The 70,457-nt window shown below is 35.6% G+C and overlaps 4 protein-coding genes across 7 annotated transcripts; 3 read left to right on the forward strand and 1 right to left on the reverse strand.

The window, feature by feature from the left end:
- Positions 1 to 4,045: 4,045 nt before the first annotated feature.
- Positions 4,046 to 12,842, forward strand: LOC120347756 (solute carrier organic anion transporter family member 4A1-like). The gene is made up of 14 exons (XM_039417837.2): positions 4,046 to 4,062; positions 5,748 to 5,898; positions 6,263 to 6,394; positions 7,864 to 8,127; positions 8,446 to 8,561; positions 8,937 to 9,027; positions 9,381 to 9,593; positions 9,670 to 9,842; positions 10,267 to 10,428; positions 10,673 to 10,833; positions 11,022 to 11,195; positions 11,438 to 11,491; positions 11,653 to 11,823; positions 11,923 to 12,842. Exons 2-14 carry the CDS (start codon positions 5,762 to 5,764, stop codon positions 12,136 to 12,138), a joined length of 2,064 nt encoding a protein of 687 aa, XP_039273771.2. The 5' UTR covers positions 4,046 to 4,062; positions 5,748 to 5,761; the 3' UTR covers positions 12,139 to 12,842.
- Positions 12,843 to 14,980: 2,138 nt separating this feature from the next.
- On the forward strand, positions 14,981 to 19,489 carry LOC120347768 (regulation of nuclear pre-mRNA domain-containing protein 1B-like). 3 transcript variants are annotated; one of them, XM_078117970.1, is made up of 8 exons: positions 14,981 to 15,122; positions 15,630 to 15,859; positions 16,096 to 16,225; positions 16,471 to 16,583; positions 16,768 to 16,955; positions 17,399 to 17,525; positions 17,880 to 18,055; positions 18,545 to 19,489. In XM_078117970.1, exons 2-8 carry the CDS (start codon positions 15,709 to 15,711, stop codon positions 18,686 to 18,688), a joined length of 1,029 nt encoding a protein of 342 aa, XP_077974096.1. In that variant the 5' UTR covers positions 14,981 to 15,122; positions 15,630 to 15,708; the 3' UTR covers positions 18,689 to 19,489. The 3 variants fall into 3 exon arrangements, with proteins under 3 accessions (XP_077974096.1, XP_077974097.1, XP_039273789.1); XM_078117971.1 differs by having other exon boundaries at positions 15,010 to 15,118; XM_039417855.2 differs by lacking the exon at positions 14,981 to 15,122 and having other exon boundaries at positions 15,582 to 15,859.
- A 643-nt stretch (positions 19,490 to 20,132) lies between these two features.
- Positions 20,133 to 31,184, reverse strand: LOC120347754 (uncharacterized). 2 transcript variants are annotated; one of them, XM_039417833.2, is made up of 16 exons: positions 30,611 to 31,184; positions 30,073 to 30,192; positions 29,453 to 29,521; positions 29,055 to 29,138; positions 28,333 to 28,428; positions 27,049 to 27,144; positions 26,390 to 26,485; positions 25,282 to 26,109; positions 25,059 to 25,123; positions 23,952 to 24,092; positions 23,260 to 23,364; positions 22,985 to 23,054; positions 21,739 to 21,843; positions 21,342 to 21,508; positions 21,028 to 21,091; positions 20,133 to 20,668 (listed from the first exon to the last, which is right to left on the reverse strand). In XM_039417833.2, the coding sequence occupies exons 1-16, from the start codon at positions 30,777 to 30,779 to the stop codon at positions 20,619 to 20,621; spliced, it is 2,325 nt and encodes a 774-aa protein (XP_039273767.2). In that variant the 5' UTR covers positions 30,780 to 31,184; the 3' UTR covers positions 20,133 to 20,618. The 2 variants fall into 2 exon arrangements, with proteins under 2 accessions (XP_039273767.2, XP_039273764.2); XM_039417830.2 differs by having other exon boundaries at positions 27,049 to 27,153; positions 30,611 to 31,181.
- Positions 31,185 to 51,645: 20,461 nt separating this feature from the next.
- On the forward strand, positions 51,646 to 55,321 carry LOC120347772 (acidic phospholipase A2 HTe-like). The gene is made up of 7 exons (XM_039417859.2): positions 51,646 to 52,144; positions 52,475 to 52,634; positions 53,148 to 53,278; positions 53,526 to 53,651; positions 53,910 to 53,957; positions 54,036 to 54,138; positions 54,408 to 55,321. Exons 1-7 carry the CDS (start codon positions 52,045 to 52,047, stop codon positions 54,451 to 54,453), a joined length of 714 nt encoding a protein of 237 aa, XP_039273793.2. The 5' UTR covers positions 51,646 to 52,044; the 3' UTR covers positions 54,454 to 55,321.
- The last annotated feature ends 15,136 nt before the right edge of the window (positions 55,322 to 70,457 follow it).

Below are 70,457 nucleotides of genomic sequence, written 5' to 3' on the forward strand. Positions count from 1 at the left end.
ATAACGTGAGATAATTGTATGTTACTCACATTCGTTACTTTAGTTCTGTTATATTAACATGCAACATGATTTCATTTGTATTGGTCAACACAACTGACTATATTCCCGAATGAGAGTTATGTAATATTGATCACACGTAAGCTAACGGTAGTTTCCTCATTCAAATTTGAAAATTTAAATGTTTAATTATGAAATATGAAATAGAAGTTCATACTTTCAGAAAATCGATTTTCGCATCAAGTCTTCTTACAAGATGGCCAGATACGAATAAATGGGTGAAACCGCGGGCTGCTCTTTCAATTAATAAAGAAAATGTCACTGAAGAAAAACGGGAATCAGAAAGAAAGCCTAATATCAGAATGATACAAAAATGGCTACGAAATATTTGTGAATGTTCTGACCATAAGTCACGCCTAGGAAAACGTGATAGATTGAGTGTTTAACTTTCATGAAACGAAGTTAAACGCAGAATTATAAGTAATACATACAAGTGTTATCAAGATAATGTATAGAGGCGTGAAACCGAATAAAAATTTGAGAATATAGCATATTAAAACTAGTCTACTTACACACCGCGTTATGTGGCGAGTCATCGCTTGGGTGACGTAATACAAGTTTCCGCTAAAATTAAAATCATATGAATTTACTTTATGTTTGTGGCTTGATCACAGATAGAGATAGTCGCGATAATCGATTGTAGGCAAACGATTAATGAAAGTAAGAGGCAAATAAGTGAGGAGTTTGATACGTATGCATAAGCGTGATCTGTCGACTGCAGGGCACTTCATAACATAGAATGCCACTGGCTTGGTGCACGTGGACATGCCTGTATTGCGGGAAGTCATCACTTATGGAAATGAAAGGTCGCAAAACATCATAGAATATGCATTTCTGAAAACCGAACGTAAAAATTCGATCGTATGTATTATGTTTTAAGTCAGTGGAAACATTCTATCAGACGCAAAATTTGTTGTTCAAGTTCTGATTTCAAGAAATTGCTGGGAAATAGGCGTTTCAGTACGGTATTCGAATATGGATATTTGGAAAACATTCCAAGAAGTTATCATATAATAACGTAATAAATGAAATTCTGATTGATATTTGAGTTTTAATTGACGAAGATGTGACTCGTATAATCGTGATATACTTTAATACCGTGCATTTTGTCTTCGTTGAAATCGAATGATTGAACCAACTATCTGATAGATAAACTGATTTGACAGTGCTGCTAATTGATTGGGAAATTTCATAACGCATCATTTTTAATTCTTTTTGGAATGAATGAATATATTAGTGGCCTATAAAAGTGGATGTAAGAATATACTATGTTGCCTCCAATGGAATACTTCATCACTAGTCTATATACGACAAAACAAATGAATTTTCCAAGAGTTATGGAAGTTTTACGGTAGAGTAACTCCGGTGAATAATTGAAATTCATTGATGCGTAGATTTTGTTTGCTCACGGATAGTGAAATATGGACAATGAGTAATATGTTTTTTTTATGTGGATAGATATCATATTGTTACATGTACCAATGTGACGAAACAATTTCAACAAATTCACATTGTATGAGCCAGAGACAAGATCTTGTTGAGGTACTAAGTGTAAAAGTATTGGTTAGTTTTATGCAAACACAGTTTCAGATAGCTAGACGAATAGCCTTCAGTTCATGATGTTCATAACTGTATACCTCAAACGATTTCACATTTTGTAAGGCTGTTTTTGTTGGACTATTCACCTTGAGTGACAAATCATTGGATATTTTTCGAATTCAATAGATGTCATTCATAGTAGACAATATGTTTGTTAGTCGATAGACACAGAAGGGACCTCCTGAAGTATGCCCACCAAGATGGCGCACAACCTGAACTCAGGTTGTGTACCAGGTTAGGGGTCAGGTTCTGCGACATCTCGGTGCGCATACTTCAGGAGTACCCTCGTTAAATATATTCCGTTAATCATCATATTGTTACCTTCGACCTACCGCACTTCTGTAAATTTTTAATTGATTGTATTTCAAAATTGTTTTTAATTTGTTATAGGCCCCTATGAAATATATATCTGTAAAATTGATGTAACATTGTTTTGAATTTTTAACAGTGATAGCGAACACGTTTTTGTATCAAATAGGTCTTCACCGTATGTAGCTACAATAATCAGAAATAACTACTGTTCGAGCTTGAGACAAGCACAAACTGTGATTTATCAAAAGTCCAAGCTTGAAATTAATTGTATGAGCTGTGTTTTTTAATGGTTGAATTTATGATCAAACGTTGTTTTCAAATTGTAATTGCATGATTCAGCCTGTTCTTCATACACGAATTCGTGAACGGTGGCTACGCAAACACATAATTTTGTTTATCGAGAGCCTAAAAATATCCTCTAAAAATGTTTTTTAAATTTTTAGTTTGAAGATTAATAATTTATGCCTGGCCGTTTAACGGAGAGTTACTGTCGTACAATTTTGAATAGTGATTTTATGACAAGTTACAATCAGTTTACAGCAAATATAGTTCAAGAAGTCCGAATTTGTCAGCATTTCATGACGTTTATAGTTATATACTCTCCCACTTATATCAATATGGAAATCGAGATACTATTGTCAGACTTGAAAAAATTTAGGAAGTGTACATCAGTCGCTCCGAATAAGGCTCTAAATCACTTTGATGTCGATATAAAAGCGTGTAACTTTACTCCTTAAAATTGTGTGAATACAACAGTTTCAAATATAGGTTGAGTAATAAGAAATTTCAATTTCTACATGATTGTTAAATTCTATTTGCATATATGATAAAAAAAATTCAGTAAAAATGAGCGTTCTTGTATACTTTCGAGTATAGACCATAAATACATTTTGCTTTTTTGTATTCGGTAATCAATCAGTCCATGCAAACGCGTGGAGGAAGTTAGGAATTAGTAAGTTGAGTAGGTTTGAATAGCCAGTATGTAGTATGGCATAATATCAGACATAAATATTCGCTTGATGTGACTCAAAAGTTTCATTAACATTTATATAGAATAAGAATATATTTAGGAATCAACAAATTGGTTACATAATGCGATATACTTAAGATTTTTGCAAGATTTGTAAATATGCAGTAACTAAAATATTAATGTTTTAATATTGTAATTGTGGATAATATTGTCTAATATTTTAAAGTAGGCGTATTCACGAATGTGGATATTTTGCCGAAAAGGAAATTTGATATTTATAAGACTATGAAAGAAAAATATTGCGTGGCGAGGTACATCATAAAGTTGCCGAATGTGGGAGGTCTATGCTCACTTTGAACCATTTTTTGCCACATCATTTCTAATATTATATGAGTTGTATAATGCAGTCAAAGTATGATTCAAAGTGCAATTTTGAGCTGTACAGCAGAAAACTATCGATGACCTTCGCAGTTGAAATGTCTCCGAGAATTAGCTATGCATATGTAATAGACATTTATATAATATGGACAAAGTTCAGTTTAATATGTTGCTATTAGAGGTAACGCCTCATCTGCCACTTCACATTTTAATTACCACGTGTTATATACATGACTGGAAAAGTAATGTAAATTATATGAATGAGGATTAAAAATCTATTAGTGCGTTTTTGTCCATTCTCCAAACTTTTAGAGGAAATTTCAATATAAATGCAGCACATTTTCACTTAAAAATAAGTTCTGTAAACATCTAAGAAACCATTGCATGATCAATAGAAAACAATCAATCAAATTGTTCAGATTAGAATTTTCTAATTAGTGCAAGCGTAAACGTGACACCGGTACTTCTAGCGCAGGGAATTTTCTCATTACAATAATCATGGACCAAACGAGGCCAAAATATTTCATTTAGAAATTTGCGATGCACATGAAGCTCACGTGATTCATAATCAATTTCTTTAGATGTAAGATTGATATGGGCAAATGTTACCGAATAATTGATCTCATAACGCTTTGAAATTTGTATCACTTCCAGAAATGAGGATTAACTGGACGATGATAAACTGCCGCCTTCGGGTATAAACATTTTTCAGGATTTAATAGTCAGAAAACGTCTAATTACGTCAGGTAACAGCCTGAAGGGCTAAATCATTTTATTTCATAAATTATGAAACTAAGCAATAGACTCATTCTTCGACCCGAAGTGTAGGTAGCGAAGTTATCATATGTGTTCCAGTAATATATATACAGTCGAAGTAAACAATTGAAATTCAGTGAACAGGCCTTAGAACGTCCACTAAAATTATTGCACTGGGTTGGGTAACATCATAAGAATCAGGAGCTTAGTTGGAATGAGTGAATGAATTGAGTGTTATATAGGCGTTATGGTGTTGTTTATTAATTTATTTCCAGTGGATAAGATGTTGTTTTAATTTTCAAATTATCATAATGTGCGGCAATGTCGCGTGAGTTGCCACAACATTTGAGTAGAGGGTTTTATAAAATTCGAAACATCAATACAAGTACCTAATAAAGTAACATTTCTAAGATTTCCAAAGGTATATATAAATTTGTACATGTAGAAATGTCATTAATTGAGTTAATTTTATCAAAATTTTCAACGGATACGCAGTGACGACATTTCAGAAGTTTTATTTAACGTAAAATAACATAGACACGGTAGAAAAATATAGATAGAAAAGAGACAACGAGTACCGGAGTCAGTAGTAAATATATTGTTAACTGTTCATTTTACGGTGTCAATGAGGACGATCAAAGCCGACTCGAAAGATTAACATCAGAATGAAATTAATGAAAATTTGGAAATGCATTCCCATGCATGCATAACAGCTTTTGAGTTTATCGAACAGAGAGCGCAGTTTTTAGTAAAATAAATAAATAAAAAAACCTGAACATCCATGTCCATCCATCCATGTAGAAGACCGGAACATTAACACCAAAATCGTTAGACCGTTCTCCGCTAACCTCGAGTTTTTCCTGCCGTTTAGTGGATGTTTTTGTTAACGTTTTGGTAACTTGTTTTTAATGTTAGCGTTTGGCGCATAATGCAGCATAATATGGTTTACCATTTACAGGCGAGTAGCACATTAACTTCTAAGAGATTCGTAGTGGTAGGCTGTTTTTATTCTCTGGATATTACAACCCAAACGATACGCATTTTAAGTAAAGTATAAGAGAAATAATTTCCAAGTCTATTTGTGATTCTAAATCACTTATTATGGTGATAGATTTATCGCGAATAGCCTAAGCATTTACATCTTTCTGTCAGATACATATCGTATAATTGCTAAATGATATTATTCGTGCATACAAAAACAGAGTCTCTTAGTTCTGTATTTTAGGTAAGTTCTGTACTTACTGTAAAGCATCCAGAGAAACAGTGCCGTAGGGCGTAGGCGATGCGACAATCGTCAACTGCATAAGTGGCTATCCAAAGCGACTATCTTTGCCAAATGCACAATATTACATGTAGTTAGTGTTTCTATAGGTAGTCGTCTCTTCAATTAAATTCTGGGAATTTCTAGTGTAAGAGCAACTTCATATGTATTGTTTTGGGAGATCTTTGTAGAGCTCCTATTGAAATTTGTGGTATATTTTTGATTTTGTGAAGAAACCTGGCTTCATACCTCATCATGAAATTAAGTTTGTAACAATGGCCAATGATCGTGATGCCGAGGTAAAACGACAGGGAAAGAGAGTAGACCCCAGTTCAAATTAAAATATTTTCCAATATGATTTTTATTTGTACAACTTAATAGTAAACGGATGATTTTTATTAATTTTCTGGTTAGAATATGATAGTATAATGTCTGAAGAAAATGAACATCCTACATCGAATAGTGACGTTGCAACAGCAGGACAAGTAGTGGAAGACGTCGCTGAAATTCGAGATTATGAACAATGTGGATGTCAGATTGAATGTGGCAACAACAAGAGTAGAAGGTAATTTATGATCCACTGCTTAGTATAGGTATAATACCACATAGTGCGGCGTAATTGTTCACACGATGTGGCGCTGGAACATTCCAAATGATTATATTCAGCAATTACAATTAAACAAAAAAATTATATCGTCTCACTTTCACGTACCAAAATTTCATAAAAAAATATTTTTTAAGTATATATGGCCTAATGCTGTAATGGTAAGCAGAGTGTGAATTTGACCAAATGATAAAAGAGAACACGACGGAACAGAGAATTTTCAGAAGTACTGACCTAAAATGTCAAGTTTGAGGCAAACTAAATCAATCAATTTAGCTGAATCGGTAGGCTATTTATTAACATCTTTACTGATTTGTTTGTGCAGGATACCATGTCCTATGTTCAATTACTGCAACAATTCAAAGGGAGTCTTGGTATTTCTTAGCGTTGTTGCCCTGTTTCAAGGTTTTGTGATGAATGGGCTTATTAATGGAGTAATCACGACTTTAGAGCGAAGGTATGTAATGTTACACAAGACCTTTTCATAGCACAATCGGGTATGACAACATTACTGTTTGATATCACTCTTCTCGCGACTCGTTGTTAGATTAAAGCATTGTGGGCACGATTACCGTGATCGACGAAGCATTCGATTTCACGACAAAGAGATGCTGTCCTGGCGTATGGATATTTCACAGCTCAACGGGCTTGGGCGTGATTGAAACGTTCCTAAACCCCATAATTCCTACATTTTTGTCCTCGTGACCTAAATTTACATTTCTCGACCGATTTCTGGTACCTGACAAGATTGAACATGTAATGAAAACCCATGCTTGACATCACAAATATGAATTATTACATTTCCTGTCTTCGGCATCGTCAGCAGCGCAGCCAAATGAACTAAATACTAAATATGAAAAAGAAATGCATCATATATATATGCGATCTTAGCGAATTCGGGCAATGGTAACATAAGTTTATATGAAAGAGTTCGTGGATATGGAAGTAGACAATAGACAATAGACAATAAGTTTATTTCGTCGTGCAAGAAATCACAATACAAATTCAGTATTACAGTACATTTCAAATACAGTAACGGATTTCATCGCAATTGACAGGAAGTCGCGAAGGACTAGGAATGGTCATCACAAGTCTGCGACACCAAGATTAAAAACGAGTCAATAATAAAAAATTGAAATAAGTGAAAGCAATATGCACAAAGAAAAGCTTATCCATTCATAAATTAACCAACAAGGTTGATATGAATCATTATATATGATTTGGGAGAGAAAGTAATAATAAAAGTCGGGGAAATTCAATTGATATACAGTAATTATAAAAATAAATCACCATATCATTCAGCTGTGCTTTTGTACAATTGCAGCGATTAAATTTTTATATATTGTCATATGCAACATTAAATTGAGCGATCATTTTATTTGATGAGAAAAATTAAATTAAGCAACCTCTATGTACGAATTATAAGGCACAATTCATACTCAATGTACAACCATCCACATACAACTTTTAGGGTAGAAAATAAAATTTGGCACCAGGCCGATGTTAGGCGCATATATCCAGATCGGAGGCGACTCCAGCCACATCTTAGTTACAGTTGGTTAGCTACGGAGGGCAATCATTTGTCAACGAACTGGAAAATTGTTCAGGTTGCTGTATTAAAATGAAATATGAATGTAGACCACTCAGGCTTCTTAATATAAATTGTAATTAGTCCGATGTATATGTATTTTTGGAAAGTTTCAATCGGATGTTCCCGACTGAAATCTATTCATTCGTTAATTTCATTCAAATCAGAAACCATAAGATCAGACTTGTTCGCTTATTATGGCAAAAAAAAATATCTGGCATTCAATTTGATAAAATCGTTTTCAAATTATGACACGTTCTTTCGCGGACTGGATTACCGGAATAATCGGTTATGAAATTCGACGTTGATATATTTTGATATAATATATCTTATTTTAGGTTCAGTCTGCAGAGTAGCGAAACAGGCCTCATTGCAAGCTCATATGACATCGGCACCTGTTTCAGTCTGCTTTTTGTTACCTACGTTGGTGGAAGAGGACACAAACCCTTATGGCTTGGATGGGGTACCATGTTAATGGGTGTCGGTTCTATTATATTCGCATTACCCCATTTCATTGCCCCGTCTTATATTATACCAGACAGTGTGAATTGCGTCAATATTTCTTCTGCATCCTGCGGCGAAGCCAGTATCCGAGTTTATAGGTATGTATGTATTTATGTTAATAAGATATCCGCACTGTTTGGTTTGTATTTTTTTGGTAAAACTGTTTTGGCACCAATTGAATTTTTTTCACCTTTTCTATGATATTTATGCAACGCGGCTGAAAATTATGTTTTCCCTCTTAAAATTGACAAACCACTCTTTTAAAATCATAAACCAGTCATGGTTATGCCAATTCAAAAGCAGTGCAAAATAAAACCACATCACTATTCCATCAATGCGAATTACACATACACTGAGTTACATGAGTTGCTGCAAAACTGTTATCTTAGTAATATATATAAATTCTCGTTTTTCAGAGGTTTTTTCATTACAAGTCAATTGTTACACGGTATTGGAACAACGCCGCTGTATACACTTGCACTTACTTATCTTGATGAAAACGTTAAACAAGTTTATTCTTCAGTATACCATGGTATGTATTACAAAATTATGGGAACATTTTGCTTTTATATCAGCCCATATAGCAATTATGATTTTATCTTGTATGTTAAATTAATAAATATATATCTTCGCTCTTTTGCCCGTGGCGGTAAATTCAAATTTGTATGTCATGTAACATGAGCCTTTAATTCATTGTAATAAATATTGTCTGCAATATCACTCAAAAATTTTGTTGTGTCTAAAAGTAGTTGTATGTAATCTATCGATTAAAAGACTTTCAATGAGTTTTCATATATTATGAATCTGAGTGGTGATTTCGTTGCGTTAACTTACATTGGGCGTAGAGTTTCGAATGCATTACCAACCTTTGATTAATACATGATAATAGACTAATATCATTTCATAGGTGTATTTTATGCTGTTTCTTTAATCGGGCCAGGACTTGGCTACCTACTTGGTGGGCAGCTTCTTAATATTTACACAAATCCAGGAGAAACGTGAGTAGTATCATCAATACATTGTAGATAGTTCCTAAATACTTCAATAAATAGAATATCACAAATGTTTGGTCGTATAAATTATTTTCTAACAATTTTCCTAAAATCTTGCATATATTCAAACATCTTCCAATCCAACAAGAAAATATTTAAAATAGTTAGACGTAAATTTCTTCCAAATACGGATATACCGTATTTATATACAAATGTTGCTGTTTCATGAATTACTGTGTGGGTATTATCATCACACACCTCAGATAAAAAAAAATATCTTACTGAATTGCTTAAATCTATGTAATTTGTTATCGAATCGCCAACTTCATTTCTGTCATACGCCTACGTTATATTTACAGAGTCGATATCACACCCGACAGTGTATTATGGGTTGGAAATTGGTGGGTTGGATTTCTGATCGGAGGATTTTGTTTCTTTCTCCTTTCTATTCCTATTCTAATGTTTCCAAAACAACTCCCCGACACAGATAAACATAGAAAGAGTAGAGCGAATGAAATGCATCAAAATTCTGACGCTCTCAGAGTATGCGATGATGAAGAATTTGGAAAAAGGTATGGAAATTTAAAAGAGTAACGCACTTCTGACGTGTTTTTGTGATTGACACATATATATATCTTTTTCTTTCAGTGTTCGAGATGCCCCTCGTTGTCTTTGGATTTTATTAAAAAATCCGACCATTGTTCTAATATCACTCGCTGGCGCGATGGACAACGGAATTATTGCGGGAGTGGCAACGTTCGGACCAAAATATTTCGAATCAATGTTTTCGTTGACAGCGGCGTATGCAGCGTTTCTTATTGGTAAATCCTTTTAACAACTTAAAATGGTATTTACGCTAATTTGTATTTTTCTATTGTCTCCTAACTCATAATCTATATACCTTATATAATATATGATATACCGATATATATATATATATATATATATAATTTCAAAATATTTAAGTCTATAATTGACTTCTTGCACGCCAGCATCAACTTCTCGATTTAGATTTTTGACTTATTATAATAATAATTTATAATTGCAATTTGAAATGTGAAAGTCACGAAGTGTGGGTGTTAAAACAAACAAACTATCAATAGAAAAAGATAATTTGCGACACCATATGTATATATATTACAGTGAACTTATACCGGTGTGCGCAATACCGAGAGCATTTATTCGATACGAAAACCTTATTATGTTTTATAATGATAAGGTCATTATCAACGATTTATTTTTCAGGTCTTATTGCAATTGTGTCATCAGCATTGGGTCAAATTATCGGTGGAGTTGTTGTTTCAAAGCTGAATTTCACTGTTAGAAAAATGTTGGGGATGTGTACAATTTGTTCAGTTCTTGGACTCGCATGTCTTTTTATTTTCATCATGAATTGTGAAAATACAAGTAAGTATTTTTTACCCATTTTTGTCGTTGCCTTTTTCTTAATGACCGCACAGTTGTCCATTAAAACTGGGGAAATTGTACGGCAGCAAATTCGTAGTCGCTTTGAAAAATGTATAAATGTATCTCGTATATCGTTTAAAAAGGTTTGGCCAGCATAAATATATTTTGTTTAATCGATGAATGAATAAATGGACGCGTTTCTAATAATATTTCAGGCTTGTTCATTTCAACCGTTTTTTTTTAGAAATTGCCGGAGTAACCATACCGTACAATGGCCAAAGTAACATCATTTGTAACACAACTGCGTGTGGATGCAGCACGGAATTTTACGATCCGGTATGTGGCGCGGACAATATGACATATTTATCTTACTGCGACGCGGGATGTGACCAAGTCAGTGCGATGGTATGTATTAGTTTTTTGTTTATTTTTCATAAAATGCGTGATAGTTTAGCAGAGTTGTTTCATGTTGCTCTTTTAACGACATTGTCACAAGGGATCGAAATTTTCTTCGGAAATGGCTCGTAACCCCTGGATACGTATCACGGAACAGTAGGGAGCAATATGATCCAACCAATTCATCCTTTTTACAGAATTTTGACAACTGCTCAGGAGTATTGGATTCATCCTCAATCAGCGAAGTTTCAATGGCGTCAGCAATTAAGGGAAAATGCGTACAAGATACATGTCAAAACATGGGACTATTTGCAGTCATCATTGCACTAGCAGTGTTTTTCATATTTTTAAGTGCGCAACCTGCATTACAGGTAAGAAGACTTTTCCAACAAATACGAAACTGTTATATTTTATGCAATAACACCCATCTATAAATGTTTTTTAACCAATAAATTGACATTGACTGTCATTCCACCGCCAAATTTGCAACCTTTATTTCCTACCTATATTTGAAATGTTACGGAATCTATATACCAGGAAGTTATTTTTGAACAAAACATATTATATGTTTTTTGAATTTTCTATTATAAATAATTCAACTTATCATTTACAGGCTTCTCTTCGGGCTGTCCCTTATTTCCAGCGTTCATTTGCAATTGGAATACAGGTACTTAATTAAACTTCTTTTCTGGTATTTGCCACATATTTTGATTAGGTGTTTCAAAAAGTTTTCACATTTATTGCTGATTTTTTTATATGTTCGCGAAAGCAAATGTTCGCAAATTTGAACCACCGTTCGTTTTAACACCTACAACAAATTTTTTTCAGTGGCTGATCCTACGACTGCTCGGAAGTGTCCCCATGCCTAATATACTCGGAGCAGTTTTAGATCTGTCCTGTACGGTATGGGGAATGCAATGCGGAGTCTGTGGATCTTGCAAAATATATAACAACCAAGATATGTCAAAGTATATGACGATTGTACTAACAGTGGTGAAGGTACGTTCATATATGTTGCAATACCATACGTTAATTGCATTGAAGGATAAAAATACTCGTTAAAAATACTCAAACATTATTATATGTCTTGTTCCACAGGCGTTTTCGGTGTTTTTTTTCGCGTTGGCGTGGAAGACCTACAAATCACCGCCACCGAAAGCCGACGAATCCGAGAGTACCGCTGTTAAAACGACGTGTTCGCCTACAAAATCAGCTGACGCAATTCAAGGAATCGCCATGACTGAAGTTGATCACAAGAAAACTTTACCGGAGGATCGAAGCCATGATAATCCGAACTTTGTGCCCGATTCGTAATTTAACGTGGTGCCGGTTAACTAAAATTAAGTGCTAACGAGAATAGACTGAAAAGATATTCAGCCATAGTGTACCTCATAATATATTCCGGCAAGAACACTGCAAACGAGAAACGACGAAAATGTCTGCCGAAACAATATTTCCAGGGCATCGTTAGTGCAGCAATTCGAAAAAATGCCTTTCTTGGGATGACGATAATTACGTGACAAATTGAAAAAATGATTTCATTGACAACGAATATCAATCTTCGTCTTTGCATAAATGAAAAGATTCCTTCTCATTTAATAAAAACTATAATCTTGATTTAGTTAATCTGAAAGCATTCCAAAAATCGACATTCAAACTATTTTTCGAAAATAGTATGTATACTGCCGAAATGACGTTACTAACCCTACGTATATAGGCTAAGTAATTTGCTAGGATGATAAATTAATTTGAGCTAGATGTGAATCAGTGCAATTTCGTAACCAATTCCATCAACTGAATTTATCTTCAATCTACTTTTATTAAACTATAGTATTTATTTATTCTAGCATTTAATATTTAATTTCATATTAATGTGATAATGTTTATGGCAATAGACAATCCAATTGTAAATAAGTTTTATTACAGCAATGTCGTCATGCACTATTTTTTAAATTTTTTGAATGATTATTTAAGAGACATAAAAATAAAAGTCGGTACAGGTTTCCGCAAATTGAAAATTTTCATTAGTATTCAAGTGGGAGACTTTAATAGAATATGAGATATGGCAATATATAGCCAGTGACAATACAGAGCACCTCCGGTGCGAGTGGACAACAAACATTTCTTGGTCAGTAGACTTTTATTGCAACGTTAAGGAATCCATTGAAGCAGTGTTAGAGTCCCTGAAAAGAAATGACTTGACTTTATAGTTTTATTCCAATATATATGTGCGCAAAGTCTTGAATCTAGCTCTATCACACCAACCTAACTATTCAGAATTTTTTCTTAATATTTAATATAGAAATAGAATATATTCAAAGAGGAAACAATTTATTTGAAAAATTACGATATTATTCTATATATCTTAGCTTTAATCACATTTGAAATAGCGCAGATATTAGGATAATTGATGAACCCATGCTTTTTACTGCTTGGTTGATGATATAGAGAAGTGCTTCTATTATAGAAGTAGTATGCCCATGGGGGGACTTCATTTTGGGGGGGGGGGTGGTAAATAAATAATACACACAAATTAAAAATGGAGAATCCCGGGAAGCGAGCAAAATCTTTAATGCAGTTTTAAATATGAGAAAAATCATGTGCCCGCTCACCAGCACACTTTCGTAAAAAAGTTACAAAAAACACAAACTTTATTGAAAAAAATTGACGAATGTTTGGAACTTTCGGGATGTTGTACTTTTAAAATACTTCAGCTAATAATGATCCATTCAATCTGATACAAAGATAACGTGTGGTAAGTGGTGGTGAAAGGATAGTGTTTCTTAGAGATGGTTGCTTGGAAGAAGCATGTTTAAATATTCATTGTAAAATATTATCTAATAATATAAAAACCTTTAATTATAAACTAATGTTTCAGTTAAAGTTAAACCAAGGATTAAACATATTTCTGGAAATGATTTATGTGTATTTTGTTCTCAAGCACCGGAATTTATATCTCATTTATTTTGGAAATGTGCTGAACGCAAAAGGACTGACGTAATCTGCAAGAACCTATGAATAATTGTATTAATTTTTATTTTTCTGCCAACGATAATTAAAAAACATGTGAAATAATGTCTATTTACTGTTAAACATGGTGAACTTTATCTGGAATCAACAATGGAACAATTTAAATTACTTGATAATACTGGATTATGTTTATGAATATATTTATTTATTATACGTGACTATGTTCTATGTTTATTAATTTTTCACCATTTATTTATTTTTACAAAACTGTTTCGAATCCACAATGAGAAACCTTATAAAACAAGAGAGCTATGCTCAAATATATGGACACGTAGAGTCACATAATTTTGATGACGTCATAGCGAAAAAAAAAATATAGCCTTCTGGAGAAAATTTTATTCTTCAACCACTGAAAATTTCAAAGCAATTGGTCCAGTATTCGAAGAGAAAAGCGACTTTTTAAGAACGTGTCAAAGAACAAGAACAACAACAACAACATAATATTGAAACGATCGTTATGTCCACTACGTGTCCAAAAAGACAACGTGTGGGATGCAATGTGATGAAGTGGCCTGGATAGTCAAAAGTCATGAAGAACTACACTAATTCGGCATTGGTGAATGATGATAAAGTGGTTTAAGATACATACAAACTTGAATCAACTATGCCAATACATTCTATGCTCGGAAACTCCTAAGTGCAATTTCAAGTATTTTGTGGCGTCTAGAGCTACATTAAAACCATGGCGGGATTTCCAAACCATTGCGCTATGACCAAACCAACGACTGGACCAAACCCATTGCGACTGACTTTTTAACAGCAAATCGAATACCATCAATTTTGCTGCCGTAACCATGGCATGTCGGCTGTAATAGTAGGGCTGCCACTGATGGTGATAAATATTAGGGTATCTCCTGAAGTATGCGCTCCAAGATGGCGCACAACCTGAACTCAGGTCGTGTATCAGCTTAGGGTTCCGGTTGTGAGGCATCTTGCTGCTCATACTTCAGGAGTACCATATCGGGTAAGTTGGAACGCTTTTTTTATAAGTACAGTTTTGATGTATTTGGGGTTGGGTTTAAGTCGATATATTTCCGCATGATAAACTACAATATTGTACATGACTTTGTAAATATACCGGTAATACAGCGATGAAACCATGGCAAGAGACGCCGCGGTACGTTCGTGGCAGGAGCTGCCATGAAGTGGTAAGAACTGCGCCTCGAAACTCCGGTAAGCTGGTGCGCACACGGTAGACTCTGGCTATTTCAATTGCCAGTTCTGCAGTTAGATGATAACTTCGTGAGACTTGATTCTAGCCAAAGTAGGTATTCAAGTCGCAAATTTGTCTAGTTTGGTTCTCTTATGAATAGTATAGATATTAGATAGGTATGGCAAATTATGCATTGTTACCGTATCGTATCTCGAGCAAAGTGGTGCCAATAAAACTAACGGCGTGACATTTATTACTGTATTACACTTACAGTATTATCTGAAATTTGAACTCGTGGGTTTTCATTTTTCCTAAAAAGGAGAAATTCTGAAATTGAAATTGGACAATATGGTACCAATGCAGCTAAAACTGTACGGTACGGTACCTATAATGACCTATATGACAGAATGCGATCCTAATTCTAATTGTCCGTGCGTAGACGGCTTTGCTTGTGTGGCTAAAATCTAGCCCATGTTCACATGTTAGTTCAGTCTCCTTCAGCCTTATTTTGCCAATTTTCAAAATGACTGAAAAGTGCCTAATTCACAATTGCCTTCTTTTGATCTTTTAGTCTGTATAGAATTAGCCTATAATATTAATATACTGATATTATTCGTTACAGTACTGCATGGTTCTGGCTGTATTCCTGGTTTCCGGGTTTTGTTAGATAGACATAGTTGGTGACCAGGTAACGGTCCAACATGTCATCATTCTCAGAAGCTGCACTTGTGGACAAGTTGTCTGAATTGACTAACTCAATGCAGATCATTCAGACACTGTCTTTGTGGCTGATACATCACCGTCGTCATTCAAAAACAATTATACAAGTTTGGCAAACAGAACTAATCAAAGGTAATGTGAAATGATTTTGACAGTTTAAACAATTTTCTTGACTTATTTATCACAGTATCATAAGATCATTCTGTTGTGAATTATTGTAAAAGAACAGGAGGGACTAGCAGTAAACCCATTTTTTTTCAAAACAGACAATTTGTAAGAAAGTAGGCTAGTGAAACTTTATTACGGATCGGGTATAACTAAGTATGATATATTTTCAAACAACATATTAAAATATATCTTCATTTTAGCAAAAACCAGCAAAAAGTTGACCTTCCTCTACCTTGCAAATGACATTCTGCAAAATTGCAAAAAGAAAGGTCCAGAGTTTCATAAAGCATTTGGTGGAGTACTGATAACAGCGTTTACTCACGTTGCTAAGTATATACCATTTGTTTATGTATTATTTAATTTTATATGTTTTTTTTTCGTTTATAAGTTCCAATGTAAATCCACAATAATTTTAGATTTCATCTGTGGAATTCAAAAAAATGTTCATTCTGGTACAAGCAAATTGTATAGATAAAATTGGAAACTTAATTATCTGATGAACATCTACCAATGTAATGCTTAGTTTGCTATAATTGCTATTTATCCCTCGATATCCAAAACAAATTTATTTTCAGACATGCTGATGAAAAAACAATGAAATCCGTTCTTCGTATTCTTGACATTTGGCAAGAGAGGGCTGTATTTGAAATGGAATATGTCAATCAAATAAGGAAGTCTATAGGGAAAGGTAATAAATTGGATTTTTCATCCATGATTCATACATATTGATGCTGCTCTGCATTATAATAAAAAATGAGTATATTTGTTTGTTCGAATATTGCGAAGAACTTTGGGGTTTTAAGATTTGGTCATGTAAATTCATAATTCCATGATTAAAAATAGTGAAATTACTTTGTGACCATTTCCAACAGTATCAAAACAAACAAAGCAACCGAAAACGAAGAAAGTACAGCCAACGAAGAAAGTTGCAGTTGCTGATTCATCATCAAAAGCTCCAGAAGAAGAAAAACCTGTAAGAAAGAAAAGCCGACTCGATGAATTAATAACAGAAGAAGAGGATGATGATTATTTAACTTTATCACCGAGGGATCCTCCAGAGGTTGATTTTTTATTTAGCATCATTTGAAAACTCGCAGCAGTATGTAAAAGTCTGTAGCTTAATGAAGTAATTTAAATATTTGTGAGTATGATCAGGTTTTTGTACTTTGATTCACCAAATTCATACATTTACTGAAACAATCCAAAACAAGACTGCCAGAAGAAAAACGAGGTACTCAGGGTAAAATTTTATAGCATAGAAATTAAGATAATCCGGAACCTTCCAACGTAGGAATGAGATCTACCGACTCATCTAGTAGGAGAAAGACAAAATGTTTAGAATAACATTGTCTGTAATATGATATTCATACAGTTAAGCCTCAACGTGAAAGAAATTTCAAACCTAAAGCATCATATTCATAACTCCCATAAGAATTTTGTCAGGCAGGTTTAGAAAATAACAAGAGAATCTTCAACCTATTTTTATATTGTTGTATCATCCAGGCTGAAGATCTAGTAAAAGCTCTAACAGAATTGGAGAATGCGGCCTCTACAGATGCAGCAGTTCGTGAAAAAATTGCAAGTTTGCCTCCTGAGGTTCAAGATATATCAAGACTGGATAAGATAGCTGGTAGGTTTTTCTACATCTGAAAACCTATTGTACTGAGATGTCTACTGAATTCTAGTTGATGTTATTTATTGAGATGTAATACTAATGCTGCCATGTCATGGGTTAACTAAATAGTGCAGTTTAAATTATGTGATCAGACTTATAAAACAATTCTCGTTCTAAATATTTAATTGTAGGCAACATCACATGTTGAACTACTTATATCTTATGGTTTTCTCTCGGCTTTGCATAAAATTTTTCATATGCACATTGGCTATCACATTATATTAACATACTTCAGTATATCTAAGTAGATTGTGGAATGTGAAATATCAGTCCTTCTTGTTACTATAACATATTTATGTCATAATTTAGATATTGAGAGTGCAGAAAAGTTATCGGCAATAGTGGATGAAGCTTGTCTGCTTTTAGCCGAATATAATGGTCGACTTGTTGCTGAAATTGATGATAGAAGACAAGTAGCAAGAATGTTGTCTGATTATATAAGACAACAAAAAAGTCTTCTGCAAGAATCTGAAGACAAATTACAGGTATTTTTTGTGATTCTTTTAGTTTTGTTGCTACCAGGGTAGGAGAAATTACATTATATCAAGAAATGAAGAAAAGAAACAGAGCAGATGCTTAAGATATCATCAAGAAGAGTCCTACTGCAGCTGAATGATCAGTGTTTATACTGGTGACCAGTAAAGTTTGAAATGAAATAATGGCATGACAGTAATGATTATTTAACAAATACACAAGACCCTTTGAAAACCATTATCATTTTAGAGAGCAAAATTTATTCAAATTCAGAAAAGTAAAGTTCATAATTGCCTGGTACTTCTCTACCTAACCCGTTTTAGTAGGAACTGAACTTTTTCGAATGTCATTGTTGCTGGTACTCACTTATGTTCAACTTCAATTCCAAATAACATTTGTGTTTTATGAAAAATAAGGCATTGAATTAATATATTTTTGGTTGGTAATTCAATATTGTTAGTTATGGACTGCATTTAATTTATCTTTGTTATTTTCAACAGGAGTATAGAACAAAATTAGCGAAAGTATCAGAGGTTCGCAAAGAACTGAAGTCACATCTTCAGAACCTACCAGATCTCACAATGCTTCCAAGTGTCACTGGTGGACTGGCACCACTGCCTTCAGCAGGAGATTTGTTCAACTGAGATGATGCTTTCGTGATATCGAAATGTCATTAGTCTGAAACTACGGTGTTGCTATGCAAAATGAGTTTGATAAGTTTCCTTTGAACTCATACATGGAGTTTTTGACGTGAGAATTAATTAGGAAATGTGATTAACTCACTTGTGAGTTATAATCTGTTCTGCCAGAGTAGTTCAGCATTCAACAACAACGCAGAGGATAGATTGTCAAAGTAATATCATGACTTATCTGACGTGGTCAGTGGGAAGAACATGAGTAAACATACTTGGGTGTTATTTTCTTACATGAGTGAAATAAATATTTTAGAATAGTACATTGGAAAAAATGAAATTCGCTTGTCATTCATAAAGTTTTGGAATAGAATAGGATTTTCTTACTTTTCCCAGGGAGTGAAAAAGGGCTATAAGATGGCTAGATCATAATGAGAACAATGCCGTCCCAGTTGATTGTTTCTGCTCGATTTTTCAATATTACATATCATGCCTTAAGGATCCATTTTTCATCAAGCATGTCAGCCAGGTTCACCTATCAGCAGATTTTATCAATCATGTGTTATGTAATTTTAGAATGGAAAATGTGAGCTTTTGAATTTGTTTTCAATGTTCATTTTAAACATATGCGTTTTTTTTCTTTTATATAATTTGGGAGTTTGGACTATTTTATATGATAATCATTGTTTGATAGTATGAGTTATAGATAAATTTGATTTCATGACTATATTCTGTATATGACTAGTGTTATGATCTCAGCCATTGACTATACTGGACTTTGACTCTTTCTTAAATACTCATAGATCATCTTGAGCGAGTCTGTTGAGCAGATTGATGTAGGGGGAGCTTTAGGTAGGTGTGTTCATGTCAAGGTCGATTGCTAATACATGATCGAATAGGTTGAGTCTTCGTGTCATTGCAACACGCATTTATCCATTTCACTTTTGTTATGAAATCCACTACGACTCGACTTTTAACTAACTACCGATGTGCATCCGTATCACTATCGGCTTAGTAGGTATTGCCAATCTTAGCTTTATTTCTGCTCTTTTCCATTTATATTTGGCCTTTTTTTTTCGAAATTTCATGCAATGGCATATCATAATAAAATTTGCAAGATGGTGTATTTCGGCATGATCCATTTGAAGAGTTGCGGCCACTGCCGGATTAACCGCAAAATAAGCACATGCTTAGAGCACCGAGGGAAGAAAGGTGGCAGGTGTTTAGGGCCTCGGAAAGTCATGATCCGACCGTGGTTGCAGCACTATGTATATACCATCCGTCTATTTGCCCCACTATGTTCTCTACTTACGCCAGGGCCAGACACTAACTCGGTGGCCATGCTTTGAAATAATTCAGTGGGTTTATGGACATAGCTTTACAACACTACTTGCTTATGTCTCTCATCACTGAGATAAGCTTACCGACTATCAATATCCCACAGTGTGATTCAAACATGAATGTTCAGAATCTCTATTACATATGTTGGAAAAGCATATACAAATTACATGAAATTTTTTTGTAATAATGAAATATTTTACATCCATCTGGATTAGCATAATTAACACTCACACAAATATAATAAAATTTGAAAATTCTTAAAATATATATATTTATGACTTGGCAACTTTATCTCAACATAGTAACCTCATTTCCTTAGGTCTAAGGCAACATGAGCTAAATTGCAAACACAATCGAAGTAGATTTACCAGGGAAGGGACAAATCAACAGTGGATACTACACTTTTTACTGGATAAAAGCCAGTATACATAAACAAGCACACATTGGCATCTGACAGAAAACCTTGAGGCAATTAATTGTACCTTTTCCATAATACAATCCCATTTGTATCATCCCATTGAAAAGTGTGAATATTACTAAAACTGAAGATGTTTAGGGCAAATGACATATATATATTATCATCTGGAGCTGATGGTCATTTTCATTTTTGCATACTTTCAACATCGTGGAGAAACCACCATGGTATCATATCTGTAAAGAAGAAAAAAACATTGTCACTTGCAAACTTTCACATAAATTCTTTGGTGTGAAGTGTACAGTAGAGTCCACAATACTTTAAAAGGTCAATCTTAATTATATTTAAATAGCATTTGGCATTAACCATCATTTTCAAATGAACAATAATTTTGACTACTTTAATTAGGAATCCCCTCATATCTTAGTTGAATTCTATTGGCATACTTATTACATAATGTCATATTCCTCATACCCTAAATGTAATTAAGTTTAAACCCCTAGTGAAGCACACTAGAAAAATTATAAGAACACTCAAAATTATGTCATGGAGTTTGCCAACAAGACATTGCCATTAGCAAAAGATAATAGCTAACCTCTGCAAGACCCAAGTTGGACATTTCTTGAACTTTGAAACCGGTCCTGATCAGATTGTTCCACCTAGATGAGAAACAATATGATTATCAACGTTCATAAAAGAATATAATTGCAAAAAAACATTAGTGTTAGTGATATGATGTCGATAGTATTATATTACCACACAATGGAATTAAAGTTACTAATGAAGAGCACAAAGGTGGCGTTCACTCGTTCAGTATGCTAAAATATCAACATTTCTGATATGGATGTTATATGACTTTCAGATAATAGTCTTCACAAAACTTAGTACAAGTTTGTCCTATTCGCTTACTGTTGTTGATGTTGTGTTATCGGCAATATCATCAGTAACTGATTCAACCATTCTTTGTTCAGCCTGACTTGCAGGAACAGTGGATTGTTGACTTTCTGCAGGTTGAGTCTTTTGAGATTTCAATGCTTCAAAAGCAGATATTGCAGCTGCAACCTCAGCATCGTTCCCTACAGAAAAAATAACTCCCTTTTCACCAAAAATAAGGTCAAATTGTGGATGAATCTATGCCTATAGTGAAGATTCATATAAAACATGCCGCTTTGTATTGAATCACCACCATATGATTTAAACAGTGTTCGATGGTCGAAATTCGGCGCCTGGGCACAAAGCATAGCATTCCATATTTACAGCGTTTAGCTCATTTGACGTTTGTACTATAACTAAATTGAAAAGAAACCTTTAGATCCTCCCTTTATTGTCCTTTGATTCATTATGATTTCTTGAATACGACTTAAGAAATAATTTTGATCTGGTATGAGGAACCCATATAATTCTGGATAATCTGAAACAATACAAATATGTCTGAGGTGGTTCAAATTCTAAACCTAGCACTGGGCATCTATAATTAATGATTTGTGAAACATAACCCTAATTTTTAGCAATCTTGGCTTGCTTTATCACGAGTGATAAACTCAATAGAGATTTGTTCACTTTGAGCATGATGTATCACTATGATATACCAGTAAAACTTAGATATAGGGTGAACTAAAATTCAAAATGGAAGTGATGTTGTGAAGCAGTTTTGTCAAAAAACATATATTTTGCAAGAGTTCCTAATGAACCCCTTGTTCTTTGTAAGCAAGACAATGTCACACGAGTCTATCAACTTTTTTAAACCCCACATTAAGGAATTCGCTGATGAACAGTATAAACCTACACTAATGGCATGATACATCTCTTACACTAACACGGTGTTTAATAAGGGAATATGTATAATTCAAAAAACAAGTGCAGAGATAATCAATAACTACAGTTAATTAACTGCATCATGGCGCAACAAATTTGTATTGGTCATGAAAAATTGAATTCGCTCAATTATCTTTTGTTTCTCTTTTCTTCATGATTCTATTGTTTACGAGCTTCAAACAGTTTTTTGTTGTATTGCATTTTATTTAAACTTAATTATTCTATAAAAATTAACAAATCAATGATAATCTGAGATGCTCATGCAAGGTGAAATAAATATCCCACAAGAAAGTTCAGTTGTGTGACCGCCTATTTGTGCTAGACTTTTCATTGTTCCTATTTCTTTTGTCATATACAATGTATAGTTATTCGACAGGATTTTAAATGAATGAAACACAATAGTATCAATTCCCGCATATGGCAATTGTCGACCTGCATTTTGCGTTGTAGCCATACCGAAGTCTCATTATTTCATTTATATTGTCATACTATGAAGTAGCAATCCTGAACTGCTGTTATGCGTGTCAATAGTACATGTCGTACAACTGTGGGTTAGGTCAGTAAGGTCTTGCACATTCATCTAGTCTGTTATGATGTTTATTTATTATGCAAAAGCTGTTATGTTTACAGAACATTGAACATACATAGGCCTACATATAGTCATCACGCAATTGTCAAAACTTAACAATAGCAGTAAATTTGGCACATAAGTTTAATAAATTTTGACCTTTGTTTACCTGAGTTACAAAGCAGCAGGAGCACTTTGTTTTCATTTTGTTTTTTTGATGAAATGTCAATCCATGCCATCTATAAAAAAACACCAAACCCTTTCATTAGAATAGGTTTCTTGTTACAAAACTACAGTAATTCTATTTGGTAACCAACAAACATTGCTGGTGACGATATACGTTCAACATTTCATTCTAAATATATGCTTTCAGTAACCAGTCTATGAAAAAAATCCTGTTTTGGCTCAATTTATTCTATCACAAAATTCCAAACAACAACGAACCTGATTATTCTTTGCAATTTTTTCTGTCACTTCTTTAATTTCCTGATATGATGATGTTATGAAATATCCTGATGGACTGGTACCAGTATAACGTCTAATATCACCCTATGTAACATAAAAAAAAAGATTAAAATATGACAACGTAAGCATGGCATGAAGCATGGAAAACATCTTTTTTGAAGTAGTTCAATTCTAAATCTAAAATTCTTAATTCTAATTCTCTAACAAGTATTCTCTGATAATTTCGCAAAATTATTTTTTCAACCCGATACTTTTCGGAGCCATGATCAATGGCATAAGGCAAGAAAAAGCACTAAAATCACAGAAATTTCCTATATCTTGTTATCCCACTAACGAGTGGCATCATCTGATTGATGTGTTCGAGCTTTGAAATTCTGTTTGGGTACTGCAGGATTTTTGTCTAATTTTTGGTCAACTACCGAATTTTTAGTGTGCAGTTGTTCGAATATCGAGGTATCATTGTATTTTAGATTGCCAGTATCATAACAAATAAATAAATTCCTAAAATAACTGCTGTACAAATGCATCTAGTTGCAGTTATTAAAATGAAACCTGTAGAAAACTATGTAGAAATAAAAAAAAATAGTTTGGATATGGGCACATTTAGAAAAATGTGCAGCTGGAAACACATTACCGTAATAATAAAACATCATATCATATAAGTGACTCACAATATCAAGTTGTGGAATCAATTTCATTGCAAACGTTTGCGACCAATTCTGACCATCCAGAACTTCATTCTCATTTTCATTACCATTATCCTGAGGAGTTTGATAAATCGATCCATTTATATACAATGTAGGATTTGGAGCCTGTGATAAAACATGATGTAAAATAAAGTTTTATTTTAAAGTAGCTCAAATGTATTACCGGTACTACCTTTGTAATGTATACAATTGGAAATGGCATTTCTCGAGACAATGAAAATTCAAGAATCCTGACAATTTTTTTTCCTTATATTGTTTAAAATTGATGGGATTTTTAAATACTAATATATGCTAAATAAATTAAGACTCGCAATATACATTTCAATAGTAAACAAAACGGTGGATACAAAAATACAACCGCTGTGTGTACCGCACTTTGTATGGAACATGTTAATCATTGATATAAATTATTGAACTTATTAATAAATCGCTATTAATTATAATCGAGTATGAGCCAGTGTGTTTATTCTGTACATGTTAAATAACCGTAGTCGTCACAATAAAGTTATATTTCAAGGGATAGAGGTAAAATACTTTACAGATATCACATTCAAATTATAACTAAATAGTGGCGTTGCATAGTTCATGTACAATTTCAAGCTGGCATCATCACAGACCTAAATAATTTACATTGATAGCGTAGCAGCTTATTCAATAATTTTTCAAAAACCAGTAGTAGTCAAAATCATGGGTTGGAGAATGCACAAATTTTCTTCATTACAACTAAAATAGTGACCATCACTATGTATACTATATATATATATATATATATATATACACTAGGTGACCCTCTCAAAAACCTTAAGTCCTTTGTACGTATTCTAGAGATAGCAAGTCCTTTGTACGTATTCTAGAGATAGCATAACGCTGGAGCGTTCTAGATTACTGAACTACTGGATAACCTCATAGACAAAGGTTTTTAAGTATTAGATAAATTTTTATTCTTTTTCGTGGAAATAATTAGAAAATTCACAGATTCTGTTTTTTTATTGAGCCCCGTTTATTTACTGGCATCTGAGGCAACCTCAAGTATTTCAGTAATGTATAATACAAAACATACCATGTACATACCTGTAAATATTTTACTGTGCCATTCCACACCTGGTTCAAGCTTTCTATAAGTTGCTGACAGATATCTGAATACATATTATAATTATTAAAAACTGAATGGAATTGTTAAAACAGGAAGTTGTTTCCAAAATAGCATAACTTATTGTAAATATAGAAATATCCAATGATAGCAACCAAAACCAGATACAACTGTATCATGACCAAGAGGTGAAGATAATCTTACCCAATCTGAAATATTCATCATTCAGAATTTCCTTTATTTTTGGTCGACTGATTGGCTCAAACTCCAACATCTTCTTAAGCAAAGTCTTTGCCATATCACTGCCTGGTACGAGTAATCTGCTCAAATCAAGACCCTTCCCCTTCTTAATATTAAAATTCCAAAGATGCATGTCATCACCAAATGGATGTTGGCCATAACTCCAAAGAAAAAACATAACGAGAGCGAGTGAGAAAATATCTGCAAGCCTTGAAATGATATTCTTGTTATATGTTTCTGGAGCTCTGTATCCATCAGTATCTGGTTCCAGGGTGCTGACACCGGTAACAGTGCGTCCATTTATCAATTCTTTGCTCAATCCAAAATCAACAATTTTGATATATTTTTTACAGAAAGAGAATAAAATATTTCCTGGTTTTAGATCCCTGTGAACAACATCGTTTTTGTGAATGTGCTCAATAGCTTCAACTAGTTGTAGAGAGTGTTTCAGGGCAAGTTCAATATTGAAAGGAACACCCTTTCTCTTTCTATCATCCATGTAATCTGCTAGATTTTGAGTGCCGCATTTTTCCATAACAATATACATGTATTTGATTGGTCCCTCAGCACACAAATCTGAGTGGATAATAGATGACACATTTGTATGTGGTGTCAATTTTAACAAAATTTTCGCTTCTTCAACATGCTTCGGGGTGTGTACAATGAATTTGATTGCTACAATTCGACGCTCGTAAATGGGACTGGTCATTTCCCCCTCATAAATGTGACCTTTTTTCTTTGAAAGCTTACGACTTCTATACATTTTAATGTTTGGAGAGAGAATTACAACTTCTGCAAAAGGGAAAAACAAAATAAGCAACAAAAATATTAAATTCCATTCAGCCTTAAACCCAAAGATTATTAAGATTGTTTTCATCTAGTGTTCTTCGCAAAATTTCTTTATTGATACAGTTTTACATGTGTATGCAAATGTCACATAATAACATACCGTAATAAAAATCAATTGCATATAATTTATATTCAAAGTGAAGGTCCATCCATATGCATGCTAGATAAGCAATTGGTATAATAAAACCATTTGCACATATTATGTAGAAAAGTCATTACGTACCTTCATTTTCACTGTCACTGTCATCACCTGAGGATTTTTTTTTCCTTCTGCCCTTGGATTTTTTGGATTTCTTTCCTCGTCTTGAGCGGCTGTCTTCTATATATCATATTATAAAAAAGCTTAGCAAGTGTTATCAGTGACAAATTAGCTAAACTAGATTGGGCCGAGGCAATCTGTCTGATGCTAAAAATCAGTTTTCTATTTGTATAAGTTCATGCATGCAATGAATGTTTCCTTGATAATTGATATTTGACAGTCTTGTGTAACTTTGTAAATTTGGTAAATCTGCAAGATGTCAAGAGTGACATAGTAATAAGTTTTATTACATCTGCTTGCCTTTTTACCTTTACTCTGACAGATTTTCAGTCATGATGGTAAACATTAGCTTTACTTTCTTATTTTTTGTCAAGAATGCGTTATCAACATTGTAAAGTACATATCTCAAATATTATCAATGGTTTTTCTCCAGTATTGTTTGCAAAAATTCTTTATTGATATAGTTTTACATGTGTATGCAAATGTTACAAATACAACATACTGTAATAGAAATTGATTGCTTGGATTTATATTTGAAGTAAAGGCGTGCCTATATGCAAACAAGATAACCAAAATTAGCATAAGACAATTTGCACATATTATCTAAGAAAAGCCATACGTACCTTTATTTTCACTGTCACTACTATCATCTGAGGACTCTTTTTTCTTTCTGCCCTTGGATTTTTTGGATTTCTTTCCTCGTCTTGAGCGACCGTCTTCTATATATCCTATTGTGAAAAAAGTTTATCAAGTGTTATCAGTGAGTGACACATTAGCTAAACTATATTGGGCAGAGGCAATCTGTCTGATGCCAAATATCAAATAGTTTATTTTATTTTAATTATGGCAGGTATGGTATATTCTTGTATTGAAAATATACCATAACAAATGTTTTCTATTCGTATAAGCTCATGCATCCAATGTATGTTTCCTGGATAATGGACCTCATTGTGTAACTTTGGTAAATCAGCAAGATGTCAAATGGTGACATAGCAGTCAGTTTTATTCCAGCTGTTTGCCTGCTTACACCTTTTACTCAGACAGATTGCCAGTCATGATAGTAAATATTAGCTCATTTTCGTTTGCAAAACATTTGTCAGTCTCCAGTAGCATTTCCGAAATTTATATTTAAATCATCAATTTAAAGCGAATGGCATCTTCTGAGTTCTACTATGATTAAAAAAAGGAGGCTAAATTTAGCATTGTAAATGGCAGGAACCAGGAAGGTAAATACTTTGAATCGAAAGGAAAGTCATCTTATGAACATGTAATTTAAACCAGTTGATGACACTCTCCAAATAGGTATAAAAAATTTCGCATAAAAGCATTTCACTGGGGTCAAAAGGTCAGTTGGAAATACCCATTGGGGAACTACATTATACACTGAATATAACCTTGAAACAGTTCTGAAACACATGTTAATGTTCTCTTTTTCATGTCATATTGTTTCCCTTGTGACCTGTCTAATGAAATTTTCCTTTTCTTTGCCAAGAATGTATCATATAATCAGTCATCAGGCATCACCATTGTAAAGTATACTTAGCGGTATCTTTCTCAGTTTCAGAAGTACTTACTCATCAGAAGCACTTACTTACATACAATAAACTTATTCATTGAACATCCGGCATGTTCTCATATACATATAGGCAGCACAAATATTGAATTCCATTCAGACTTAAACCCAAGTATTATTAAGATTGTTTTCATCTAGTATTCTTTGCAAAAATTCAATATTGATATAGTTATACATGCTTATGCAGTATGCAAATATCACTAATACAACATACCATAATAAAAATCAACTTATCGAATTTATATTTAAAGTAAAGGCTCATCCATATGCAAACAAGATAACCAAAATTGGCCAAAGAAAATTTGCACATATTACTTAGAAAAGTCGTACGTACCTTCACTTTTACTGTCACTACTATCATCTGGGGACTCTTTTTTCTTTCTGCCCTTGGATTTTTTTGGTTTCTTCCCTTGTCTTGAGCGACTGTCGTCTATATATCATGTTATAAAAAAAAAAGTTTAAAAAATATTATCAGTGACTAATTAGCTAAACTATATTCAGCCGTGGCGATCTGTATGGTGTCATATTGTTTCAATTGTGACATTAGTCTCCTATAATGATACCTTCCTTTTCTTTGTCAAAAAAGTTTTAACACCTTTGTATGATATATATTCTATTTAATTTAAGAGTCTTGCTGCACACTCACACAAATATATTTCTGTAACGTTTCGTCTGACCTAGGTCAGACTTCTTCAGACTCTGTGCAGTCTTGAGTCTTGAATTAAATAGAACAGTCATGCGCAAAAGCATAAAGTAAGGAAAGGTAGTTAGTTTCATGTAACCCCAACTGTCAATTGTAAGACATAGTTTGCTTTCTCAGTTTCACAAGAACTAACTCATATACAGAAGCTCATTCATAGTGGTGCAAACACAAAGAGATACATAATATAAAAATGTATAGCATCCCAGGTAAACTGTTTATCAATGTATAAAATTTTATTCAATATTATATGGTAATTTCAATAACAACATTTGTACCATATCACCATATGGCAGTTGTCAAAGATGTGTTTCAAGTTTGAATTACCTACATTTAATTGAAAGCAAAAATTTTACCCTTCTCAGGAGTAACAACATATTGTGTTTGGATGAATGTGTTTCCAAGATGTGCATGCCTGAGGTCGCTGCTCACTACTCCTTCTGTAACATGAATTAGTAGATTGAAGCATGTTCATACAACCAATTTAACTCAAATTATTAATTATTATTTTATATGCTATATATATATTGATCACAAATATATAAAAAATATATAGGCCCACACTCAATCATGAATACAAATCAGTCGAAGTTTAAAGTATATAGAAAAATGATGTAATCTTATTTGTTTTACATTAAATAACAATAACAAACATAAATTAGTTCATGAAATGAAAATCGAATTTAATGGTAATGGTAAACCACTGGCATATTTCCAAATATAATTTAAAAAATACATAATCAAAGTTTCTAACCTTGACGAGTGAGATTGAAATCTTTGGAACCAAAAACGGGGTTATTATAGTTGCCGCCAGTGACATTGACTATAAATAAAACAATTGAATTAGTTTTAGCACATATTAAATCCTCATCAGCACAATTCATTTCAACTAACTACCGTAATTGTTTAAACTAGAGAGATCGTACTTTATTTAAATTTAGCAGTACAAAAATAAATTTTGAATATATTGCGAATAAATCAGTAAAATATGAATTGGCTTGGCAGCCATGAATCCAATGATGAAGAAACTAATTATAGCTGCATTGAACTGTGTTTTGAGATTGTACTAACATAGACCCAGATTCAATAGCATGGATCACAGATGATTTTTCTGTGTCTGACAGCCAAAACTTTAGGAACTCATTGCTAACTATTCCATTTTTTTTAATTTTTATGGGTAAAAGGGGTTTGGTTTCATGCAGTTTACACAAAGAAACATATGATGTTTGACATGATAAACAATACAATACATGATGAAAGTGATATGAGATAATACAGTACAAAATAATTTCAGTGTTAATGCTATTACAATTTTATTTAAATAAGAACAGAATGATCAATTTGAGTAATTCTACACAGAGAATACCCTACTACCTTGATTAGACTCTGCAACCTGCTTTTCACTTGTTGAAACTGTGTTATGTTCACTTTGAGCAATCCTGCGATCACCCATACTGCGTGAAGTGATTGCTACTTCAGTCAATCTTTGCATAACTATGGAAAAATGTTGGAAAAAGATTCAATGTTATATATGTGTGGGATTGTATTTACAGTGGGGCAAATTTCTCCGATTCCGAGATGTCCTGACATTTGGTTGAATAGAACAAATGCCATGCTTGTCTCAGTAATAATTTGAACGATCGCCATGTGCGGCAGTCGTTATTTGACCAAAATTTAGTGCTAAAACTTTCAATTTCTATGGTAAAGTTTTTACCTTGCATAAATTTGATTATATTTTTCCGAGTAATCCAATGGTGATGTATTTGGATTGCGCTTCCTTTTAGTTTATTCAGTTATTGTGCATTACAAAGTTGCCAAAACTATGAAACTTTGAACAAAAGTTTGAACTTTTGCCCTTGAAACATAAAAGTACGGTACTACACTATACTTGCTGAATAATGGAACTATTTACCAGCTTGTCCAGCATCCTGTACCGGTATTCTTTCTACAAGTTCACTGTTCTGTTCTGTCGGTATTTGGGAATCTTGTTGCTCAGTAGAAATGTTTGTTCCCATCGACATAATTGGATTGTCAGTAGTTACTTCCATCTTACCATCAGTAAAATCTGAACCTTCTGCCATCTTCCAGTCTTTAGCTGTTTATAGGCTGTTGTATGTACCGGTACTAGCTTTGTAGTTATGTCAATTCAGCAATTAATGGAGAGAAAAAAATACAGAAATAGGAAAATGACGGAAAAACCAAATCACAGAAACATAATTGGATAGCTAGAGCTCAAAAACAATGGTATTACAAGGGGGTGCCTGCGGCCTGGTCGTTCTGATGTTGGCGTCATACACACATACACCATACATCATAATCATACAAGCTATCTCAATCTCGAGATTTTTCATTGCATATTCTAACATAGATATTTAGCTCATACGCAATCGTGTCTATGCTTTTATATACCCGCTAGGGCATCAATATTCTGTAAATGCCATGCATTTTATGTCAGCTCGCTATTCCGATGCTGAATGGAATTGTGGCCTACCGGTATGAAGTATAGGATAGCAAAATGCTATGTGGTCATCATTAATGCTATTCAATAATTTTCAACACGAAAAGAATATCGCGAAGATTACCGGTACAGGTACCCAAAACCCATAAACATTAGAGCCGCTGTAACAAAGTTGGAAATATTACCGTACTGCTGTACTGTATGTTCCGCTTTTCCTTCTTTGCGAGATGCCGTCTACAGACTACACCTGCGGTCACCAAACTTTTTTGACCGAGGGCCAGGTACCGGTATCAATCTGTGTTGAAAACGAGATAGACAAATATTTTCGGCAATGCAATAAATTCGCAAAAGTTGGGAAATCCATTCAACAATATAAATTCTACTGTAAATTCTATTTCTGAAGTCTTGAATATTAAATTCTATATCGCATAATACGGTATCGATCAAGAACATCATAGCAAAACAAATACTGTATACAAGATTTCTATACAACTATCCAGTCCAGAGGTTGGCTGTTAGCAAAACAATTGCCGTTATGAATATTCGCATCTGAGCGGTACAAAAGTTAATGTGACTCGTAAAATATTGTACATATCGCCGTTGTGCCTTACGTACCTCTTTGTCTTGTGTATTTTACTAGAGTTTTATTTGTATAGTCAGTTCATGTCTGTTGTCCTAGTATAACACAGCAGTCCTAAACTGCTGTTATCATTGTTAGGGGTAGGCTACATGTCGCACATCTGGGTCTTAGCCCAGTAAGGTCTTGAACATGTATCCCGTCTCTGTTTTACTGTTAGGCCGCGAGCCGAGGCCATTTATCTTTCAGTTTCGTAGCGCACATAAGGTAACTACCTGAAAATGATTTTAAAATGTTCCTTAGAAATTTAGTAACAAATATTGCCTTGTTCCCACTTCCAAAAGTTGCACGTTTTACGGAAAAGACGCTTTTACTACAATAAATATGTGTTACCACCTGTCCTATATTCTCTGTTTTTCGGTATCATGGGCCAATGAACGAAGACTTCTGCATGACGTAACAATCAAATTGGTCAGCTGTAGGTGGATCCCCCATGGTCGGATGAATATCAGATGTACTACTGCTCGCTTTTGCGTTGAGTAGCCTTTCCACAGTCTTTTTCAGTTATTATTAATTGAGTTATTCTAAGAAGGTGATAAGGAAATAAGAAAGAATAAGGAAATAAAAGTAATAGATTATCAAATCATACCAGTGTGTTTTCCAGATCATGACTGATATCAAATAGATATTCAAATACAGAAACCGAAACCCCAAAAGGGAAAAGGATACTGGAAAAATAATATATTAACATATGAAAACAAAGAATTTGAAAAGAGATAGAAAGATTGGGTAACATTACAATTTTTTTCAAAAGCAAAGCTGATTGGTGGATTGAAATTAAAACTAAAATAAAAGGTCTCGTTTTAAAGCATTCAGTTAAAATAGCAAAAAAGCAAGAAGAGAGTGTATGAAAAATCAGGAAAGCTTAGAAGCACTAAAAAAAATAAAACTAGATAACGGGGAAAAAGTAGTAACAAAGTTTAAAGAACTCAAAAGAAAAATGGTAAAACAACAAAAAGAATCAAGTCAAAAATTATGGATACAAAATAAAGCTAATGAATTTGATTATGGAGAAAAATGTACAAAATGGTTTTTCAAAAAATTGAAGGAAAAACATGAGAAGTGCACAATAGAAAAAATGAAAGATAAGATGAAAAGTTGGAAATAGGGAAGGAATATTACACAAATTTATATAAAAAACGTGAAACAAACAAAAAAGAGCAATTAATTTTTCTAAACGCCTTAGAAAAAAATCTTAATGATGAGGATGCAATTGAGATGAACTCTAAAATAACTATGGATGAAATAAGAAGAACCATAAAGAACATGAATAAATATAAAACACCTGGACCAGATGGATTAAGCAAGGAGTTCTATGAAAATTGTTGGAAAATAATAAAAGAAAAGTTCACAGAAGTATTGCAGGAGATATATGATGAAGAATACTTACCAATAGAAATGAAATTAGGATATATGACATTATTACATAAAAAAGGAGAAAAAGACTTAATAGAAAATTACATACCAATAAGCTTGCTGAATTGTGATTACAAAATATTATCAAAGATTCTATCTAATCGGATTGAAAAGGTGATGCCGGATATAATAAGTCAATATCAAACTGCAATACCTGGGAGAAAAATCACAGATTCATTAGTTTTGGTACGAGATATAGTTTCTGAAGCGGAACGAGGCAATAGTAAATCATTTTTGGTATCGGTGGATTTTGAAAAAGCATTCGATTCTGTCAATCTGGAGTATATGTATGAAGCATTAAAAAAAATTGGTTTCAAAAATAAAATAATTAGTGTAATAAAGGCAATGCAAAATGAAATGAAAAACTGTATTATCATCAATGGTGGAATAAGTGAAAGCTTTACTATTGAAAGAGGGGTCAGACAAGGTGATCCAGTAAGCTTTTATTTATTTATAATAGCAATTGAGCCATTAATAATATCAATACAAAGAAACCAGAAAATAGAAGGAATAAGAATACCTGGGAATATTGAAATAAAAGAAATAGGATTTGCCGACGATATCACATTAACACTGAATAAGAAAACATCATTGGAAATGGCTATGAAAACAATAGATAAATTTGAACAAGCAACAGCAATGAAATTAAACAAAAACAAAACAAAAATCATGAAATTGGGATTTCAAGAAAAACTGAGCCTTTTAAACATGAATGAAGTTGAAAAAATGGAGATATTGGGTATAACTTTTGGAGGAGGAAATGAAAGAAGCGATAATTGGAACAAATGCATCAAGAACATAAAAGAAAAAGTAGACAAATTGAAGCAAATAAAAGTAACATTTGAAGGAAAATGCCTATTAACAAAAGTTAAAATTTTATCAAAATGTTTATATTTGTCTAGAATATATACAATGCCACACAGGATAGAAAAAGAAATCAAAACCATAGTAGAAAAATATTTTCTCAGCAACAAAACAATGGCAATATCGATTGAAACACTGTGCAAACCAAAAGATATGGGAGGATATGATTTACTGGACATACCTATATTTGTGAAATGCATGTACGTCATGAAGGCATTTGAATATTTCAATTATAGAACTGAAGAGGACCAAAGCATATATAATGCTTATATGGAGTATAATATTGGACACCAGATGAGCAATTATTTTAAAATGAATATGAAAAACAATATAGCACATAGATGCATTTCTCACGAAAACTACAAATGCATTATGGAATTTCTAAAAAAATACAACATAAAACCTGAAGATGTGAAGCATGGTGAACATAAAGTATTATATGACTTGATTGTACGCAATAAATGTGCCCAGGAATGGAGGATATTATATCCTGTTAACTTAAAGAGTGCATATGCGAGTATACACCACAAGATACTACCGAATAGTATGAAAGAATTTAATTATAAAGTTATGTGGAATATTTTGCCCTTAAAGACATTGCCAAGAATCAGAAACATAGAAGGAGATGAAATATGTGTATTATGCAAGAAAGAATCAGAATTAACAACTCATTTATTTTGGAAATGTACATTTGCTCAATCAGTGCTCAATAGATTATTCGAAAATTTGAAAAAATACAAACTAAAGAAAGATTTCAGAACTTGTTTAATGCTTGATTTCAGTGAATATGCATTTTATCAAAATGCTGAAGAGTTGGAGTGTATAATCCTTGTAATGTCAATCACCAGACATAAAATATGGACAGACATAATAATACAATAACCTAAATTACTTATGAATATGTGAAAAATATGTTGGAATATGACAACCAATGGCTTGGATCTTCAAATGGAATACATGTTGAATGAAAAAATTACACATGGAATTGGTGAATGATTCATTAATCAAATTGATATTCTTATTATGATAAAAATGCATGGCTAATTAACTTATTATATTAAAAAAAAAAAAAAGAAGGTGGTAAAAAAGTATGAGTAGGATATTAAACACTTGTATATCCTTACCATAAATAGCAGTTTTAGTTGAGCACTGGCTCATAAGACGTTGTTAAATAGGTAAATAACTCCAAGGAAGGCTAGACCTAGAATAATATGTCACAAACAACGATATTTTCTGACTTGCATGAAAGGTTTATGATTAATTTAATGACAATTCTTGACTATTCAGCAGACTTATACTACTATATAGGCCACGGCATATTTGGAAATATAAATTAATGGCTGTTTCTGTAATGCACGGTTGTGTGAGAGGAAAATAATCAATTTTACTGATGTCGGTTGGTCTAAATCTAAATTCATTCGAGTCGACAAGAACCTGGGAAGCAACGATAAGTTATGCCGCAGTGGAAAGAAGAGTAGCACTGGAAGCGATTGAGAGGTGAAAAATCAAGTTGTAGACAGACAGTTGATGTTTTAAAATATAGGGCATTTCATATTGGAATAAATCGAAATTCAGTGTGGATATAGTCTAGAACCGGTATGCAAACACTGCAGGACTGTAGTACATGCAATGACTGAGCATGGATACGCTTATTGAGTACATCAGATGAAATGCATTATGTATTAGTCAGTATTTAGTGGTATTTTTACACTCATGCTATTCCAAATATGATTTTCTTCCTCATTTTAGATACTGTACTACAAAAGAAAACGGCAATGTTCCACCAATTCAACCTAACGCAGGCTCTAATCCCTGCTGCTATCAGTGCTATAAAAAAGATCGAACAAGAAGTCTTGAAGCGTAAAGGTATATGAGAATCATAACAGTTGCAAACAGCTTAGATGGGCTATTCATAATGAAATACTTTCTCGCTTTTCTGCAATTGGAACTGCCCATCAAACTGATGTTGGAGACTTCATTAAGTTTTTCAATTCTTTTTTTCTCAAACATGAAGATCTTTTGAGGTCAACGAGGCATTAATAAATAAAGCTGAGGAATTTGTTTGTTCACTGTATGGAGAGGATATGAAGAATGTAAATGATTTCAGGCACGTCTTTTTACCACTGGCAAACATGGATTATACTCTTCCACCCAACAATTATTCACTGAAGAAGCATGTGGGGCAAGAAGCAAGCAAGCTGATGGAAAATTACCTGGCAGGACTTCATTATTGTTGCCTAGAACCAAGGCCAATTATTCTCCCACCTATCGGCCATAGATGTGTTCTTGATAATGGTGTTTTGCGGGTTAAATTGATGGATCTACTTCCAGCCCCCAAATCAGTTCTTGAGTTGGCAAACTGCAAGTGTTGGCAATAGTCAAAATAATATATGCACGTGTGCCAAAAGCAACCTAAATTGCACAGATTTTTGTTTTTGTATTGACTGCAGGAAAAGTCGATTTTCAAGATAGTGGATTTCGGAAACAATTCAGAAGAAAGTGGATTAGATATTGAAGTTGATTTAATAAATATTATTTATTTATTTTTTGGACATCTGTTAGTGTTGTAGTCCTGTTTCTAGAAATAATATTCCCTTTGTTCAAATACATAACCACATAAACTAAAAAAAGACTAATTGTAATATTTCTGTTCACTATGTTATGTACATATTGTACATTCATTTAATTTTCTTGACTTTTCCTGTAAATTTCTAAGTGAGAAATAACTGATTTATTTGTGTTTTTGTGCTCACGATGTTCATTTGTGACTTGATTGCTCAAAAATAAATACGTTTGATAGCTTCTATAAAATGAATGCAACTTATGCTGTTCTTGTTGTAAACTGCTTGTGGTTATTACATAAAATTTATTCGCTAATCTGAATCAGCTTTGTTAGTGTCCATGCTTGAAGACCTTTCGAGGTCCTTCGCGAATCCTGTCACACAATTAAAATATTTTTTGTTGTTGGTTACATGTATGCCATATTTTTCGCAATCTACCTAATAAATTATGATTGACAGAGGAAGTCTGATTTTGGTCAAGCAAGACGTTACAGAAATACATTTGTGTTAGTGTGCTGTGGGGCTCTTGAATTGCATAGTTCTTATGCTGCGTTGTTGTAAACCTATGGTTATTGAATTCCCGGGAACCTCAGATTCAATTTCGCATCAGGATTGTGGAACAAGCTGTAATGCGTTCAGTATGTTCATTCTCATACAAAACTAAAGAATTTATTTAGTTGCCAGATGTGCTCTACGAAACTCATTTTCTAGGCGCTTTTTAAGGCCTCGTCTAACGTCCATACCCGTACATACAGATCGTAGCACATATTTTTTGTAGTAAAAGCGTCTTTTCTGTAAAACGTGCAACTTTTGGAAGTGGGAACAAGGCAATATTTGTTACTAAATTTTTAAGGAACATTTTGAAATCATTTTCAGTTAGTTACCTGATGTGCGCTACGAAACTCACTTTCTAGGCGTTTTTCAGGGCCTAGGCTCGCGGCCTATGTTTAATTATTATGCAGATACTGTTACATTTTTGAGGCAAATAAACATACATACATACATACATACATTTCCCATTCTTTATTGAAAATACTACAATCTGAATTTATATTTAACTTTTTAGTGGCCATGATGACTGGTGTAAAAAAATATACAAGTTAAGCGTTTTAGCAGGGTTATTGGTGTTTTTTGACGGTTTTTCACTGTTTTTAAGCGTTTTAGCAGAGTTATTGGTGTTTTTTGACGGTTTTTCACTGTTTTTAAGCGTTTTAGCAGGGCTATTGGTGTTTTTTGATGGTTTTTCACTGTTTTTAAGCGTTTTAGCAGGGTTATTGGTGTTTTTTGACGGTTTTTCACTGTTTTTAAGCGTTTTAGCAGGGTTATTGGTGTTTTTTGACAGTTTTTTATTTCATTTAAGCTTTTTAGCAGGGTTATTGGTGTTTTTTGACGGTTTTTTACTGTTTTTAAACGTTTTAGCAGGGTTATTGGTGTTTTTTGACGGTTTTTCACGTTTTTTAAGCGTTTTAGCAGGGTTATTGGTGTTTTTTGACGGTTTTTCACTGTTTTTAAGCGTTTTAGCAGGGTTATTGGTGTTTTTTGACGGTTTTTCACTGTTTTTAAGCGTTTTAGCAGGGTTATTGGTGTTTTTGACGGTTTTTTACTGTTTTTAAGCGTTTTAGCAGGGTTATTGGTGTTTTTTGACGGTTTTTCACGTTTTTTAAGCGTTTTAGCAGGGTTATTGGTGTTTTTTGACGGTTTTTCACTGTTTTTAAGCGTTTTAGCAGGGTTATTGGTGTTTTTTGACGGTTTTTCACTGTTTTTAAGCGTTTTAGCAGGGCTATTGGTGTTTTTTGATGGTTTTTCACTGTTTTTAAGCGTTTTAGCAGGGTTATTGGTGTTTTTTGACGGTTTTTCACTGTTTTTAAGCGTTTTAGCAGGGTTAAAGATCCACAAAAATAGCAAACATAGCCGTTGATTTTCATGAAAACCTATTAACTCCCAAAACAAATTCAAAGACAGATGATTTGCAAGCATATTTAAGCACTGTGCAGATAACAAAATTTACTGAAGAAGAACAACAACTAAGTGAAGGCTTATTTACTTTGAGAGAATGTGAAAACGCGCTGAAAGAAATGAGATCAAATACCAGCCCGGGGGAAGACGGATTCATAGTTGAATTTTATAGAGAATTTTGGGAACATCTCAAACAACTACTGCTTACATCTTACAATTACCCAGTGGCAAATGGGATAATGAGTAAATCACAATCGAGAGGAATTATAAACTTATCACCTTATTAAACATTGACTACAAAATTGCATCAAAAAGTATAGCTAACAGACTGAAAAATGTAATAGAAACATTGATTCATCATGATCAAAAAGGATTTTGATGTTACATACAGCAGGGGTCGACAACCTACGGCCCGCGGGCCGCATCTTGCCCGTCGAGTAATATAATCTGGCCCGCGACGCTTTACTGAATTATAGTAACAAAACAGCTGTTTTGACGATAATATTCTTTAGGTGACGGAATTTATTGCGAGTCACGTGTAGACTAGATTATATTATAATTTAACAAGTATAAAATTCACAAGTATTCGCTTAATAGAAGTATAATTTAAATATATTTAGACGAATTGCAACAAAACGCAGAAAAGTTGATGCCAACTGCAAAGGGTTCAATGGCGCCGAATGTTGAAATATAATATTTTGAGATGCAATGCAATGAGAAAATAAATCTATATTCTCTTCGAGAGATGTATCACTGCTTGATTTTTATCATAAAACGTATCATCCGTTCGGTTATCAACTTTCTAAAAATATGTGCGGCCCGCCAATGACTTACAACTAGTGGTGGGATTCAGCCGGTTCGCACCGGTTATATAGAACCGTCTCACGGTATTTTATGAGATCAGCGAACCGCTTAGCATTACTAAAAAACATGTAACAGAACCGGCCGAAAAATATGACTTTTGTGATGGAACCGGCTGACAAAAAATTTGAATCCCACCACTGCTTACAACCCTTAGTTTTGGCCCGCGAGCGACAAAAGGTTGCCGACCCCTGACATACAGTTATCAAGGCACTATCATTACGTAACAATAACACTGGAAACAATTAGAAGTATTCGTTTTTTCTCGGTAATAATTTCAGTACGCCCCCACATTCTGGAAAAGGTAGGTAGGTAACTAGGCAGATTAGTAATTTGTTGACTTCGGGTAGACAGTTCCAAAGACGTCGGTTAATCTAGTTGCTGATTTTATGTCCAATGAGTTGCATGTTGAATAAAGTACTTGAAAAATCACGGTTAATATATCTTATTCAAACACTCTGACTTTGTTTGATGTGGTTTCATTGAGGCAGGAAATGACTTTAAGCCGAAGGCCAATAAGTTGAATGTCAATGCTACGTTGTTCGTGAGTCTATCTCCTATCAAGCCTCGACTTGATGTGATAATATTCAATATGCAAGCTCAAGTTTTGCATTAATAGTGAATTGCATGTGGATACATATATATTGTCTCTTTTCTCATATATATATAAACAAATTTTATTGTTGGTCGCACAGAAAAATGGATATCACAGTGGGTTCCGAACTGAAGCACTGGACTCCTCGCCGTCGCAGGGGGTTTCACGTAATCGCTGGTCGGCTACGGCTTCCCTCATCATCAAGTCTATACCCCCAAGAACCAATAACTAACCAACTAATCCCACACCCGACATGGACTTGAAACCTCTTTCAAAAGGACAGGCAATATTTACCGAATCAACAGAAACTTCGGGAAAGCAGACAAAACCTGCGTCGAGGACAAAGGACATGCGTCGCTCACTCATAGATATATATGCTGCTAGACTTCTACTGCTTGAACATGTATGCAACACGCCGCGGTTTCTTGGAAGCAAAATGCTCAATAACGCGCTGATAAAAGTCATGCATCCCAGAAATAACGTCTCTGTGAATGGATAAAACAGCCAAGGAATTTAATCTATCTTGCTTCATTGTGTTTCTGAGATACGTTTTAATACGCTTCAGCGTGTTGAATGTTCGCTCTGCGTCGGCGGAAGAAATAGGCGTCGTCAAAATGATGTCCAGAAATTTTGCAGACGCCGCAAAGGTAGTTACTAGAGTGTTATCTATGAGGAACCCATAGAGCGCGCAAGTTGATGTGATGTTCAAAAAAGTTTGATTGGTGTATATACATCGCAATTCATTTTCCAATTTACCCACGTTTATCATGGGGTAAAATTTGGAGACAGTAGCCAACAAATGGATGGGAAATTGACGTGCAAATTTTGAAAAATTTTTGGCGTTCATCAAAGAGAACGCGGCAAGGTGTTCAGTGCGCAGACGATCGCCTATTTGATTCACCAGAATGTCACAGCATTCCTTTGCAGACAAAATCACACGCTGTGTTGTTTGCCCGCGGCGTAAGGAACCACTCCTTGTGTCGTCGTATTTTATTGTTTCCCGGATACGAGATACAGCATCGCAGAAGTCTGAAATACACGACTGCACAGACGCTCCATCCATTAGCCTTGACTGCAATGCGCCGTATAATACATCCACGTGATGGAATATTGTGGAGAAAAAAAGCGATAAAAAATGAAAACTCACCATCTTCTAGCAGACGCTTTAGACCTGCCGCCTCCCTCACAGAGCGTTCGTCCCAAACCGGAGAGCTCTGAATGCCATTGAAACACTCAATGAGCTCAGACCTAATTTCGGACACGCCCTGCACCACGCGTGATTGGAAGTTCCAACGTGTTGGTGCACAAGCTGGGAGACGGCGGCTACATATCTGGCGAAGGAGGTCAGAGCGCTTCGGCGAAACGGAAAAAAATGAAGAAAACCCCGAAACATTTGCAAAAAATATACGGACGAGAGGGGTATCAAGACACATATTTTTAATAACGAGGTTAAATTGGTGTGCATAACAATGTAAAAAATGCGCATGAGGAAAATCTTCTTTTATATAAACTTGAACACCATGTTTCGACCTACTCATGACTGCCGCGCCGTCATAAGTTTGAGCTATCAATTTTGACTTCGTGTTGTAAGGCTGTAACACTTCTTTCAGCACAGCCGATATCCCGCAAGCCGTGCGATCAACGATTGGTACAAAGCTGTGAAATCTCTCGGTAGGTTTACCATCTTTCACAAACCGAAAAATCACAGCCAGTTGGGAAACGCACGTGATGTCAGTTGTCTCGTCAGACTGAATCGAAAGGAACTGGCAATTCTCAATTTCCAGAGCCAAATGTTGTAAATAAATTTTATACATTGAGTCGAGCAAATCATTTTGGATATCCTTAGATGTCCCTTTCGAAACAGTTGCGGCATCAAGATGATCTCTCAATACTGTATCTAGGGATGCGGTGTATTCCACCATATCCAAAAATACCCCTCTATTAGAAGAGCCAGCCCGCTCATCGTGCCCACGGAGGGACAGCTCGTGACAACCAATGAACTTCAAAACATCTATCAATCGACCGAGAACATGGCGGTTTTTCTCGACGTTTTGGTTGTGCCGACGAATAGAAACCGCGCGTCCTTCATCCAACTGTGCTGCAATATTAACATTTCCGAATGTTCGGTATTTTACTGCATTGTCCAGATGCTCCATAGAAGATTGATGATCCCTGGCACGCTCGGAAAGATGTTTAAGATCTCCAAAACCAATTTACACCAACGTGAGTCACGGGCGGTAGCAAAAAAGTAGGCAATAAAAACAAAAAAGTGCATTTTTGTCCTCGCTGTAACACAACCAATCGTGTTTTTTATACCAAGTTTCTGCGCAGAATGTACGCCGACGCTTTCCCCCGTCATGGGATTGTTCCAGTGAACAATTTTTTGGTTGATAAGGCCCAAGACGTTGTACCTCTAATTTTTGTTCCAGCGGCAGTTGCGAAAACGGAGTGCGAAGTAGTGCATCAACCTTATTCATTATGAGGTCTAAGGCTAAGAAATGCGAAGCCGGAAAGAAGTGAGGAGCTCAAAAGGAATGTGGAAAATCGAAAGCAAATGGACTAAAGTTTACTTTCTATTTTATGTTGTTCGTCAGGTGAACAAAAATTACGCGGTAAATCTTGATATTAGAATTTGTTATGCATGTCTGCATGTAATAGGGTTTGTATGAGTAGGGTACATGCTTCTTTGGGAAACCCGTTAATCGTGTTTTTATTCTCCTATACAAGGGGACACCAAACTACGGCCCGCAATACCACAAATTAGAGGCGAATTTTTTTTTCAAGCGATGTTCCCCCGAGCTTCGACTGCCTTGTTTATTTCGTAACATTGACCAATCGGCAAGATGCATAAAGTGACGTACAACAGACCTTTTTGCATCCGCTCAGACACTTTTGTCACTCAGACAGATTTTCAGTCGATATTGTAATCAATACCTCGTTTTCGCGATTTTGAATGTTATTCGATATAGTCTTTGGTTTTGTTTCGGAAATTTGAGTATGAATTATACGATGTTACGCATTGGTTTCATTTTAACTGTTGTGGCGATCCAAATGATCCCTGTACAAAATTTTAATTTAGGTTTCTATGCAGTTCTGTTTTTTTTTTGTATTATTTCCTAATTTTTTTCTCTGTTTTTTTACGTATTGTTTCGTTAGAGAGCTGACAAAAAAGGCGAGAAAATTTAATTGAATAATAAGTTTAATGCATTATCCCTGCATATAACCGAATCTGCCTATTCATATAAAACTCATTTTATACGGAGAAAAACAACACAAAACAGATTTTAACTGGATTGTGTTTTAACATATATATATATATATTGCTGACGTCCTGAATTGTGGTTCTCTAATCGAGTCTAATGCATACTTTGAAAGTTATGTAGTTTTTTTCTTGAGATCCCTACGTATCCCAGCAAAAAATGATGATGATTTTGCATGCACACCTGAGAGGAGTATGTATGATAACATCTATAGTGTAGTGTATAGTATAGTATGAAAACAATCAAAATTTCAACAATTTAAATTATTTGCGGCAAACAGTGTGAAGCCAACCTCTAATATGCCTGTATTATTCTCCTGGTTGAAAAAATCAAGTAGTGGAGGACAAATGAGATAGTTGATTAAAATAGCTTTGATTCGAAATTCAATACCATAATCACGGCATTTGAGCTTAAAGTATATGCGTCTTCTTCCATTGCTATAAATCTTTTGAAACATTACAAAAATCGCGAAGGCCAGTATTATGACATCAAAACATAATGTAACCAAATATTTTGATATCATCTATTGTTATGGTTTATCACTTGTTAATAATAAACCAACACTGGTTACTAATTCAACAGCTACTTTATTGGATCATTTTTATTTTAATAATTTAGAATAAAAAAACTACTATTAGTATTATAATTAGGACATCTCACATCCTTCCCCCCTTCTGGATCTTTTAAACCTCAAAGCTCATCTTATAGTGGACTAAAAAGTCTTTCTTTTTCCATGATAATACTCCAGTGGAAACGGAACAAACAATTGATATATTGTATAAGACTAGAGCTGTCGGTAGCGATGCTATACCTATATGAAAACTTGTTTTGTCATCTATTTTGTCTCAAATTTTCATCCAAAGGTTCTATGAAAGTGTGTGCCTTGAGATTTTAAAAATAGCAAGGTGGCGGCACTGAATAAAAAGGGGTCTAAATGTGATACTATATGAAAACTTGTTTTGTTATCTATTTTATCTCAAATTTTTCTCCAAAAGTCATATGAGAGTGTGTAACTTGAGATTTTGAAAATAGCAAAGGTGGTGCCACTGCATGATCCAAATAATTATAGGACTATTTCTTTACTGTCGCGAGTTGCGAAAATGTATGAGAATATCTTATACAATCGAAAGTTTTTTTTTCTGAAAGAGGCAGGTGCTTTAAGTCTGTCCCAGCTTGGTTTTAGAAATAGTTATTCTACTAAATAGCAATAGCTATGCTTGGAGAAATGATACCGAATGTTGGTGCGAATAACAAAATCACCAGCGCAATTTTTTACATCTCGCGAAAGCATTTGATACCATTAGTCATTCAATCTTACTTCATAAATTACGCCATTCCGGAGTAGAGGGAATCCATTCAAATTAATAGCATCATATTTGCCATGTGTTCAGAATGACGAATAAGTCACCGAAATAAGCTTCATCAAATGCGGAGTTCCACAATTCGCCCTGTGCTATGTTTATGGCGTAAAAATGATCTTCCAGCTGCATCTACTTTTTATTCAACGCTATTTCCAGATGATACTTCCCAGTTGAAGTCCTCCTCGTCTTTGTCCGAACTTAAGACTGAAGTGAATACTAAAAAACAAAATGTAGATAGACCCAAAGCAAATAAATTATCTTTAAATTACGCCTAAACAAAATTTATGCTTCTCTGCAATGAGAGAAAAATTTTATGGCAGTAACAAGTTTCAGCACACTAATAGTATAAACGATTTGGTTTTCTTCCCTCGTCTTTTAAGGACTATTTTAAACATCTAAGCGATGTGAATAAGTACGGTAATAAATTAGGTAATATTCTACACTACAGGGGCCCACTGATATTGGGAGGTGATCTTTGAAATACAATGTTCTCCAGATTTGGAGTTATGTCCCATCTAAAATGAAAAATCCTGCGAAGTCCTGGCGCCGTGTAATCACACCTTTCGCTTTTTCGGTTCCGATTCATCGCCTTCGTCAAATCTCGCAAGATTCAGAAACTTGAAAATCAGCATGCGTGCTTTTTCTGTTCTGTAAGCTTTTCTATATTAAGATTACCATCCAAATAAAAAGTTACGAATATTTCTTTGTTTAAACCAGAAAACTGTCAAGAACAGTATAATATTCCAGAGCTTCACCATGGCACCAAGCGAGATATGAATTTGTTGCCCCCCTGTAGTCACGAGACGCACAACAAAAGCGGGGGCCGCTGAGATATTTTCCGGGTGATGCACAGCAGGATTTTAAGCCTGGTGCCAAGTTAGCAACGACTCTATCATTGTATATAATATAAATTCATTTTGTTTGGGGGGGGGGGTCTATCAACTGCAGGGGGATAGATATGATGAACCCGATGAAACCTCTACGTTATAGTCCAGATTTATAAAAGAATCATTGTCACAATTAATTTTTGAGCTCTCTTGATATCGAATACCCATCGCTAGGTAATTGGGCAAACTGTTGTCCGAATTTCAACCAGGTACTTCTAGCTTTAATTAAAACGAAGCAAATAAATTGACTGTGAGCCGCTGTCTTGTCGGTACCAATATGTAGAGATCAATTCTCATAAATCTCCAATGTTGCCCATCCAGTATGGAATTCCACAGGGTAGTGTATTAGGACCTCTTGGTTTCTTAGTTTTTATAAACGATTTATCGAACAGCTCTAATTTCCTGACAAAATTGTTTGCCGATGATGCCTGCCATCTCGATAGTGCGAAGGATTTGATCACACTCCAAGCCAAAGTGAACACTGGAATTAATAAAGTATATGAGTGGATCGTAGGCTTGCACGTAATTGACAAAAATCAATTCCGTAATTACGGCAAAATCAATTACGTAATGACCCCGTAATTGCGATATTTTCCACGCATTTAAACCTATCATAACAACCAATTGAATCCACTTCTTTTCCGTATGGGCCATTGATGTTGGGTTTTCATATTCTTGGCAGTACTACACGCCGGCGGCAGATGTTAAAGACAAATATCAAGGAGTGAATTCAAACTAATTTTATTCTGATTTGTATATTTTGTGTTAGCTTTGGTTTTCCTTTATCACCTTCGCAAATTAACTGTCCCATTTTTATGCGATCAATTTTATCATTACCGACACTGGTATACGGATATTTATGGAAACGATAGTTTTTTAAAATCGACTCTCGTACTGAATAAAAATTACGGGTTTCTAATTTATTAACCAACGACCTTGCGATTTCCTCGCGACGAAGACTTGTTTTTGCAGCGTTTTCTGCATTATCCGACATTACTGCCTTGTTAGCATTTTATAATAATAATTATTGATGTCGACTTATTGAAGATATTCCGATTACCATGCTTCATTTTACATTTACTCATTTCGCGGACTGAATGTTTATAACATTATTTGCGATAAATTTAAATCAAATATTATTTATTTGCGTATAATTTAAATACCGAACTTATACAAAGTTATATCGCAAAACAATGCATTTTGTGACATTTATTTTACACTCACGACATTTATTTGCTAACTCAAGTCGGCGATCCTATCGGCCAAGATTGACACAAGTTTGGTCGGGTGTCGGTGGTATTCAAGTCGACGATAAATCAAAATAAGTTGCCGCATTTGGTAAAACAGTTAATCATATATGGCCGAAATATTGCGAGGAATTGTGAAAAACATCATGAGCAAGGCCAAGTCCGGACTGATATATAACGATAAAACCGTTAACAGAACATCAAGATTTTGTAATAGAAAATGGATCTCGCACAGAATATACACACTGGCTCATATTTGATTATATATGATAGCAGTTAAATTTTTAGCGGTCCGTGTCCGTGAGGAATCCGTTGTTTTGCTGTTTCTCTGCCGTCTCAATCGCTTTACCGATGCCGAGAAGACGAAGTTGCGCTGGTTCATTACGCAATCTCTCTTTTGTCGTCATATTTCTATTTGATAAACGCGACATTAATTATCACGGCGAGGTATTGGCGCGAGTGATCAATCGCTCTTTTCGCTTATTTGGTTCCAATTCGTCGCGAAAGCTCTTCGTTAAATTTCACAAGATCGTCGTGTTGAAAGGTTATGGATATTTTCCTGTTTATTCCCCAAGTCTGAAACAAAACAGCTAAAAACAGTATGATATTCCATGTTCATATATCAAGTGTTGATATTAACAATAAAGAATGGTTAAGCATTGCTAATCCACACTTGGTGGGGAATTCCCACTATTTAAACGCGTGACTATAAATTAGAATAAAATAGAAACGGAACATATATACCATAAGTAACGGAAAACTGGAACAAGTAAATAATAAATAGAAGTAAAATGGAACTTGGATATTGTGTATTGAACTGCAGGTCCTTTCTCCTTGTTTACTTTCTACTTCGGATCCGTATGTGGTACTCACCACAAGGATGCTCTAACGAGATAGTATTAAAGTGAAAAGTAAAAATAACATGATCTCTTTCAACGAAATAGTAAGTATATTTGTGAACTTTCGTTAGATCATGGTCTAACTTCTTCAAACAATACAAGATATAACTGTAAATATAAAGATCACAAGAATTTAATTTATTTTAAAATTAAGTTTTCTATACCTGATTTAGATGCTATGGTAAATTACTATTTCGTTGAAAGAGATCATGTTATTTTTACTTAAAAGTGAAATGGATACAATTGTTTGATAGATTGATCTCCTGCGTTCATTAGTCATTTCACCCGAAGAAGTTGAAACCGGGCTGTTCGCGTCCATCGGTCTTAACACAATTCTTCCCCCTATCTACGGTTATTATGTACATTGGCCATGGCCATGCTAGTTAAGATGCAAGAGAAGTTGAAACCAGGTGTGTTGGCGTCAATCGGTCTCAACGCAACGCTATCCCTTATCTACGGTTAAGTTGTGGGAGAAGTTGAAACCAGGTGTGTTGGCGTCAAACGGCCCTACTCAGTTCTTCCCCCTTAACTACGTTAATAATTAACATTGGCCATGCCAGATAAGTTGATAATAGGTTAGTAAATGGCAACGCGTCATGCCTTCCTTCACCTACGTAACAAGAGAGAGAAAAGAGAGAAAAACGGCTGCGAATACCGAAACCCTAACTTCTTCTACTTGTTGAGCTTTCATTTTTCGCAATCGACGAAATTGACTGCTTTGAAGAAAGCTCGTTTCAATGCAATTATTACGACTTTACGTAATTCGTAACTTCCCTTCCGTAACTCCAAATAATTACGTAATTCCGTAAATTACGTGCAAGCCTAAGTGGATGATATGCAATAAACTCACTGTAAATGTGGAAAAATCCAAAGTCATGGTATTCAGCCCTAAAAGCCGGACTAGAAATTCAAGTCTTTCAATTAAAATTAATGGTATTCCACTAGAAATCGTCCAGTCTTATAGATATCTTGGGCTTCATATTGACCATCAACTCAAATGGAACAGCCACATCACTGAAATGTACAAGAAACTCTCCAGATCAGTAGGGATTCTGGGAAAACTCAAGTATTATGTGCCGAGCCCAACTCTGCGGACTATTTACTTTGCTCTTTTTCAATCACATATCCAATACGCCTTAGCTGCATGGGGCTCCGCTACTCAAACTAGCTTGCGTAAATTAGAGATTTTACAAAATAGGGCTGTTAAAATTCTCTCCGGAGCACCAGTTCGTTCAAACATAAACACCCTATATCATAAAGCCAGGGTGCTAAAATTGTCTTACCTCTATAAATTAGAAATTTCTAAGATTATGCACCAGTTCCACAACAACCAATTGCCTTCAGCTTTCGCTGATTATTTCACTGTTCTCAGTAATGTGCATGAGCATAACACACGCTCTTCGACAAAATCGAATTTTTTTGTTCCCAGATTTTCGCTAAGCAAGTCCCAAAACTCCTTGAAGTATAAGGGTGTTGTAATTTGGAATAGTATTCCCCAAATCTTACGTGACTCTTCTTATGAAACTTTCAAAACAAAATATAAAAAATTCTTGCTGTCACCTTACCAGTCTGCTGTGATTGCATCCAAATGATGTGGCCTCAGCACTCTTTCCCGCTTGCTCCGCTAGGCCTATACCTGTAATAATAATACTTTTTTTTTCCAATTTTTTCATGTCCTCATCTTATTGCATTCTTGCCAGTGATTTGAATTATGTAAAGTGTGCCATGCTAATTGCATGACCTGTATTTGTTCGTAACCTGCACAATATAGTAAACTACTTTTCTTATGTTTGAGATGGTTCATGAAGCTTTGTACGAATTTAACCACATTGAAATTCTAAGCCCATCTGCTCAAGATCTTGGTTAATTAGCATAACATTGTGACTTGTTTTCTCTTGCAGTCAGTAAAGCCTAAATTGTTTATCTGATTGTCATTATACTCTTATATAACATTGTAAAAGTATTACCTGATAAATAATATTTTTTATGTACTTTTAAACTTTGCTTCATTGGTTCACTCAACTATTAGACTACGGTACTTGACTCTTCTTAGTTTTGCTGTTTCATGTCTTGTAGTCTATCTAGTTTCCCACTGTGAATGTTGATACTAGGTTACATTCGTTTTGAATGACTGTTATGGAATATCTTTCACATTTTGATATTTCATGTCTTCCCTGATTTTATATTTCCTGTAACGTTATGTGAAGCCCTGACTCCAGCTGCCAATCACTAGATCCCATTAACAAACAGGTACCTCAATTCCTTTCTAGCATAAAGGTATGGTTTATTCGTTGGTGATCCTGTTGTCGCCCTCAGCAAACCATGGGTTCCACTGTAACCAATAACCATGCGCCATCAGAATTTGACATTTATTGCCCATTGTTAGCTAATGGGCATCACAATAGTATTGTTGTGATACAATCCACTAACGCCATCTCCATGGCTACCGAATCAGTGGTGTTCGGAGTTGTCTTTTCTTTTGAAGCCTAAGTGACTATTATAGTCACTTTGGTTGAAGCGAGCGATTGCTGGTTACAGCAGATCGTCTCGAGATATTCTATGTATTTTTTTCCTCAATTTATTTAAACTTAGTTCGTTTTTTTGTTTTTTATATTATAGTCCTAGACTTATTTTATAGGTGCCGCTGCTCGATAACCAGTATTGGTTTCTCGCGTCTCCTTCACCCTGAAATATGGCCAATTTATAATTTAATTTATTGCAATTTGTATGTTTGTGCCTATTTTAAGTATGGTGAGAAATAAACTACTGATTACAGAGCTACGTACGTGTTGCAGAACCTTTTTTGATGCCTCGTTTGCAATCCTGTATTGGAAACGAAACAGTAGCAAAATTCTCACTGGAGTTAATTGTGTTTGTACATGATTTGCCATGTACATGTTTTTTATGTGAGATGTGTGCCCTTTTCACGCATATTGGGTGCCCAACACTGCATTTTATTACGCAAATATATTATGTTAGTATTTTATGTTCCACCCATTTCAATTTTTGGCCGGCACATTATTTGATAGTTTTTCCTCATGTGAAGTGTTTTTAAGTGTACATTTCTTTTTTAAAAGCATAGTGATCGCCCGACATTACGCAAATATATGTTAATATTTTCTGTTCCACTCATTTCAATTTTTGCCGGTCCGCGAGTATATTTTATTTAATTTTACCGGTAGGGTAGAAAGGTTGGGAACCACTGCAGTCTAAGATACAAATTATTTGTGTAACTTGTATACTTATGAGTGAAGGAAAGTACAGAACATGCAGGAATTTGAACAAGGGTGTAGTTCCATTATAACATACACATACTAGTGCTATATAATCAGAAGCACGGGTTGGATCATCGAAACAATACAGATTTTTGGTGTATACAAAATGCATTTATTTGGACAATGCCATTCATGCAAATATTTTGGGAAATTGTTGCCTTGGTACAAATAAAGTAATATTCAATTCAATATAATCAATCAATCGATAATAAACTATAAATCAAGTGAATGAAAGACACACAGTTGGCAAAAGGGTTGACTTGATATATATAGGAGGATAGGATGCAACATTTTATAACCCTACGTAAAATGATTTTGGACATTTTGAATATAAACATTAAATAGAAGTGTGATTACAGAATGTGGAATCATTGTACAAAAACACAAGTCTTCCCCAAAAACAAGATTTCATTTATTGATTGCGCTTGTAGAACATGCCAACCCGCTGATGTCTTTTTAGAATTCTATATTTGAAATGTTGCACTAAACTAAAGCTTGATTGTATTGAATTTGTGACATCACAAAGCAGGCCGTTTTTATTAGAAAACGTTTTCCGTATTCTTTTAATTGGAAATAAATCATTCTTAAATCAAACTCACGCTAAAATTTATCTTGATGCATTATTTTAAACGATTCGGGAAGGTTTTCCCTCGAAGTATGCTTTGAGTTGTATTTGAGGTTACGTCATGTCGAAAACAATGGGCGGTGACGAATTGCCGTGTCGTTAGAAAATCGTAGTAAGATCACGTGTCGAGTGTCCGATAGTAACCTCATTCAAATACCACATCGCAGCATTGTTATTGACGTGGACTTTTCGAATAGCATTATGTTATTCTTGGTTACGGTACGGTAACTCTTGAAATCGAAAGAACTACAGGGAATCGACAATTTGAAAGCGTAGGACAATTCTGAACTCTTAAAATAAATTATACGAACCTACTTAGTAGAAAGGCCGATTGAATTAATCGTCATTGTAGACACGATACCATAATACACAAAATACTACAACAGAAGCCAGAACATCCACAAAACTGAATTTACGTATCGACTCGTCTTCCTGCTGGGGGAGATGAAATATATTACATGGACAGTCCTTCTTTATGTGATTTTATCATTCAGTGCTGAAATTGGAGAGGGATTCACTCAGTGGCTGTCTGATATCAGCTCCTGTACGTATTTTTAAGCTTGTTCTAGCTATATGCAGATTTGTGATGCTCATTGTTATTGCTGTATTGATATTATAATTTGGATTTTAATATTTATTGGGGGAGAGGAACAGCACTAGTCTAATAGTTACATATCTTGTTTCATCATTATCGTACAATTATAAGATTTCACCATGAATCTATTCTATATTTTTATGACATAAACCAAATATTTATTAATTAAAAGGAGATAGTTGTTATCTGGTTAATGGGTTTATAATGCCTCGATTGTAGATGGTAATAATGAAAAAACGTATGGACATCAAGTATTTAACATTTTAATTTCTTAAACAGCAATAACGAGCGCCCACAGAAGATCAAAAAGGAGTTTGTTTGAATTTGAAGATGTCATTACATGTTTACAACCATGGACAGACGTATTAAAAACATATGCGGATTATGGATGTTATTGTGGATATCGGGGAAGTGGACAACCGTTAGATGATACTGACAAGTGAGGGGCAATAACTAATTGTTTGTATGTTAATAAAGCAGAGAATGACCATTACGGTATGTTCTACTTCTGTTTCAATAGGATTGTGATATGTTTGGCATCTGTTTCAATTATATTGTGATTCAAGTAATCTGGTATATCATTATTTTGACAAGATATCCCTACCCTTTATATGTATATATACACACACAGTTCAATTCATAATAAGTCGCTGTAACTGGTTGATGAATCATAGTATTGCACTCTTGTTATAGCATAAGCAGTTCGAAGATGTAGCGGAAAAAAATGATCTATCTCATTACTTAATACGCCTACATAAATTTGTTCATGAAGGAAATGATATGAAAATGTCGGATCATGCCTTAATGCCATAAGCTTCTCATCAGTGATTCATACTGAATGATGAGTTCTAACAACCTGTACTTATCACTTTTCTTTTTGCCCCAACTTATCACTGCTATTGAAAAATACAGGAGGAATATATTTCCATGTCTTATGAAATACTGTTTTAAGATGCTGCTTTTACCATGACAAATGCTACGGCAAAGCTGAGAAGTATGCTGCCAGTTTTTCAGAAAAAGCCTATGGAGCATATTTTTCAAGATATCAATTTCAATGTGTAAATAATTCCAAAATTATATGCAGTAAGTATGTAGATTGTTTTCTCTGTGGTATAGTTTAACTAATGCTACCTTCAAGCTGCATTATTATTGGAATGATACTATTCATAAATAACATTTTACTTTTATGCTATTGTTCACAATTGATCAGAAATCTGTATTGTGAAGATGATGAATGTCAAGTCAATGATTTTGTATATCCTGGTGACCTATTTATTATCAGTTACAAACGGTTCAGCTTCAAAGTATGTAAATAATTCTTCTTTTACAGAAAAAGAAGAAAATACAGAATACTCGAATGCATTTTGCGAATGCGATCGTTTAGCATCAGAATGCTTCTTACGAGCAAGACGGTCGTACACTAAAGCACTATACAATATTCAAACTTCAAAATACTGTATGTATATTAATACAGTACTTTTTTATAGGCTACTAATCAAATATAATAAAATGTTACACCCAAAATTTTCAAATTTAGCGATTTGCTGTTTTTTCTGAATTAATGATGATATTGGCATTAAATTTGGTATGCAATTGTGTTGATAGCATGGAAATTCATGTTTCAAGTAGACAATTTCAAAGTTTTGTAAAGTTTCTTTTGTGAAATTTATTGGTGAGTTGATTGAAATTTGTTAAACAATGATTTATATCACAGGCACTGCTAATCCAGATTTGAGAGATTTACAAATTCAAAAACATACATGTGAGTTTTGTGCATTATTTTGCAATTTTTTCCAATAATTTTGTAATATACATTATTTGTTGCTTTTTATTATTTCAGTGGACAAATTATATTCTTGCCAAATGAAGTTGCATGACAACAAATGTTGCTCAGATGTTGGCTATAACTCAGAGTACGAAATATGCTGCCATGGTAAAGTAAGGTAAGTGTTGAAAGATGTCAAGCCTCCGAGTTCCTGTGTCTAGACAATTCTACATTCTTGGGTTTCTTAATTGAGTGTGGAAGTATGAGGGTTTAGCTAGGGTTAATACAATATTACATCCATTTTAAATAATCAAATTATATCGAAAGATATTGTGATCATCACTTGAGCAGACAGAGTAGATACATCAAGCAAAACTATATTATATAATGAAGATGTATAATGAACTGATGTCTTGATCTTAACACCTAAGCATTTTGATTTCACAGGAAAAGATTACCCGATCAGGAATGTTCAGAACATGAAGACTTATAAATTATTATAAATTGCAAGTTCAAACTTATTGTTGTTCCTATTCATTATATTGATCAATATATTATCTTTGTTTGCTCTTATTGTATGCTATTGCTAATTGACAGCATTGCATTCTTGACATGTCAAGAATCAGTGTGCAAATTAAATTATGATCTGTTTTTGATCGTTTTGCTGTAATTTTGTAACCACTGTTCAAATGCCTCAATGTACAGTGCATTATTATATATATTAATTTCTGCCTTGTTCTTTTTTGTTGATGCTTCTGGTGTTGTGATAGACTGATTCTGGTGTTGTGATACTTGTAGTAATATGTAAATTGGGGGAATTCTGGCAGTTATATACTTAGATTGACAAGATGAATAAGCAAATAATTAAGGGCAGATGCCTCGTTTTACACGAACATCCTTGCCGGATTCAGACATATGGTATCCTACTTGGTTATGTTTTTCAAATGGAAAAATCCACTGCTTGTTGATTGATCAGCCAACTGCTACCTATTTTTAATTTTTGTATAAGTTTTGACCGTCTTGCCTGTTTCGTTTCAAATACCTGCATAATTTTGTTGCTGTGGTACTCCTTAAGTTTGATCCACCAAAGAAATTTGTAATTAATATTTAAAACCCCGATTTGACGATTTTTTTTTGTGGAGGGTAATAGTATGATTTAATCGAAAATTATTGTTAGAATTCTAATTTATGCTTGTCTGAAATTATTGGCTAGATTTTAACGTCCATTTTTATTGAAAATTGAGATTAATTTCTACTGTATGTCCCATCTTGTTGTCCTATTCACTACGTATCCAGGCATGCATAGCCAATTTGTCCCATACATCATTGTTATCGAATATTAATTAAATTGAATATCTGAACATTTCGTTTGATCGGGGTTGTTTGAACAGTCTTTTAGGTCAGTGGTTGCTACCCTGCGCACCGCCAACAATGAATAAAACGAGATAGCGATCGGAGACCGCCGACTCATCGATCTAGCGGCGTTTATCCTTCGCTTTGACTCAATAGCGACACCGCGTGCCCCATCACTAATTAATTAATAACTCGCTAATTATACGACATAATTGGTCCAAAATCAATGGGCTTCTGGTCCGAGATAAGATGAATGCACATGCAAAATGTGGAGCAGATTCACGATATCTCGCTTTCGTGAGATATTGTATCATCTAACAGACAAAAACCTATCAACATACTTACGATCAAGATCGATAAATAATTCGCGGACCGACATCGAAATGAAGCGGAGAATAGTAACCGGTGCTGCAGTAACATACTTCAATGTGTTGGTACGGTCTCGAAATAATAGTTTTTTTCAAATTAAAGTCAATTAGACTCGGATATACACTCCGGAATGTGGTAAGCATTGCCACAATTACAAAAATATTTGAATGCATGTGATTTTGACGTTTCACCAGAATGTGTAGGCAAAATCATATCAAGTTGATTGAATTTCGGGCAAAATTATTAATATTTGTTGTAAAAAGGGTTTACGCCAGATTCTTTGAATTAGGACAAAACAAGTTGATCATCGATACTAATCCATCTTACTAACTAATATTAGCTGTTGTGCGCCAATCGCGCTGCAGGCCATTACCAGGGGACAAAACATGTCGTTTTGATCGGACAATCAAGATTGAATCTCCTGTCGTGCTTGATAGTACATTAACTTAGAGAACCAGTGGAAACTCTACCTACGAAATTAATTCGTACCGGAAGCCTCTCCGTAAGTGGGGACGCATTATTCCTACAAATGCAAAATCCGTTCCAAGCTGCCACAAAACTCGGACATAATATTTGTATAAATTATAATAATGATTAAAACCCGTAACAAATACATGTCAGAATTAGATTACCACATAATGAATAGAAAATGTTTAGAGGGGGAAAAAAGATCAGAGAAATAACGAATAAAAGCTAGGAACGGTGTGTTTGTTTACCTTTGGCGTTGGATGACTAGGCTTGCGCAAGCGAAGACCGCGGATTGTGGGAGGACGGCGGTCGTGGGAGGTGAGAGAGGGCGTTCGAAGTTGACAGCTGAGAAAGAACGTAATGTACGAAAACAACGTATACAATGTTATTACTCGATCATCTTCTTAAAACAAATGAGTGAACCCGACTCCCATCCGCCAATAATGGAGAATTAAGACCGTTCGAGTAGCGCCGATCTAATGATTTCATGTCGGCTGTTATGATTTTATGTTTGGTTATAAATTAATTCAAACAACTTAAACTGAACAATATTGTCATTAACGACGTCGGGATAACGATAAAATCCGCGATTGATACTAAACAATATTAAAGAGCTACTTTATACGTCCCAAATTGCAAGAAATGAAAGAATTTATCGTTCTGTTGGGTCACTATCAAAACTTAGGTTGGAAACAATTAATTACGACACAATTTGCTTTTAGATTTATTGCCGAGGTCGCACAAACTATCTCGACTAAATTAAATGTACGATAATAATTGTAGAATATTTTCAATCAAAAATATCCTGGACGTGTTATAAGCCCTTCAAGCCCGGCGCTAATTGAAACCCTTTATGTCGGCTATAATTTATTGCCGTGCTGCGCAAGTCTGCGTTTGATTACGATAAAATGAAATAATTGTGAAATGTTTTAAATCAAAACGCGGACGGCGCTAGTATTTGTGCGTCATATTCGTTATTCATATAAACATAGGCTTACCATACGTCCCGGTTTAGCCGGGACAGTCCCGGTTTTGACGAGCTGTCCCGGCCGGTCGACTCAAATGTCCCGGTTTGTCAGCACGGCTGTCATGGGTGAAAAATTCATATTCCTTATTGTTACAATTTTTTAACGGTGGCAGCCCATTTACCACTGTTTTGCGACACACTTCGCTAATTCAGAAAGTAAAAAATTGCTCTATTGTTATGTCACAATCGGTATATGTTTTAATGCGTTTTCTGGCGTTAACTACAATGCCGTTAAGTCGTCGAAATGCCATAAAAAAAAGTACAAATTTTCTAATGAGTTGAAAGGAGATTTTCCTTATTTTGCGCAAACTGAAGGAGGAAAGGTACACTGTACGCATTGCAGATCTGTTTTTCTATTAGTCAAGAATAAGATGGTCGTTCTGATGTCAACGATCTTATCCAAAGCAGGAAGCACAAAACATTAATTGAGGCATCGACTCGACTGACCAATTTTTTGCGATAACAAATTCGGATGATTGTTTGTCGTTGGCAGCCGACATTTGCTTATCACACAAAGTTTTGACTGCACCTCTGAATTAATTTTAATTTTTTTAGCCTAAATTTGCATTAACTTGTAAATATACACAGTTAGAATTTCTGATGTCCGCTGTCTGATAAGCGGATTCGCTGATTTTGCACGTTCAGCCAGAAATAAATGAGAGTCGGTGATTTTTAATTGAATTGCTCCGCTGTTCTCCTCTGAACCTAATGATGATTTACTTTAAACCAGTTTCGTATCAGTAACCTTCGATGCATCAAACAGAAAGAATTTAAAGCTTGTTCCAGTTGTGGTTCGTTATTTTTTTACCTGATGTTGGTATGAAGATAAAACTATTAGAATTTAAATCTTTACCCAGGGAAACCGCCAAAACTTTTACTGAATACTTGCTCTCTTTTCTCGGAAAAGTTGTTGGATTCTGTGCGGATAATTGCAACATCAACTTTGGAGGCGTAAAAAGACGAAAAACAAATAATGCCTTTTTTCAAACTAAAAGAAATATAACCGGTATAGATTGTGCGTACCATGTAGTTCAACTGTGCACTGCGATGCCATTTTCAACATGTCGTAGATACTTTGCCTGTTTGTGTTGTTGTCAAAATGTATAAATATTATTACATTTACACTGTCCGAGTAACAGAGGAGAAATCATTCTGCGATTTTGCTGATAGTATCAACGGCTATTACAGCATGGCAACACTCGGGTTTTCCCTTTATTACCTGCTTTGCAAAGGATTACGGAACTGTTTGAAAGCTTGATAAGTTATTCAAATTCTCAAGAAGGATGTCCTACTCTTATGCTTAAATGTTCCAGCGTACGAACTTCACTTGAAATTTGTCCTTTGCCAGCTCACCTACTTCAATAAAATTATTTTAATTTTGAAAAAAGATAATACTAATGCCGTAGATCAGGGGTCGGCAACTTACGGTTCCAGGGCTGGATCCTCCCGCAGAATATTATAATCTGGCTCGTGACGCTTCACTAAATTATAGTAACAAAACAGCCGTTTTGACGATTATATTTTTTAAACTAAATTATATTATAACCTAACAAGTATATAATTCACAACTACTCGTTTAATGAGCCTATAATTTAATTATAATTAGACAAATGGCAACAAAACGCAGAAAAATGATGCGAAGTGCAAAGGGTTCAATGGCGCTGAAAATATTCAAATGCAATTTTTTGCGATGCAATGAGGAAATAAATCTATATTCTATTCGAAAGATGTATTACTGCTTGATTTTTATTATAAAAAGTATCATTCGTTCGGTTTCAGCTTTCTAAAAATATGTACGGCCCGCCAATGACTCGCAGCCCTTAATTTTGTCCCGCGAGCGACAAAAGGTTGCCAAGCCCTGCCGTAGATGTCAGAGGTGAAGCTAAATTTGAAGGAAAAAGGGTGAAGACTGTTAATTCCGTCGCAATCACTTGTACTTGTACTGGAATCCTTGGAACGCTCTGGCGAAATCGATGTAACTGTATTTAAAAAGAATGTTTGCGGTATATAGAGCTGCATGATGAAGCCTAAAATGCTCCCCAGGCGCCACATATGGACAAATTATGGGTGATTTAAACTGGACTAAAGTGTTTGGTTTGCAAAATTGATAAATGATATGTTCGGTTAGCTGGTCAGGTTTTGAATAGAGATGCACTTTTCGACGAATACTGATAAAGAGATATTTATCTGAGCATGGTCCAAATGCAATTTGGCTTACTTTGCGGTTGAATTTAAGTGGACAGAGATGTTTAACGTTTTTTCTAACAGAAATATTAGCATTTCGAATTTGCAGAAACTCGTTGATTTTGTTTGCCGGAACATCGGCATCTGTTGAACAGATTTTTTCTCCATTGTTAAAACTTTCTGGTCTGGAAGCAGGTTCAGAATGCCAGAAGAAAATTTAAAAGCACTCGTAACCTGCAAATTTAATGGTGATGTCTCTTGTTATCAGTTTTATGACAAAATCAAAACAAGAATTTTTGAGAAGGGTTCCATCTGCGAACAAATACTTTTGGTCTAAATAAATAATACAAACTATTTTTTTGTGTTTTTTTATTTCAATGATCAGTATAGAGATTTACAGCCGTATATACCCGCAATGGCTTGGTAGACGTTTCAATATTACAAAGACTGGCAATCAACCGAATGTTTGCCAAATCGCACCGTCCCGGTTTTTTGTTTCAGATTTATGGTAAGCCTATAATAAACATGAAAAACAATAGTCGAAAGTCGCAATATTAAATTTGACATCCCTGTTCCAAACCCTGGATTAAATTGACCTAAAACGAACTAATATCACTACACGCGTTTTTTCGGTTTTCGGTCGTTCGTATGTAGAAAATCTTACGTTAGTCAGAGCGTTATTTTTTTTATGATAAGAATTTTCGTAATGTGGATTTTTCGTATCCAGAGCCTTCTGTAGGTAGAGTTTTCACTGTATAATAACGTCACGATTTGTATTAAAAAGGGGGAGGAAGAGTATGTCTATAAGGACCATAACATACTGGATGTAGAATTGTGACAATAATCAATCAATCATTGATTGAAATTATGACAATATATCGATTGTGCGCCGGTGAAGTCTTTGTATTTGTTGTGGAGAGTTAAGATCCGGCAATCGCAGAAAGAGATCAACCTAAGGATTGGACCGACCCCATCTGCTTTCATACAACTCAGTGTCAAAACATAATATTATATTTAGCTATAAGTGATCTAACCGTGTACGGCGCCTTGAAAAACCTTAAAATGGAAGTTCCGATAGTTGCACGCGTGATCGAAACATACCAAGTGATCGATTCGTCTCTTAGCCTTTGTCGGAGTCCTCGGCACTTTTTTGGATATGCGGAATTTCCTGTTATATTCCTGCTGTTTAGGTTGACATTCTCAAATGTTTCTCATGAATTTTGGAACGAGTTGTATTCCCGCCCGATAATAAGTGGCTGGATCCCCGGGTGGATATCAGGATATAATTATACCTGGGAGGGAAAGTCGATAAGACGGCTTATCATATGGCGAGCCATGCATATCGTCCGGTTACCAGTCCATGTCGGCTATAGGCCCCCGGTTACAAGGAATTGGAAATCTTTATATCGTCAAGGTTTTCACGGGCTTCATACTTCAGGTTGTGAAGCTATTAAGTGGATTCCGAAAGAAAATATATAGACTCCATATATATTATAGAGCTCAACGGGATGTTCTTTTGTTCACTAAAAGCAACCTACGCGAGCTGAAGCGCCGGCTGCAATGCAACAGTGATTAATTTTACTGAGGGTAAATTAAAGTATAGGCCAAAAATTTATTCGCAATTTTTAAAAAGCAAAATAAATGTTGTTAACGCGAAATGACCTAATTCAAGGTTCGATAAGCAAAAGTCGGAATCAAGGTGAAAAAAGCCCAAACTCATTATTATAACAGTGACGAAAAAAGTGGAATAGAACGTAAAAGGAGGCTTAACTTTGTTTCGCTCATGGGTATATATACGCGCCCGTACAATGTAATAAAAGCTATTCAACTGGTTAGAAACAAACAATATATATAGTTTATGCAACTGCCACAGTAACAAATGTTGATCAAATCATGGTGTGCTCGTCATTGTCACGATAGAAAGATGTTGCTACTGTGGTTGTGAATGAATCAGAACACTCAAGGGTTAGTTGTTCATTGTACGGCAACTCCAATATCAAACTTACATTATACAACAGTCTACACTCTACATCACTAAAAACACGACTAGACGCCAGCGCGGCAGCCGGAGAAAAAAGATCGAAAGACACAGTTTTTCTCTCACCTGTAGTGAGTGGTAGGAGTCTAAATCCGACAAAACAGCATTAAACAAGGGTCAACACGACTGTTTATGAACATACAAAAATATATATACACACAATATAAACGCGGACACATTAGTCCGCGACACAACGTTTCGAATGTCTATGCAGACAAAACTTCATCAAGTCAATGAATAGAAAATAAAGGTCATTGGACAACTGAATGGAACGCAGACCGATCTACGAGATCTGCTTAAACGGGACCACCACGTAGAATAAAACGGCCGTCACAGGGGGTACAAAGATAACAACACAAAATAGAAGATTCTAAAACAGTTGTTGCTCAAAACAAACACTGCTATTAAAAGAAAAAACACGGTCCAAAAACATGCAATTTCCTTGCTAAGGGTTGGTGGGGTCCATTACAGATGAATACAATTCTTACGTCCACGTCCTAAAATCTGCGTCGGATTTTTTAATAATGCATAACTGCTCTATTAATACCTGAGGTTTTTTTTATTTTTCAGTAAGTATAACCTCTTTATCGTGAATGAGTGATAAATTGGACTTTGTTATTGATGAAGTCAATAAAAAAGTCAATTCAAGGTACTTCTTGCTAAAATCTTTTTCGAATCTGACTCAATGAATGTTTTCCCGACCTTGGACGCCTGAAAATAATTCTTCCTATACTTTACCATTGCAACATATTTTGTACTTATTTTATTTTAAGAGTAGACTAGTTTCGCGAGTTGACGCCTATAAATTGGCTCGTGGAACCATCCATTCCCAAATTGTTGTTGGAATTGAACTGAAACTTTCGGCAAAAAAGATATGTGGTGAGCGATACCACCCGGAAATTGTAAGGTGGGTATAAAAACATAAATTTTTTAAATTTTTAACTTCAAATAATAAGTGTTTTATGATGGATTTTTTTCCATTCATTCTGTCATTGTATACGAAGTCACCAGCTGCATATGACAACATAAGAGGTGCTTTACGTTTGCCATGTGAATCCATTTGGCTTGATTTCAGGCTGGTACTAATACCCTTATTCAAATAAATTGGATACCTATCATTGCTATTATCTAATCATGGCTTCAACATCCGATGAGGGTGGAAAGATGAGTCTTTTGTCGGGCGTTGATCCCCACTGCTATAAGTGCTCCGTACGGAGCCTTAGGGCTCCGCGAGCTATTCGTTCACTTAAAAAACTGACTTGGTTAATTTTGTATCTGTGAAGAAGCATCAACGTCACTAATAAAATTTGACGAAGATGGTGTCAAAATGTGATAGTGATTCAAATATAACATCCATCTATAACTAAGGGCGCACCAGCCATGGTTTTCTAAAAGGGAGGGGGTTCAGAATAGAAAATTTCCGAGCAACACTCATCGCTCAATCCATGGCCGACCCGAGAATTTAAAATGTCTTGTCATATCAATTCAATTGAGCTCATCGTTGCTCGCCTTTGAGTTGACTAATATACTACGGCAACCATGAAATACTTGTTAAACCGTCTACTAGCAATGAATGGATTGAAATCGTATTTTTGGGTTGCTCTTTCAGCACTTAGGATTATCGCAATGTTTCGTTGTTGAGGGAGAGTTTGCAGTTATGAAGCCAAGTATATTTGATACCTTCATATCGAATTCGGTCTATGCATGAATGTATCAGTAATTTGTAGATGCAGTGATGGGACAAATATCGGCCGACACAGTAAAATGATCAAACTTTCATTGAAGGGTTTAGATCAGGATTCAGATTTCTTTGGTTTTCAACTTTCTAAAATATGTGCGGCCCGCCAATGGGCAACCTTTAATTTTGGCTTCGCGAACGACAAAAGCTTGCCGACCTCTGGTTTAGACTTGGGAGCCAGTGAAGTTGCCCTATCTCCCTCCACTTTCCTATTCTCGATCCACTGCCCTGTCTTCCTAGCCTCGGCCAACTGCTTCACCTCCCTCAACCTTCCTATCCTCGCCCCATCCTTCCTAACTTTTCTATCCTCGATCCACTGCACTTCTTCCCACCCTCGACCCACTGTCCGACCTCACTCAACTTAGTTATCTTAGACCCACGACGCTATAACACTCATGCCTAACCTAACGGCGCTACAATCACGACTCGATCGTCAAAATGAACGCTACCATCTTGCGACCAACTTCCATGTGTTATACTGGTCGAGTATGCCAATGAGATGATTCAATCGTACGTCGACAAAACATGATTGACGGCATTCGTAAATGTAGGCTGGAATCTCAATTGGTAATCAATAACCATAATTAGTGGCTTAAAAATGTGCTACTAATTAGGCTACTGATGGCATCGGGTTTGAGGTGACTGTTTTAAAAATTTTAATAGACATTCGATATTGACATATCCGAGTTCCTTTTCAGAAACTCATTCAATGTCGCCTGTATTTCCGTGCAAGGCAAAACGATGAGGAAATAATCAAATATATGCACGCTTGGTCTTTTTCAGCGAATGTTCTGCCATATTCTGTTGTATATACAAATTTCTTTTACGTGACTGAGAAGGCTGAAAAGTCAAAAACAGTCAAAAATATAAGTCACTCAGTGAGTTTAATCCCTTCCAAGCTATTTTTAAGCCATGAAATGTTTTGTCGTAGCTAGCGTTGCCAACTGCCCTTTAATTCAGCGTATGGTCCCAAAATTGAGCTTATCTTATCTGCAACTTAATGAAGTTGCAAAGGATGCAATTCGTACGTAATCTTTGGCATCGCGTTTACTATAAAAAGTTGAGGAAAAATACTTTACACGGACCAGATTACTATCGCTTATTTCGGATCAGCATCATATTGTCACGAGTCATGACATTTCCAGTTATTAATGGCATAAAACGGCTTGTTAAAATTTAGAAAACTGTCATTCCCAACAAGAAGCCATCAGTAGCCCAATTAGTAACACATTTTTAAACTGCCAATTATGGTTATTGTTTACCATTTGAGATTTCAGTCCACATATACGAATGCCGTCAATCATGTTTTGTCGACGTACGATTGAATCATGTCATTGGCATACACGACCAGTATAACCCATGGAAGTTGGTCGCAAGATAGTAAAGTCCAGTGTGGCGATCGGGTCGTGAATAAAGCGCCGTTAGGCCAGGTACTGAATAGTATAGCACCGTAGGTTAAAGATAGGTAACTTGTGGCAGATAGGGCAGTGGGTCGAGGATAGGTTGGTTGAAGGAGATAGGGCAGTAGGTGGATAAGAGAAAGGTTGAGGGAGATAGAGCGGTGGTTCGAGAATGCCAAAGTTGGGGAGATAGGGCAGTGGGTCAAGGTTGGGAAAGTTGAGGGAGATAGGGCAGTGCGTTGAGGATAGGGAGATAGCGTAGTGGGTCGAGGTTGAGGGAGATAGGGCAGTGGGTCGGAGATAGAAGAGTTGAGGGAGGTCGGGCTGGGGGTCGAGGATTGGTATGTAGATGAAGATAGGGCAGTGGGTCGAGGACAGTTTTCAAATAAACGAATGGCTCGCCTAGGCCCTAGTGCCTTTAATGGAGTCCTGTAGCTCCGTACGGGGCACTTTGAGAACCTAAAGTATACGTAGTAGGATATAACAATGCGAATAACTAAGTAACGAATGTTTCCCCGAGAAGGCTGAAAAGTCAAAAATATAAGTCACTCAGTGAGTTTAATCTCTTCCAGGCTATTTTTAAGCCATGAAATGTTTTGTCGTAGCTAGCGTTGCCAACTGCCCTTTAATTCAGCGTATGGTCCCAAAATTGAGCTTATCTTATCTGCAACTCAATGAAGTTGCAAAGGATGCAATTTGTACGTAATCTTTGGCATCGCGTTTACTATAAAATGTTGAGGAAAAATACTTTACACGGACCAGATTACTATCGCTTATTTCGGATCAGCATCATATTGTCACGAGACTCACGAGTCACGACATTTCCAATTACTAATGGCATAAAACGGCTTGTTAAAATTTAGGAAACTGTCATTCCCAACAAGAAGCCATCAGTAGCCCAATTAGTAACACATTTTTAAACTGCAAATTATGGTTATTGTTTACCATTTGAGATTCCAGTCCACATATACGAATGCCGTCAATCATGTTTTGTCGACGTACGATTGAATCATGTCATTGGCATACACGACCAGTATAACCCATGGAAGTTGGTCGCAAGATAGTAAAGTCCAGTGTGGCGATCGGGTCGTGAATAAAGCGCCGTTAGGTCAGGTACTGAATAGTATAGCACCGTAGGTTAAAGATAGGTAACTTGTGGCAGATAGGGCAGTGGGTCGAGGATAGGTTGGTTGAAGAAGATAGGGCAGTAGGTGGATAAGAGAAAGGTTGAGGGAGATAGAGCGGTGGTTCGAGGATGCCAAAGTTGGGGAGATAGGGCAGTGGGTCAAGGATGGGAAAGTTGAGGGAGATAGGGCAGTGCGTTGAGGATAGGGAGATAGCGTAGTGGGTTGAGGGAGATAGGGCAGTGGGTCGGAGATAGGAAAGTTGAGGGAGGTCGGGCAGTGGGTCGAGGATTGGTAAGTAGATGAAGATAGGGCAGTGGGTCGAGGACAGTTTTCAAATAAACGAATGGCTCGCCTAGGCCCTAGTGCCTTTAATGGAGTCCTGTAGCTCCGTACGGGGCACTTTGAGAACCTAAAGTATACGTAGTAGGATATAACAATGCGAATAACTAAGTAACGAATGTTTCCCCGAGAAGGCTGAAAAGTCAAAAACAGTCAAAAATATAAGTCACTCAGTGAGTTTAATCCCTTCCAGGCTATTTTTAAGCCATGAAATGTTTTGTCGTAGCTAGCGTTGCCAACTGCCCTTTAATTCAGCGTATGGTCCCAAAATTGAGCTTATCTTATCTGCAACTTAATGAAGTTGCAAAGGATGCAATTTGTACGTAATCTTTGGCATCGCGTTTACTATAAAATGTTGAGGAAAAATACTTTACACGGACCAGATTACTATCGCTTATTTCGGATCAGCATCATATTGTCACGAGACTCACGAGTCACGACATTTCCAATTACTAATAGCATAAAACGGCTTGTTAAAATTAAGAAAACTGTCATTCCCAACAAGAAGCCATCAGTAGCCCAATTAGTAACACATTTTTAAACTGCCAATTATGGTTATTGTTTACCATTTGAGATTCCAGTCCACATATACGAATGCCGTCAATCATGTTTTGTCGACGTACGATTGAATCATGCCATTGGCATACACGACCAGTATAACCCATGGAAGTTGGTCGCAAGATAGTAAAGTCCAGTGTGGCGATCGGGTCGTGAATAAAGCGCCGTTAGGTCAGGTACTGAATAGTATAGCACCGTAGGTTAAAGATAGGTAAATTGTGGCAGATAGGGCAGTGGGTCGAGGATAGGCTGGTTGAAGGAGATAGGGCAGTAGGTGGAGAAGAGAAAGGGTGGTTTGAGGATGCGAAAGTTGGGGAGATAGGGCAGTGGGTCAAGGATGGGAAAGTTGAGGGAGATAGGGCAGTGGGTTGAGGATAGGGAGATAGCGTAGTGGGTCGAGGATGGGAAGGTTGAGGGAGGTAGGGCAGTGGGTCGGAGATAGGAAAGTTGGGGGAGGTCGGGCAGTGGGTCGAGGATTGGTAAGTAGATGAAGATAGGGAAGTGGGTCGAGGACAGTTTTCAAATAAACGAATAGCTCGCCTAGGCCCTAAGTGCCTTTAACGGAGTCCTGTAGCTCCGTACGGGGCACTTTGAGAACCTAAAGTCTACGTAGTATGATATAACAATGCGAATAACTGAGTAACGAATGTTTCCCCGAGAAGGCTGAAGGCTGAAAAGTCAAAAATATAAGTCACTCAGTGAGTTTAATCCCTTCCAGGCTATTTTTAAGCCATGAAATGTTTTGTCGTAGCTAGCGTTGCCAACTGCCCTTTAATTCAGCGTATGGTCCCAAAATTGAGCTTATCTTATCTGCAACTTAATGAAGTTGCAAAGGATGCAATTCGTACGTAATCTTTGGCATCGCGTTTACTATAAAATGTTGAGGAAAAATACTTGACACGGACCAGATTACTATCGCTTATTTCGGATCAGCATCATATTGTCACGAGACTCACGAGTCACGACATTTCCAATTATTAATGGCATAAAACGGCTTGTTAAAATTTAGAAAACTGTCATTCCCAACAAGAAGCCATCAGTAGCCCAATTAGTAACACATTTTTAAACTGTCAATTATGGTTATTGTTTACCATTTGAGATTCCAGTCCACATATACGAATGCCGTCAATCATGTTTTGTCGACGTACGATTGAATCATGTCATTGGCATACACGACCAGTATAACCCATGGAAGTTGGTCGCAAGATAGTAAAGTCCAGTGTGGCGATCGGGTCGTGAATAAAGCGCCGTTAGGTCAGGTACTGAATAGTATAGCACCGTAGGTTAAAGATAGGTAAATTGTGGCAGATAGGGCAGTGGGTCAAGGATAGGTTGGTTGAAGGAGATAGGGCAGTGGGTCAAGGATGGGAAAGTTGAGGGAGATAGGGCAGTGGGTTGAGGATAGGGAGTTAGCGTAGTGGGTCGAGGATGGGAAGGTTGAGGGAGGTAGGGCAGTGGGTCGAAGATAGGAAAGTTGGGGGAGGTCGGGCAGTGGGTCGAGGATTGGTAAGTAGATGAAGATAGGGCAGTGGGTCGAGGACAGTTTTCAAATAAACGAATAGCTCGCCTAGGCCCTAAGTGCCTTTAACGGAGTCCTGTAGCTCCGTACGGGGCACTTTGAGAACCTAAAGTCTACGTAGTATGATATAACAATGCGAATAACTGAGTAACGAATGTTTCCCCGAGAAGGCTGAAAAGTCAAAAATATAAGTCACTCAGTGAGTTTAATCCCTTCCAGGCTATTTTTAAGCCATGAAATGTTTTGTCGTAGCTAGCGTTGCCAACTGCCCTTTAATTCAGCGTATGGTCCCAAAATTGAGCTTATCTTATCTGCAACTTAATGAAGTTGCAAAGGATGCAATTCGTACGTAATCTTTGGCATCGCGTTTACTATAAAATGTTGATGAAAAATACTTTACACGGACCAGATTACTATCGCTTATTTCGGATCAGCATCCTATTGTCACGAGACTCACGAGTCACGACATTTCCAATTATTAATGGCATAAAACGGCTTGTTAAAATTTAGAAAACTGTCATTCCCAACAAGAAGCCATCAGTAGCCCAATTAGTAACACATTTTTAAACTGCCAATTATGGTTATTGTTTACCATTTGAGATTCCAGTCCACATATACGAATGCCGTCAATCATGTTTTGTCGACGTACGATTGAATCATGTCATTGGCATACACGACCAGTATAACCCATGGAAGTTGGTCGCAAGATAGTAAAGTCCAGTGTGGCGATCGGGTCGTGAATAAAGCGCCGTTAGGTCAGGTACTGAATAGTATAGCACCGTAGGTTAAAGATAGGTAAATTGTGGCAGATAGGGCAGTAGGTGGAGAAGAGAAAGGTTGAGGGAGATAGAGCGGTGTGAGGATGCGAAAGTTGGGGAGATAGGGCAGTGGGTCAAGGATGGGAAAGTTGAGGGAGATAAGGCAGTGGGTTGAGGATAGGGAGTTAGCGTAGTGGGTCGAGGATGGGAAGGTTGAGGGAGGTAGGGCAGTGGGTCGAAGATAGGAAAGTTGGGGGAGGTCGGGCAGTGGGTCGAGGATTGGTAAGTAGATGAAGATAGGGCAGTGGGTCGAGGACAGTTTTCAAATAAACGAATAGCTCGCCTAGGCCCTAAGTGCCTTTAACGGAGTCCTGTAGCTCTGTACGGGGCACTTTGAGAACCTAAAGTCTACGTAGTATGATATAACAATGCGAATAACTGAATAACGAATGTTTCCCCGAGAAGGCTGAAAAGTCAAAAATATAAGTCACTCAGTGAGTTTAATCCCTTCCAGGCTATTTTTAAGCCATGAAATGTTTTGTCGTAGCTAGCGTTGCCAACTGCCCTTTAATTCAGCGTATGGTCCCAAAATTGAGCTTATCTTATCTGCAACTTAATGAAGTTGCAAAGGATGCAATTCGTACGTAATCTTTGGCATCGCGTTAACTATAAAATGTTGAGGAAAAATACTTTACACGCAACAGATTACTATCGCTTTTTTCGGATCAGCATCATTTTGTCACGAGACTCACGAGTCACGACATTTCCAATTATTAATGGCATAAAACGGCTTGTTTTTTTTTTTTTTTTCCTTTTACGGATCAGAATACGATTTATCTCGGATCAGTATCTTCTTGATAAGTCATGTCCGATTCGTAACGTTATGACGCTTGACGGCTTGTTAAAATTTAGCAAACTGTCATTCCCAACAAGAAGCCATCAGTAGCCCAATTAGTAACACATTTTTAAATCGCCAATTATGGTTATTGTTTACCATTTGAGATTCCAGTCCACATATACGAATGCCGTCAATCATGTTTTGTCGACGTACGATTGAATCATGTCATTGGCATACACGACCAGTATAACCCATGGAAGTTGGTCGCAAGATAGTAAAGTCCAGTGTGGCGATCGGGTCGTGAATAAAGCGCCGTTAGGTCAGATACTGAATAGTATAGCACCGTAGGTTAAAGATAGGTAAATTGTGGAAGATAGGGCAGTGGGTCGAGGATAGGTTGGTTGAAGGAGATAGGGCAGTAGGTCGAGAAGAGAAAGGTTGAGGGAGATAGAGCGGTGGTTCGAGGATGCGAAAGTTGGGGAGATAGGGCAGTGGGTCGAGGATGGGAAAGTTGAGGGAGATAGGGCAGTGGGTTGAGGATGGGAAGGTTGAGGGAGATAGGGCAGTGGGCGGAGATAGGAAAGTTGAGGGAGGTCGGGCAGTGGGTCGAGGATTGGTAAGTAGATGAAGATAGGGCAGTGGGTCGAGGACAGTTTTCAAATAAACGAATAGCTCGCCTAGGCCCTAAGTGCCTTTAACGGAGTCCTGTAGCTCCGTACGGGGCACTTTGAGAACCTAAAATCTACGTTGTAGGATATAACAATGCGAATAACTAAGTAAC

Source organism: Styela clava, chromosome 11 (assembly GCF_964204865.1).
Source record: "Styela clava chromosome 11, kaStyClav1.hap1.2, whole genome shotgun sequence".
NCBI classification, from domain to species: Eukaryota; Metazoa; Chordata; class Ascidiacea; order Stolidobranchia; family Styelidae; genus Styela; species Styela clava.

Excerpts from the sequence above, each read along its gene's own strand:
- LOC120347756 (XM_039417837.2), top strand. The coding sequence starts at position 5,762 with ATGTCTGAAGAAAATGAACATCCTACATCGAATAGTGACGTTGCAACA. Across the intron at positions 9,028-9,380 it reads TACACAAATCCAGGAGAAAC|AGTCGATATCACACCCGACA; the intron begins GTGAGTAGTATC and ends TTATATTTACAG. Across the intron at positions 9,843-10,266 it reads GTATGCAGCGTTTCTTATTG|GTCTTATTGCAATTGTGTCA; the intron begins GTAAATCCTTTT and ends TTTATTTTTCAG.
- LOC120347768 (XM_078117970.1), top strand. The coding sequence starts at position 15,709 with ATGTCATCATTCTCAGAAGCTGCACTTGTGGACAAGTTGTCTGAATTG. Across the intron at positions 17,526-17,879 it reads AAGACTGGATAAGATAGCTG|ATATTGAGAGTGCAGAAAAG; the intron begins GTAGGTTTTTCT and ends GTCATAATTTAG. Across the intron at positions 18,056-18,544 it reads AATCTGAAGACAAATTACAG|GAGTATAGAACAAAATTAGC; the intron begins GTATTTTTTGTG and ends TATTTTCAACAG.
- LOC120347754 (XM_039417830.2), bottom strand. The coding sequence starts at position 30,779 with ATGGCAGAAGGTTCAGATTTTACTGATGGTAAGATGGAAGTAACTACT. Across the intron at positions 26,486-27,048 it reads TAGTGACAGTGAAAATAAAG|AAGACAGCCGCTCAAGACGA; the intron begins GTACGTATGGCT and ends TATGATATATAG. Across the intron at positions 26,110-26,389 it reads CAGTGACAGTGAAAATGAAG|AAGTTGTAATTCTCTCTCCA; the intron begins GTACGTAATGAC and ends TCCCTTTTGCAG.
- LOC120347772 (XM_039417859.2), top strand. The coding sequence starts at position 52,045 with ATGAAATATATTACATGGACAGTCCTTCTTTATGTGATTTTATCATTC. Across the intron at positions 52,145-52,474 it reads GCTGTCTGATATCAGCTCCT|CAATAACGAGCGCCCACAGA; the intron begins GTACGTATTTTT and ends TTTCTTAAACAG. Across the intron at positions 53,958-54,035 it reads ACAAATTCAAAAACATACAT|TGGACAAATTATATTCTTGC; the intron begins GTGAGTTTTGTG and ends TTATTATTTCAG.